Below are 72089 nucleotides of genomic sequence, written 5' to 3' on the forward strand. Positions count from 1 at the left end.
TTTCCAAGCCATTTTCGGATTTGTGAAGAGTTATGTGGAGCCTTGACTTCAGATCTGAGTCATTGGAGGGGTCTCATGGCATAAAGGTGCCAACTCTATGGCCATGAGAGCCCCATTCATCTTGTAGAACACCTTTTATGGCTTTTTGAGCCAAAGACCACATGCATGTGCACCAAATTTGGAACTTTATGTGTAAAATGGACATTAGGAGGCTAGATCTATGGTTTTGATGTGTTACGACCCATTTAAATCAACTGTATAGTAATGGTCAAGGATGGACACGACGAGTCATTCTTGGGACTCGGTGAGTCGGGGTGTAATGACCACCAAATCCTTTCTATCGATGGACCATATGATAGTGCAGAAGGTTCCTCAGTTGTTTAGGCTCATAAGGGACCTGGGAATCATGCGACTTGACGAGTGTTCGAGCAAACTCGATGAGTCCAAGGCAATCTCCCAATCTTTGAAAATGAACTCGATAAGTTGTTCATACAACTCGACGAGTCATAGACTGGGCGCATTCATATGCTGAAGATGAACTCGACGAGTTCAAGGAAGAACTCACAGAGTCAGTTGAAGATTGACTAAAGCGTTGTTGAAGGTGAAGTCATCGAGCTCTTGCTAGACCCGACGAGTGGGGATAGGTTTGTAGTATTATGTGGACGAAAGGGACTCGGCGAGTTGGTGGACCAACTCGACGAGTTTGGTCAACCAAAGAGTTGACCTAAATAGGGTTTGACTTTGACTTTGACTTGGATTCAAGATTGACCCTTGTAGGGGTTGTGAGTACAAATTGATAACATAGCAAGGTTGTTGTGTAGTGATTGAGGAGTCGAGGAGAGCCGAAGTTCACACCGAGTGCAGTTAGATACTACACGACATCGTGGTAAGTTACCTTCCAGTAGGGGTAGGTCTAAGGCCACAATGTCGGCCCACCAACAAGAGTAATTGGTATATAATTGTCTTCATGATAATTATCTTGGTATGCTTATTAGATATGCTTATGAGATATGCTTATGTGTTATTCTTATGAGATATGATTATGTGTTATGCTTATGAGATATGCTTATGTGATACGCTATGTGAGTTAGTGGTAATAGCAGGGAATGGTTTTTCCCTAACTCAGTCATTAGGACCGAAGCGTAGGTCTGTACCCTAGATATGGCTGACCGTATGATTATATCTTGTTATTGTATGATAGATGTAGGTGTGAAATAGTCCCCGTTGCCGGTTGAAATAGACCGGAGGGTAGTCGACACCCCAGAACAGCGTGACATGGGTAGGTCAGCACCCCGGAATGGTTTGACATGGATAGTTCAGCACCCCAGAATAGCTTGACATGGGTAGGTTAGGCACCCCAGAATTTCCCAACAATATGTATGATATGTGATTGTATGGTATGTGGTATGATGGGGGAACTCACTAAGCTTTGTGCTTACAGTTTTAGTTTTGGTTTCAGGTACTTCTTCATCCAAGGGGAAGGAATCGGCGGCGTAGCAACGCATTACACACACACATGATTTTCGCAAAGAGTTTTCTGGGATTGTACTCTGATTTTCATAACTTTGATGACATGGTTTTCAGACACGTCGTTACATTTTATTAATAAATTATTATGACATTGGTAATATTTGGTAAACTATATTATGGATATCATAATTAGAAATGAAATTTTTGGCCTCCAAATTTAGGATGTTACAACAGGTTCGAAGTAGCCAAATTTAATCAGGCTAAGGATGAATAATAACAGCTTACTAACACATTAACCTTAGGTATTTTATCTTTTATCTTTCTTTCTTAGTGTTTTCCTATAACTATCACAATATAAAACTTTTAATTTATATTTGATAATTAAAACTTATTGATCTCATAATTATCTCCTATGTGTGTGTGTGTGTGTGTGTATATATATATATATATATATATATATATATATATAGAGAGAGAGAGAGAGAGAGAGATTATTTTGCCATACATATATACACCCTAGTTATGGTTAATTTGAAATAGGATATTTGGGCAGAGTAACAATTCGGTACACTACATATCCCTATAGTTGACCAACATTAGTTCTAGGTATTATGTTATCCTAGACAATTTAACATCTCGGTAATATCCCTTCTTAGACCATAAGACATCATACCTCTTAGGCATAATATAATAGCTTACAACTAGGTATAATATCTATGACTACATTATCCTAAGGTTTCATGCTTTATATAATGATTGATATTTATAGATATAAATATATTTTGATAGATCAGTCTGATAAACATGTATCCCCCTGTAACGCCCGTAGATCCAGGCTAATCAACTTAGAGATAATAGGGGTAAAAATGACTTTTATACAAAAGAGTATTTAGAATAAATAATCTTAACCAAGTTGTAGAATATATCTCAAGGGTTTTGTACATATAAAGAATGCCGAAATCCGAGTTATAACGAAGAAGTTATGGCCCGTCGAAGTTCTACGGCAAAACCAACACGGCACCGGGAGACGTAAATAATGAATCTTTTATAAAATACTTTTTATCTTTAGTGATCTAAACAAAGTTGTAGTATACGTTAAACTGAGAACATACAAAAAAAGAACGCCCAAATCTGACTTCGTTTGAGGAAGTTATGGATTTTTCTAAGATTTGGCATAGAAGTGCACGGCTCGAAACTCGAATTTTAGTTCAAGCTGTTTTTTACCTACGCGTCCTAAATGAGAGTTGAATATCTCCTTAATAGGACCTCAATGATAAAAAGAAAGACGAAAACGGAATCTGTATGTAGAAGTTATGAATTTTACGCGGACACTTAACAGTATAATCTCCTCCTACTGTTAAATTTAAGATCGGCCAATAATTAGCCGATGGAGTCTAAACGGAAGTTGTAGACCTTGTTCTTACCTACGTGTGGATATAAATAACGTCAAAAACGGAGCTCGTATGCCAAAGTTACGGGGTATAGAAGTCGGCAGGGTGCTGTGCAAAATCGGGTGACGTGGCAGAATATGGGCCAAGGCTTTCTCCCCAAGGCAAGCCACCAGATGGTGACACCTGGCCATGGACTCGATGAGTAGGACCTCCAACTTGATGAGTAGAGCAGGATTCCAGCCTATAAATAGAGGTTTCGGGTTCCCTCATTCTTCACACCTTCCCAACTTCACTTTATCTCTCTACTTTCTCTCTCTAAGCCCCCAAAACCCCTAGCACCCGAAGGAAGCCTCGAGGCTCCTAAAGCCCCAATAAATGAGCCTTTCGGCTAAGGAAAGCTGCTCCAGTGAAGCCCATTTTTGCGAAAAAACCTGTTGTAAGTGAGCTACGCCTACCCTATCGTTAGTGTATCTTATGTTTCAATATAGTAATGTTATTAGGACGTTATAGTAAGTATTTGGGATATTATTATGAGTTATATAAGTGTCGTTATAATATATTTTTAACCACTCACGATACGGATAATCTGGTATAAAGGGCCACATAGGGTTGTTGGATTTCAGAAGTGTTATATGCCAAAATGGTCCTACCCTCCGGTGTTTTATGTCTGGCCCCTGTCTGTATATATTGGTTGAGAAATATTGTTTCGTGCTTCTATAATAGTAATAATAGCAAGACTATTAATTAGTCTCGGTGAATATTAGACTAAACTCTATTGGTAATGATACTAGGTTTTGTCAAAGGAAAATTATGTAAAGAGTAACGAAGTGTTGTCCGAGTGCCGAGTCACCACCTTTTCAAGTGAGTGCATTGTCCCTTTCATGAACATGATTTTAATACAAGTATTTATTGAAGTATTAATTATATGTTTATGTGCGAGTTAATTGATGTTGTCTGAAATACATGTTAAAGAATATACCTGATTATATATGATGATTTAGGATAAAGAGAACCTAAATTAATTATGAGGAATATTTGGTAGTATTTTCTTACGAGTACGAGTGAGTTATACTCAGAGAATAGAACTTTAGTATATGTCATTGATCTGGGAGCATGGATTAGACATAGTCATTCTCCTAGTCCAAGAGTATGGATTGGAAATAGTCAGTTGTCAATAATCCGGGAGTATGGATTAAGATATAGTCAGTTGTCGTTAGTCCGGGAGTATGGATTAAGACATAGTCAGTCGTCCTCAGTCCGAGAGTATGGATAGGACATAGTCATTTGTCGTTAATCCGGGAGAATGGATTTAGACATAGACACTTGTCACACCCCCAGACCAGAACGGCAGAAACGTCCGGAGGCGTTTGACTTTATTGTGTGGCATCATAACAATTGCATATAATTGAAACATAGCAAATCCAAACAACATACAAAAATATGACAAGCTTACATTGTTTTACATCATGTTTATGTTTTCAAGTGTACACGAAAAACATCAGTAAGCAAATTTCCCAAAATACAGCAAAATAAGCTTGAGTCCACAATCCATAACTTGCTTATTGATTTCCTGAGAATACAAATCATTTGAAAAGCGTCAACATAAAATATGATGGTGAGTTCATAAGCATTTGAGTATAAAAACTTTAATGATAGTTTAATAATCTAGAAAATCCAATATTTTCTGATCAAATGGTTGTAATTCTTGTTTCAAATCGAGTATAGTTTCATGTGTGTCTTAATTCATTGTTTTCCAAAATCGTACAAAATCGTTTCTCCAGAAAATCCTATATTTTCTGATGTATAAAATAGTAATTTTGGTAATAAGATAACACGGGTGCGAAAAGGTCTTATTGAGGTAGTCAGAATAGTTGATTTTTAACCGAAGATGAAATCTGTATAATAACATTTTTGATATATTCTAGTGAATCGTTATAACCATACTAATATGACAGAGTGCCTGTTATGACATTCTTCAGGTGTCGGTTTTGTTCAAGATATTTGTCACCCTAGACTGGCCGGTCTAGCTGTAGCGAACAGCGAAGGTTCGGGGTGTCAACCCCGTATAGATCTATACACAAATTCCCGCTCTCTCTCCAGGAGACTATAGTTATAACTCTTACAGAACTTAATGTGTACAATATTGTATATAATATATGTACAATGAAGATTTCGTCTGACGAGAATACTAATAGTTTCACGCAAAGCGTTGAAATTCATTATTTACCAAATAATTAATACTAGTTGCACTTTTTTGACTATTCCGTTTCGTTTCAATTATTGCAAATGATCCGCTCTAAGTATTTATCAAATCAATTCAATATTAGCAATGTCAGCTAAAATGGCTCTCCTCTCTAATACTGAGTGAGACCCCATTTATCGGGAAAATGTCAAGTTATGATTTGTGTAAAACTTATGACTTCTGTGAAATTATGACAGTAGCTTTATGACATGCAAAATTTCACGTCATAAAGGTTCTATTAGCATATCTTCTAGGTGAGATTACTTATATCCAATTTTTATAAATAACTCCTTAACAGTTTGCAAAAAAGTCATTTATGGAACACCAAGTTCAAATTTCGAAGTTCTAGACTTAGTGTCAACCTTTCAAGGTCTATTTCAACAACTTTTACCTCTAAATATGAAGAGCATGGATACAAGGATGCATGTTAAACACCCCCAAAACTTGGGAGGCTCATTTTGTAAACTGTATTACTCATATAATGATTAAAATATTATTTATTTTCATGGGTTCTGTGAGACTTCATGTTCACAGAGAGTTATACATAAAAAATGATAATATTTCAATACACATATTAAACACACGTACACATGCAATCATTCCAGAATTTAGAACAAGAGGTGACTTGTACTCTTCCCCAAAATCAACAAAAACTAAGGAAAAATGTGTGGTATAAAGCTCACCTTGGTTTAGTTTGCAGGAGATTTGAGGAGATGTTGAGGAGCTTCCAAGTTTCCCAACACTTGAAAGGTTCTTGGGACTTCAAAATGATTCTAAGAATAATTTATGTGTGAGTATAGTGAAATCTTTGGAATGGTGAGGAAAAATCACTATTCAAGTAAGATGAACACATACCAAAGATTCTGGAAATTTTCCTTGAAGGAATGAAGCTTGAGTCTTGAAGGAGTTTGAGAGAATTCTTGGGAGTTTACTGGATGAGGAAGGGAGAAGTGGGATAAGGGAGAAAAGAGATTTACATATCTGAAGGGGAGGATAAAGGAGTGACTTGACACTTGCATGGAAAACTAGTGGGTAAAGTTCCTTTTCTTGTGGATAATGTGTGTTTATATGGGATTTACATGGGAAATGAGGAATCGACATCCCATCATAAAGTCAAACCCCTTTATTTGTTTAGAATCTCCTTAAAAATCTTGGGTTCTATTTTATATAAATATATTAAAATAATTGATTTTGGTATAAAATGGGGGTCCTAGGGGTCTTAGTTAAGAAACACGAGTTTGGTGTGATTCCTGACCTCAAAATACCTTAAAATGGTGAAAAAGTCCGGAATAGTCCAAAATCCGGGGCTAAATAGTGAATTCCAGAACTCTAGGGCAAATTCCGAAGCTATATCACAATTTCCGGAGGTGCTGGGCAAGTTCCAAGCTCTCCTCCAAATTCCAAAGTCCACAATAACTTCCAGAGCACTTTCTCGGATTTCCGAAGTCTTCTGACTCATTCCGGAGCAAAGCCAACAGTCCGGACCGAGGGTTCCGAAGTCAGCTGACCATTCCGAAGCGACCATAGGCGAGGTTGTCCGGAGTCAGGAGTTCAGAGATTGCGAGGTGGTTCGGATGAGAGGCTTTCGTGGTGCAACTCCTCTTGGTTTCCTTAGAAGGCATTCCGGACCAAGAGGTTCCAGACTAAGAGGTTCCGGACCATGAGCGTCCTTTTGGGGTTTCCTCTTCCGGTTTTGAGCTATTTTCAACTAAGGAAGATATTTAGGGAGATTTGAGAGAGATTTGAGATATATGGAGAGAATTCACATACCTAGAGAGATTTGGGAGAGATTTCATATTCTTGGTGAGATTTGGGAGAGATTTGATATTCTTGGAGAGATTTGAGAAAAGACTTCATTTTCTTGGAGAGATTTGGGGAGAGATTTGATATTCTTGGAGAGATTTTGGAGAGAGAGAGAGATATATAGTGGGAGAGATTGGGAGAGATTTGTCGAGAGCCTTTATTAGTGTTTTTCTTCGTAGTGCAAGGTCCTTAGACTTAGATACATTCTATTTTGAGTGTTATACATCCTCGAAGGGTACTCAATAGTGCTTTATAGAGTTGTTACTTCCCTAAATCATATTAGGGTTTTACATTTTGAACTTTTGAGACTTTCAAGTGTTACTTTTCATTAGGAATTATAATTGAACATTAGGAAACATAATGAATTTCCTAACATATAAGCACTAGTTGAGTTGACCGGATGGTCTGTTGACCTTGACTTGAATTTGAATGTGACAAGAAGTTTGCCGGTTGTCACAACACTTGTCCCTAATCCGAGAGTATGGATAGTCTCGTTGTAAGGATTAACGGGGTGGGGTAAGAGTTACTTATATATATATATATATATATATATATATATATATATATATATATATATATATATATGGTGAAATTGTATATTTTGTGAGTTCTAAATTTTATATATATATATATATGATATAACATTGTGGGATTGAAAACCCTATGTACTCACTAGGTTTCCCAACTTGACCTACTTAGTTTATTTATTCACAGTTGTTGATATGAAGTCACATTACACTGAGATATTAAGGAGATATAAATCGCTAGTGATAATGAATGTAAGTTTTGTTTATGCTTATGTTTTTGTATTGACGATGACATCCCAAATGTTTTAAAATAAATAAAAAAATACTTTTCTTCGGAAATGCTTTGATAACGTATTTATCATGTTTTACTGGGAACAAATTCTGCAAAATTTTATTAAAAAAATGTACTCTGATTTTTATAAAGCATAAACAAAATCGGTTTTTTTTGGTCCTGAAAATGAGGATGTCACCCCCCCAACCTTTAAAAATAGTAAAATGGGGTCGTGAACTCACCATTGACGCGTGAGACCGTTGGTGTAGGGTTGAATCGGGCTCCGGACTCTGGGGACTGCTCCAAGGGTGCAATAGCTTCAAGAGTTGAGAAAAGAGAGAGAGAGAGAGAGAGAGAGAGAGAGAGAGAGAGGCTTTTGAAGGTGTGCAGAATGGGGTCTGTACTACCTTCTATTTATAAGCATAAAATCGGGTGTGTGTGGCACAAGGATCTTGCATGTCGCGCGTGATTATCGTGAATCCATCCAGAGAAGACCACATGTCACTTCCCCAATTAGCCACGTCACTCTCAATCTACTTGAATATGGTGTCAGGTACGCGACGAGCATAGGAACGCAACTCACACGCACAAAATGGTTTTGTAAAAATCGTAATTCTATCTTGCGAGCTCCGATCTAAGCCCTATTTATATCTATGTAATGATCTCAAGGTTTAGTACAACTCTCCGTTAGATTGTTTTGGCTAGTTTTGACTTTTATTTTTGTGCCTAACGGGGGTAAAAATAAATGATTTTACAAAAATCATATCTCTTTCATACGCATCCTGTTTTCGGCATTCTTTGTCCTGAATTTTATATCTCAAAGAGTACAACAAATCTACTTTTTTCACTTCTAGTCAAAACTCAACCAATCTGTAATTACCATTTTGATGTAACTAACTTTAATTATCTGGTTGATTTTTATTTTTATAAAATCTGTAACTCTCTAATTTAGAGTCGGATTTTTACGAATCTTATATTCTTGGAATTATGTTAATGAGTACTTTCCAAATACGTTAACCAACTTTGGAGACAGTATAACTTTTTGGACGCTTATGTTTTAGTCTAATAGTCGATTTAACAATAAATGTAACGACAATTTTGATTCTTATTTTTCCCACTCTCTCCTAGTGGTGGACAATGATGGAATCCTCTCGTTTATCACAACTGTGACCTTCTTTCTTTCATAATACTCATTAATCAATTTGTCTCCCATGGTAATTTGTCTTAGTTTATTTTCAAGCTCCATAATTCGAGCCTCCTTATTTTCATGGAAAAGAGATTCAATGTCGAGCCATAGGGTGTGAGAAATAAAGTCAAGTTTAGTCACCATGTTTTGAAGGGATTGGGTTAGAGTTCCATAGATCCACATCTTGACAAAAGAGTCAAGGGTGTACCATTCTTCATGTTTAACTCCATTCGACTTTGAGGTTCCATCTAGAAGTCCATGAACACCAAAATCGGTACAGTGAGTTTGTAACAACTCCCTCCAAGAAACATATTAAGTTGATTCAACTTAAGATTGAGTTGTACAAATGCTTTGATGTTGGTGACAACATATGGCTTCGTGTTTCCTCAATTATGGTTAGTGTAACACTCATAAAAAATCAAGCCAAATTTAAACTTTTTCAAAACATTTCAAACCATTAAACATTACAAAGTTTGTTTTCAAAATGATATAATATCAGAGTATCCCAGAAACATAAACACAAATATGAGGAGCTGTACGATCATGCCTTTGCCTTCCTGCGATCATCTGATGTACCTGAAAAAAAAACTGAAACCGTAAGCCCAAAGCTTAGTGAGTTCCCTCAAAATACCCATACACACATTAATACACCTATAATCATAAACAACATACTATGGGTCCAATCAACCATCGGGTTGGAATAACCTAAGCCCTCAACCCATCAGGTTGGAATGCCAACATACTATGGGTCCAATCATCCTCGGAATGGAATACCCCAGGTCCACAACCAACAGACTGGAATGCCCTCTTATTACGAGTCCAGTAATCCTCGGGATGGAATACTCACAGCCCACAACTAACATGTTGGAATGCCCAGGTCTATTGGCTTTCGCACAAAGCAGATAAGCCTCAACCCCCAGTCAAACATGTCCACATATAACATATAATCACCTAATAGTCTATAGACAAACAAAACGATCTAACGGATCATAACCACATAATAACATAATACCATCCTATCTACAAGGATACCGATCTAACAGATCATACGAGCATAACATATCAGGATAACAATCCAAAGGGTCGGCCTTGGTGCCTTCGACCCTTGAGTATAGTGAAGAAAACTCACCTCTCAACTGTCAAATCGAAGTGATAACCCAAACTCTCGAACCATGGCCACGAACTCCACCACCTATATTTACTATAACACCTTTTCCATAAGTTTCCAATTTACCATAATACCCCAGAAGTCAACTAGTCAACCCTTGGTCATAGTCCAAGTCAATAGTCAAGGTCAACAGTCAATGTTGACCCGACTCATCGAGTGAAGTTCATTGACTCGTTGAGTCCTTCCTAAACTCGAGAATTCGTGAAATCCACATTTGACTCGTCAAGTTTCCCTAAAACTCATCAAGTTCATGCATGTCCAAATGATGAAGAAACCCTAGCTGACTCGCCGAGTCACCCTACTGACTCACCGAGTCCATGCAGAAGTCCATGCACAACAATCTTCATTGGACTCGCCGAGTTGCCCATGCAACTCATCGATTCTCTTCAGTCCTTTCCCCATCCAGACGATTTTAAGCCACGCTAAAGCTCCATAATGCATATTTGAGCTCCTAAGGCATACTTCTTATGTAAAGTTGCAAACTTTACGTACATGCAAGATGATAATGACTTAAATCAAGCTAAAAAAGAGATTCTAGGCAAGGGAAATGCTTTAGCATGCTAAAGGCTGAAACTTTGTGATTATAAGGACCAAGATGAGCCTAGATTTGAAGTTGCAACTTCATATCTTGGTTCATCACTCGAAATGGAACACCAACATGCTAAAATGGCCCTAAAATCCAAATGTAGAAGGATCTATCTAGAAGGAGATCAAGGTAACAACTTGCTACCTTCAAATGATGCTAAATTGGGGTAGACTTTAGATCCTCACATGTTCCTTGCCTCAAACTTCTTGATCTTCAAGCTCCTCTCACCAAGATCCACCTTCCAAGCTTAAAACACACAAATATGGAAAGAAAACGGTGATTTAGGGTTTCTGGACTCACAAAGGGTTGTAAGGGAGGTTAATGACCCTTTAAATAGGGGTACAAAACCCCGGAAATTAGGGTTTCATCCTCCATCTCCAACTCATCGAGTCATGTCTCCGACTTGGCGAGTTGGTCATTTAAAACATGTGGCTCCAAAAGTTCATACTCGATGAGTCAGGGCATCAACTCGTCGAGTAGACCTTCCGATATGAAAATAAAGTTGTAAAAATTAATACCTAGGAGTCAGGGTGTTACAGTTAGACGATTCACCAATTATGTTGAAGAAGAAGAAGAAGAGTGATCGAGATGATGGAATTGGTAGTAAAGCAAGGTCGACGTAGTGGGTGTCGATGTATTGGGAAGAAAATACGGTAGGAGACCTTTAAAACTCTAATACCATATTAGACTTAGAATAATTTCCCGTAATTGATATTTCATTCCTTAAGCAAATATATACATGAATACAATGAGTGTAACCTAATGGTCTTACAACAAATACAATATATATATATATATATATATATATATATATATATATATATATATATATATATATATATATATATATATATATATATATATATATGGGGTATCTATACATTGGGCTAAATAGATAATATAATATACACTAATAATAAGATTTTAATTGATAAGGCCATCCCTTACTGTTAGGCCATAAACTTTGGGTTTTTAGAACAACAAATTCACACACCTTCTATTCTATTCTTAAATCTACATATTTCACCCAAGCTTGAACCTTCAATTGCTGGTTGAGGGACACTAAGGTGGTCCGTAGTAGGCATCGTTAGCCGACACGTCATAGGCATGATAAGGGTGAACACCACCCCATGGGTGGCGTCATACACATCATTGTGAATGTCTGTAGTTCCTGTTATGCTCTTTAACAAAAAAAAAAACATCAAGGAAACGTGCCTCCAACACTCATATGATCTTTTAACAAAAAAAAATGTTTTTTTAACAAAATCCTATATATACCAACCTATATTTTACAATTTTCACATACTACTATATATTATACAATTCTTTCTATTTCTTATTCCTAAACCTATGGATTAATACTCAAAAACCCCAAACACTACAAACACCCCAAATTATGATTCAAGCCAAGGGTTTATAAATTTGTTATAAGGAACACCAATTCAACAACAACTAATTTTCAATGGTACATTTCCAACATCTTACCAAAAATTCAATCCCGACACACAATGCAACCCCAACTTTTTCCAGCAAATCCCTTACCCCTTTCAACAAAACACCAACGAATTCCTAACCCTTATCCATAAAACATTTTTCCAGTATCATCCACCACAACCTTTTACACCATAATTTTCCCATCCACAACCTTCGCGTACTCAAATTTTAGATAATGACAAAATCATTGCCAAAATTCAAGTATCGAAACAGAAAAAGCAACGAAAAATAAAAGTAAAACGACGGCTTTGTGTGAAGGAAAACTAAAGTGGGTTGAAAATGAGGAAGTGGAGTTGGCACAAGCTTGGATAACGATCTCTGATGATTCTTAACAACACAAAAACCAATCTTATTCGGATTTTTAGGAGTTGAGTTTTAGCATGCTTATAAAAGATAATGGGAAAATGCATTTATTAAAGCACCGGTCGTATAACCGGAAAATGGTGTGATTTAAGGCAAACTTGCAAGAGCTTCGATGACATATTTTATAATCTTAAAAATATGCATACTAGTGGTGCAAACGATTTTGACAATTTAAGTATGAAACTTGAAACTTACAAAAAATACAAAGGTCGAACATTTTCCCATCAAATAGCGTGGTGAATATATCGTAATGGGCCAAAGTGGGTCCTTAAACCATATTCGGCTTCGCAATCAAGTAGATTGAAGCTTCACAATCAAGTGGATTGAAACGATTGAGGACATCAGAATTGGATGCCAATAAAAGACTTAACATCAACCAAAATGAAGAGGAATCTTCACCGGAGGTATCATTAAAACGAATGAATAGAAGGTACAAGGCAAGACAAGAGGTATCATCATTCGAAAAAAAACGTCGTGCATATGTCACGAAAGCATTGCATCAAAACTCGATCTACATTTGGAATTTTTTTAATAAAAACTTACAGCACAAAGAAAAAATTACTTTAGAACAACAAAAGTTGGTTATGAAACAACAAAAATTGGTTGCTGAACAACAAATGATGACCAAATCTATAGCTTTCGAAAAAAGATCTCAATGTATTCAAGAAAATGAAAGATCGAATTGGCGAAGAATGAGACATTTAGTATTTCTTATTTATGTTTAATTTAGATGTTATTTGATTTGATTTTTAGTTTCTATTAATGTAACTTTATTTTTAGTTTTTTATTAATGTATTTTTATTTAATTTATTGAAAATAAATTTTAATTGTGTAAATATTATATTAAAATAAATAAAAAATTAAAATGATATGGATGAGGTAGAGTGGTGAGGGGTTGTGATGGGAAGTTATAAGTAATGGTAGAGATGACGCGATGATGTAGCTATATTTTGGAGTGGTTATGGTGGTGATCACTACTGATAACACAATCCAACAATAATCTATATCGTTAAGCCACGTTCCCTTTGATACCAATCATTTAGATAATCGTGCAGAAAATACATTATGAGCAAAGTTTGATCCCAAAAGTAAACAAAATATCAGTATATGATATACTAAAACCATATATATTATAAAAAATAATAAGAAGAACAACGATACATACATACACACTCTAATCAATTCCTAAACTACTTATGAATTTACATATGTTCCTTACACAACATGAAACAACCTCATGAAAAAGATGACATCTCACCATACTGTTAGGCTAAATATCTATTGGTGTATATATATATATATATATATATATATATATATATATATATATATATATATATATATATATATATATAATCTTATAAAAAAAATCTCACTATTTCCAAACCATTAAGCTAATAGTACAAGTAATTATCAATAAAATAATATTATATTTAAAATATTCCAAATTTTATAACTGAATGTACACATATTTGATGCATACAAGAATTCCTTTATCGAGTCTATGTGGGATACTGAGATTTCGGCAAATATCTTTGGATTATGGTTGCTTCTGTTGGAATCCTTCTTCTATCTTCTTCATCGTCTCTCTCTCTCTCTCCCTCTCTCTCTCTCTCTCCCATAAAAACCCTAAATGCGACCATCTACCTGCATTTACCACCATCATAGCAATTTCACCACCATCATCAAACGTAGTCACCACCACATCTTTACCTCTACGAACCCTACAAACAGACACTATCATCCATGACCCTCACCGCCAGTCGCCACCATACGCGACCACCACCTCCACCTCTACCATCTTTGTTATAGGCATGTAATTAATGTTTTGTGTAAATATGATGTTTATTCGGTGCTGATGTTTTCCCTTTACCATGACCGTTGATTTTAGGGCTTATTTGAAAAAGGTAATGATTTTAGGGCTTATAAGTAGACCCACCTTCATATGTTCCACCATCTTCTCCCCATATTGTTTGTTCACCACTATCTCCTTTATACTCACCACCTTTCGTGTCTCTCCCCAAAGAAAATCCCTTAAAATCGCCGTTCCCACCTCCATGGCCAACACAAACAGCAAAAAAACCATCAACACCACTACTCATTGGCATAGGTAAACCCTAAGTCGATCATATAAGATTTCTGATGTTTTTTAAGCTTTTTGTCAAACAGGTCAGGTCAATTGATGGAAAAGAGAAATTTATTCGAATCGATTTAACATGATTAGTTTAGTTATTTGATTCACTTTAATGCTTCTATATACATGTTTCAAGAATCATTCTGCTAAAAAACTCATTATGGATGGATGCCCTCTAAGTAAGCTTTTACATAACCTTTTGATCAGTTCCTCTCTCTTTCATTCATCTTTTTCGAAAAATTAAGTAGGATCTTGGATTTGTATGATTTGTGGTTCAGTTGTACCATTTCCTTACGATTTACATAACTTGAGTTCCTTTTAGTTGGATTTTTTTTTCAAAACTCAACCTACGGATATCCAATGACATGAATGCTTTTGTTTTTCTCTTTGCATCTTGATAGATTTTATGTCATGGTGTTTGCAGTAACATGAGCATATCTTAGGTTGTTTTTTTTAGATTGAGTTGTATGTTTTCGTTCACTCACACTGAAAGGAGAATCAATAGGAAATACCCCATGAATGGTTTAGAGTTGAGCTAAGCTTTCACAATCCTTTCTTACTTAGGATTAAACATTAGGTTAGTTCTTTCAACTCTTACAATATATTGAAACTTTTATTAATTTTGTGATCTATTTTTGTATTTAAGTTACTGCATATTTTATGGAAGAATCCAAATCTTGTGTTTTTTGTGGGAGGCAATAGATTTGGAAAGTCAACTAATATTGCCAAGGTAAAAAGATTAGAAACATGAATCTTTCCATAAAAAAACTAAAATAATGTTGAATGCTAAATTGCATGTGGCTTACAGACTTTCAACAAGTTGATATTCAATGTGATGATAGTTGCATGTGACACTTTCCAGTAGACTGGAGGGTACACTCAAACTTGTTGGCTCTAAGTATGAAATTAACCCTTTTATCCTCTAATGTTCTTAATGGTGACATGTTAATGGTGCGTATATTTTGTTTTTGGATCCCTATATTTGAAAAGGGTTACAAGAAAGACCATACAATTGTTGCAAAAGAAGTTGCTATGGTCTTTGCCAATATCATAATTCATAAGTATCTGGTACATTTGGCCATGTTAGTATGATATCATACTTTTGGTGATAGGAAACTGGGATTTTGTTAAGTTGTAGAATAATAAAAATATTACGTCATATTTTTTTTCACCATTCAGAAATCTTTATGAAGTAAGACAGATAGCTAAGGTGACCGACCTTCCAGTAATCAAGCACATTTTAAGACCTAAAAAAAGATTCTTTTTCACATTGTCCATGAGGACCAACAAAGAGGTTTGGTTGTTGTTGACATATTTCTTTTTGCAATGTTTGTATCTGAAATAACTGGTGAAGTCATATGAGAAAGTTACTGGTGATGTAGATAGTGTAATTGCACTAGACAGATTGATGGCGAAGGCATACCATATGGTTCGGAAAGTAAGTAAAGTTGTAACTAAAGTAATTCCAAGCATGATGATTTTTATTCCATTTTCCTTTAATTGTGCCCATGTGTGTATCAGAAAGAAATGGTCAAATTAATGTCCCTTCGATGCAGCCTTGTGGGTTTTACATTAGAGAGAAGATGTATTCAATCGGTATATTATTATTTGTGGAAGTGCCTTGTTTTATTCTAAAAAAAGAAATGTATGCATCTAAATTTTATTTTAAATGTTTGCATCTGAATTTTCATTCATTTAGATGGAATGCGTGAAGTGGTGGCTAATTCATAAGTTGGTTAAGATAGCTCACACAAAATATTTGGTGGGTTTTTAATTTAGTTTTTATGTATGGTGGTTTAAAGTCTTTTTAAGAAAGATAAAACGAGTAATGGCATTTTTTTGTTAATGTGTTGCATGCTACCATAAGAAACATAAGATTCGGGATCCATACGGTGCCAACGAAGTTGAATTGTATCTATTTCAATAAATATAAGTATGTTATTTTTGTTGGGTGCATATTTCCTCTCATGTATCTTAATTACTTGGATTGTATGTTTTTTTGTAGGTTATTAGTGGAGATTCTATTTTTTGAGGGATAATGTAATTTTTAGATATTGTCCATCATGGCTTTGTTAAAATACATTTATGTAATTATTCTCATATTTAGATGTTTATACAAGATCTTCATGGATGCAGGAAGGATCCTTGAATCCATTTTTTTAATAGATTTTATCTTTATTATTCCATATAGATTTTGTCACAAAACCTTTTGTTCTATAACTTTTCTCTTTCATATTATTAAAAATTTAATGTCCATAAGTGATTTCTGTTTTTTCTTATGAGATTTTATGTGTTCAGTTCTAAATCTAGAGGAAATGCTTGTTGGAGTGATAAAGTGAGAAGATTCTATCACATAATGAAAACTAGGATTGATTCTATCACATAATGAAAAGTAGTATTCTATTTAGAGTAGATAATTGAAAGTACATTGTTTTTTGAAACAGTAAATATGTAATAGACTTTCATTGATTTGTTTATTTCAAATGTTAGTATCTTAATTCATTTTTCATTAATTTAACCATCAGACTTTGGTAAACAATTAACCATCATTTTGAATGTAAAAATCAAAAAATATTTTGTCATCTTTTGCTAATAACATATTAATGAACATTTTAGCTTAAAATAAACTAAATAGATGGTAATCTCATTATTAAATTTAACGACGGCCATTATTCATTGTAAGAGTGAGATAATATTTTGTCCAATTGTTGCTTGGTATTTGGTTTTTAGATTAGTTTACAATAAAATTTATCATAATGTGCATAATACCTAAGTTGAATAAAAACCGTTCCATTATCAAAAGAAATTTTTTGTTTTTCTTAATCTATGGTTAGCCTAAAACTATGTCATCCGTTAAAAAAAACTAATATCCCAAACAAAATTCTTTGCAAAAATGAAACAATTCTTCGAATATAAACTATACATTAAAAAAACCGTTCATCATTTGCAAAAATGAAATTGTTCATTGCAAAAAACTACTTAACAACACCCCTCATTGCCTGAAATTTGATGTTTGTCATAACTTTTATTGATAGTTGCTTTGATGTAATATTAAAATAAAAAAGATAATAAAATTTTAAATTACTTAAATATAAACAATTCAATATAAATAACCATATAACTAAGCATAAGGTGTGCACACTAAAAGTTTAATTCCCTATATATAATGCGATGGTTACGACTATTTGTATCTACCTTGTGTTCTTTGAAATATAAAAATTCAATATAAATCGCCAATAACAATATGTATCTACCTTGTGTTCTTTGAAATATAATATATTTCCGAATGAAATAAATTAACGAAAGATTGGATAAATAAACCAACAAAATTACATGTCAATAAAGTTCAATGTGTGACATCATCACACCTTGATGTTTCATTCTGTTAGATACTTCATTAACATTACATTTGGTTTTTTTATAATATTTATGAATCGAGCTTATTGACCTACTCATTTCATTCCAACCGCTTTTGCAAAATCATCATAAAACATATTAAATTTCCATAAAATCAATACCATAAAACATCAAACTTATTTTAAAAAACCCAAAGATAGACAAAACCATAAAAATTCAATCCTAATAAAACACTTCTACTAAAAAAACTTAGGAGTTAACAACTGCGTTGTCATCACCCTGAGATGGTTGGTTTGTAGTTGCAATAGTATGCAAATCATACCCGAAAAATAAATTTGAAGGCATTAATAAGTTTAAAACAAACAGTTAACTAATTACATATATTGTAACGCCCCGATTCTCAGGTATTGTCCAATTGTAGTTTCTTGGTTTGGCCCTACTCGTCGAGTAGCAGCGGGATTGAATCGCAACTTAAGTGACTGACTCGGCGAGCCCACGAGTGGGACTCAACGAGTAGGAGCTGGCAAAAGAAACCCTAAGTCCCGGGTTCTGCACTCTATTTAAGGAGGCTTAAGCCCCATTTGGCCTCCTTACAGTCAGATAGAACTCAAAGGAAAACCCTAACCGAGTATTTTGTGCCATTAGTGCCTTGAAAGCTTGAAAGTAGAACTTGTGGAAGGAAGAACTTGGAGAAGCAAAGGGCTAGAAGCAAGGGAGGAGTGGAACCCGAAATCTACCTCAGCTAGCACTCATAGAAGGTACCAAGTCGACACCTTTATCCGTTTTCCCTTCTAGATCTCATATAGTGGAAATCTAGGGGTTTTGAGGTGTAAGTAAGGTGATATTGCAAAACATAAGCTAGATCTGAAGTTGTAACTTCAGATCTGGACCATTCCCGAGTTCTAGATCCATAAAGTTCCTGTCTTGGACGTGAATAAGGCTTTCCTTGTGCATGAAACCCATTAAGAGCTTAGTTTTGGACATCAAGGACCTTTTTAGCCATGCATACACGTAAATTTTGCAACTTTACGTGAAAGGAATGCCCTAGAAGCTTGGATCTGTGGTTTGGAGTCGTTGCATGGCTTAAAAGGGATCTGTATGGCTTAAGTACTAAAGGAACTCGGCGAGTCGCAAGAACGACTCGGCGAGTCGTATGAATATAGTCGTGAAGTCGACGAGTTGGTAGAACAACTTGGCGAGTCCGATGAAGGTTGCCTTAGACTTGACAAGTTGCATGAACAACTCGTCGAGTCGGATGAGTTTCCTCCAAGTTAGTAATGTGTGTGTATCAACGTGTTACTAGAAGAGAAACACGACGAGTGGCTCTAGGGCCTCAATCGAGATCGTGGGAACTCGACGAGTCACGCTGGTGACTCGACGAGTAGGTAAAAGTTTCGAGGAACTCGGCTAGCAGCCGAGGGTACTCGACGACTTAAGGTCAACATTAACTGTTGACCTTGACTAAGGAATATGACCTTGATCAGGGTTAACTAGTTGGGTTATGGAGTACTCTATGAGGATAGAGACTTATGAGCATAATCGTATTATGGTAATAGGTGGTGGAGTCTTTGACAAGTGATCAGAGAGCTGTGATTATTTACCGAGCTGACATCTACAAGGTGAGTTGTCCTCACTATACTAAGGGGTCTAAGGCACCAAGGCCAGCCCATTGAATTTGATATCCTAGTAGTTATTGATATGTTAAGTTGAGTTAGTAATGTATTCCAGTTGATATGCTAGCGGGTAGATCTATAAGACTGCCTGTGATACTGATTGATTACCTGTATGTGCATTTATCTATTACATGTCGACATGTTGTGTGGGGTGGTTTGAGGTTGTACTACTCCGTGCGGTAGCCAACAAACCCGTGAGTATTCCAGATTTGAGCTGAGGGCCCGATAGGCATTCCTGACTCATACTAAGGAGTCGGGAGCATTCCAGATACGAGTTGAGGGCCCGGTAGGCATTCCAGACTTGTACTGAGGGCCCAGGGGTAGTCCAGCTTGCAAAGATGTGGACCCAGTACATGTTGTTCTGTTTTGATTGATATGATATGCTAATGTTGATATTGCTATGTGGACTGTATGTGTATCGGTATTTTGGGGTAACTCACTAAGCTTTCGGGCTTACAGTTTCAGTTTATTGTTTCAGGTACATCAAAGGATCGCGGCAAGGCCAAGGCGTGATCGTACAGCTCCTCCTATTATGTTATTTTTGGGGACAAGACTCTGATAAACAATGTTTTGAAAACAAAGTTGTAATATTTTGATGAACTTGACATGTTTTTAAAAGTTTAAATTTGTTTGAAATTTTGGATGTTACATATATAGTGATAAAAGGGATGAAAACAGTGTTTGGTGTTCCAAACCCAGTATTATTGCATGGACAGCTTTATGTAGCATTGTCCAGAGGGGTTTCACGTTGCAATACAAAATTATTAGTGAAGCCTGACGAAAATTTAAAAGGTGATGGAGTTCATACAACAAATGTGGTGTATAAAGAAATATTGTACAATTAATAATGTATAATCACTCATGTGTTATTACACATTTTCATATTTTGTGTATTCTTATATAATTCTATTATTTTTGTTTGAATAAGTTAAACATTTTCATATTCTGTGTCACCTTGACCGGTTTCTATTTATCGGCTATTTGATGTATCATGTATCAAATAACACCATAGTTTGATTATATTGTCTTCGACATGTACTTTATTTTGGAAGATACCATTTTTATAAAGGAAGCATATCACCAAAAGAGCTTACACGTCCCGCCGCTTTACGCGGGTAGACTGCTAGTGTGTGTGTATGTGTGTGTGTGTGTGTGTGTGTGTATATATATATAGGTTATTTTGTTTCTTATATTTATTGTGTGCTAAAATGCACCAATATGAATTTAGTAAATTAAATAATTATTTAATTAAATAAATATAGATATTAAATGATTTCCATAATTATATGTATATTAAATAATATCCATAATTATAATTCTCTTTTTATGGAAACTAATTAAATCCGTCATTAATGTCAGCAATAACATTTTTTTCAGAATGAATTCGTATCTAGGTTTTTATATATGAGTTCATATTTTGTTTCAGGACTCACTCACTTAAAATACAATAGAGTTGCATAGAATATGAAGAACGAGAGTGTATTATATTAGAATACACTCTCATTCTGTTGGAATACACTCTCATTCTTCTAGATATGAATTCATTCTGAAAGAATATTATTGTTGACATTATTGACGAATTTAATTAGTTTCCATAAAAATGAGTTATAAGTATGGATAACATTTAATATACATATAATTATTACTAAATTTCTATTGGTGCATTCTAGCACACAATAGATTTGAGAAACATTTAAACTTATCTCTCTCTCTCTCTCTCTCTCTCTCTATATATATATATATATATATATATATATATATATATATATATATATATATATATATATATATATATATATATATATATATATATATATATATATAATAGGAAGATAATAGCATAATGCAATGTCAAAAAGAGTATATTCAACCCTAAAGTACCATTGTAGGTGTAGACTTTTGAGGTTTGCTCAATGTCTTGTGAATTTTTGGTATCATGGTTGAAGATCTACTATTGATTATCCAAAATGTCAACATTACATTCATCTTTGCCCAATTGGATTTGAAGAACTTTTGGTATCATGGTTGAAGGTCTTCAATTGATTATCCAAAATGTCAACATTACATTCGTGTTTATTCAATTGGATTTGAAGATTCAAGTATGGTTGATCGATTGGTTTTTAATTCTTAACGTGAAATAGTGAAATCTTGCCTTTATATTTTACCATACACTAGACAAAACGAACATATAAAAAATTTATTTAAACAAGAGCAATAAATTTTATAGTCAAACAAAATCCATAATAATACAAACTAGAACCTATCAAAATCATCTAAAACGGTATTTTTTGTGCATGTTTGAAGCAAAAACATCTAGTATTTTACAATTGATTTTACAAAATGTGAACATGACATTCGACTTTGCCTAATTGCACTTGAAGATCTGAGCAATGGTGGTCCATTGAGTTTTAATGCCCAACGCAAAATAATGAAGTTATGTCCCAATACTTTACTGTATAATAGATAAAACGTATATATAAAAAATTATAAAAATAGAAGTACAATAAATTCTATTCAAGGAATCCTAAATGTATCACCAACAAAATCTTATATGCAACTAACATATTAGTAAATATATCAATTCTCTTTGCAACCCTTATTATTTGAATAGATAGACAAATGACTTTTGACATAAATATTCTTGAGATTAACAAGTTTTGTCGGTGTGATGATTTTTTTCCTATTATTGAGTAAATTACACGAATAGTCCCTATGGTTTGGGGTAATTTGAATGCTTGATCCCTAACTTATTTGTTTAATTCGGAAGGTTCCTACTCTTTGTTTTTGTTACGCGTTTGGTATTTGTCTTACCTAAAAAAAATATTATTTAAATACGGAAAAATGGTGGGGTAGGTAAGGTAAGGTGATGAGTGAGTTTGGGGGTGTGTTTATTTAATATAAATTAAAAAATCAATGCCAAAATAGTCTTTTTAGGTAAGATAGAGACCAAACGCATAACAAAAACAAACAATAAGGACCTTCTAAATTAAAAAAAGAAGTTAGAGACCAAATGCGCAAATTACACTAAACCACAGGGACCATTAGTGTAATTTACTCTAGATTATTTTCAATCTTTGATAAATACAATCTCATATAGTTAATAAATACCCAAATTTTATACATATCATGCAAAATATGATTGTACGCACGTTTATGTGTGTTAAGGTCTTGAAAACAGGAAACCTTTTCAAAGCCAAGAAAAAAGGGGAAAGAGAGGAGTCTACTTTCTATGACATGGAAGCTTACTTCCACTGCTATTTCTTCGAGAATAAGTTGCTGAAGCATCTCGAATTCCGAATCCCGGCGGCGATGCTCGAAATGGAGGTTCAGGATTTATCCGATGACGCTGATTACGCCACCGCATCTCAAGAAGTAAGCAACACACATCTTAATTACCGAAGAAATCATCTCTAGCAAAAACTATGATTAGAACAATTTGATCGATTATAGTTGTAGAGTACAACCGGTTGATTAGAAGCTTAGGTTATCATGGACAATTGTGAAAGCTACGAAGGAATTTAATTTTATATGAGTTTTTAGGCGTGAAATTGATATAATTTAAAATTAATCAAAACAAGAAATCAATCGTGTAATTTTGTCATGTAACATTATTTGGATGTATTCCAAAGATAAAATGTTTTGATACTTCTCATTAGCCTTCATAGACCACCCTTCATCGCAGCATCTGTCTTTATGCCATAAAGTTCATGCTTTTTTGTGGTCTTAAATCTTAATTTCATATCCCATGTATTTTATAACTTCAGTAATTTCAAATTTTTTTTTTTTTTTTTTTTTTTGTGTTATAGGGCATGTTAAGTAGTAAGAAAAGCTCTTTTAGTGATCTAGAAAACGCAGAAATTGTTTACTTGAAGGAGAAAGTCACAATTAATCCAACCCAATATGCAGCTGACAGAATCAGTGGGAGGTTAAAACTGATTAAACAAGATTCTTCACTATTTATGGTAATATACATTTATTTTAAAAATAGTTATCTTTGAGCTACACATCTTCAATCAATATATTTATAATAATAATAATTTTTTTTTCTTTTCAAAATAGACTTGGATGCCTTATAAAGGCCGAATCTCAAATGCTAGGCTTTCTGAAAGAGGTTATTGTATATATATAATTATATATATAGTTATATTATATACATAATAACACTATGCTTTATATAAAAAATTGGATGTAATTTTTTAAGTTATTGTTCATGCAGACAAGAATTTATACACCATAAAACCAGTGTCTTTTACCGATATCCAATCAATTCGAGTACACACTCCAAAAATTGGGTGGCAATATGCTGTTGTTATTCTATCATCTGGTACGATTATAGCAATGTACTTTCGTTAAATTGTTTTAATTAATTATTACTTTAATTTCTTTCTATTATTACAACATTGTACTTTGAAAATTTTAAATTCTTCCTATTTATAGCAATGTCTTTTAATGCAAAGCAATAATTAGAAAAATTTTAAAAATAAAAACTAAAAGGTTTATACAGGTTTAGCGTATCCTCCGCTTTACTTCTACAATGGAGGAGTACAAGAATTTCTAGCTACAATTAAACAACATGTTTATATTGTTAGGTTTGTTATTATATTCTATTATTATAAAACATATTTTATTTGTAACAAAATGATTAACGATTTAACTCACATGTTTTTAATTCACAGGTCATTAGAAGATAGAAATTTATTTCATATAAATAACTTCGAGGATCCTCTTCGGGTGATTTTTTTTTAACGATTTAACTCACGTGATATTAATAATTGTGTAAACTTATGTTTTTTATTTTTTATTTTTATTGACAGTTTGATAAAATATCATTGGTATGGGGAAAACCACGACAATCTCCATTAGAACTTGAAGAGGTATACCTTGCTTTTTCGATAAATTGCTAGAAAGCCCCTGAAGTTTGGACGTTTTTACAAAATTGGTCCAACAGCTGAAATTTTTTATGCAGTGGGGAATGTTTTTGGATGCTGAAGGCCGAGTTGTGTCTCCAAGTGATTTAAAGAAGAGAATTTTTTATGGAGGAGTGGATCATAGTTTACGTAAAGAGGTTTTTATTTATTTAAATGTTTTTATTTTGTCAAATCGAGCATAAACTACAAATTTAATGTCGTTTAATTTCAGATTTGGAAATTCTTATTGGGATATTATGCGTATGATTCTACATATACACAGAGGCGTTATCTTTCCACCATTAAGAAATCGGAATATGAAACCCTAAAAAACGAATGGCAGGTTTGTTTAATTAGCAACAAATTGCTTTTTTATTATCTTTTTTTTTTTTTAATTTCTGTAATAATTATTTATTTTCCAATCGCAGAGTATTTCCGTTTCCACAGGGGAATCAATAAAAGAAGCCCAATTTAAAGAATTAAAGTTTCTTATCGATAAAGATGTGGTATAAGTTATATAACTAATTAACCATAACAACATATTGTTCACTAAATTTCTCGACTTTTTATTTCTATAAATGTTAATTAAATTATTTTGTTTTTTTTTTTTTCAAGGTAAGAACTGATCGAATGCTACCATTCTATGAAGGTGATGAAAATGAAAACGTGAATATTCTTCGTCATATTTTAATGACATACGCATTTTATAACTTTGAAATTGGTTATTGTCAGGTAATAACTTTTTTTTACTAATTCATTTTAACTCCCTTGAGATTATATTAGTTTTTATTTATTTTTGTTAACAAATGAAATATAATAATAAACTTTTACAGGGTATGAATGATTTCTTATCTCCAATTCTTTATGTCATGGAGGATGAGTCAGAAGCTTTTTGGTGTTTTGTGTATTTAATGGAAAGATTTGGACCAAATTTTAAACATGATCAAAGTGGCATGAAATTTCAATTTTTTGCATTGTCAAAGGTTGTTTCCCTCTCTCTCTCACCTTTGTGTGTGTGAGTGTGTGTGTTTTCATAAACATTATACATTTGGGTTGTGTTTTATCACAAGAGATTGAGAGCGAGTGCTTGACTTTTAGTCAAAAGTCAAAAGTACCCTTCTATCGAATATGGTTTCAAATTGAAGATAATCATTTTGAATGAGGGTAAATATGTAATTTGAGTGTTTGACATGGCAGTTGATGGAGATTCTAGACAAACCATTGCACGAATATTTTGAGGAGAACAATTGCTTGAATTATTTATTCTGTTTCCGATGGATTCTTGTACAATTCAAAAGGTAAGAAGAGTTTCTTGTATGATTAATAACAACACATAGGGTCAAAATCGTAAAAATCTATAAAAGGAGGACAAAGTTGATAAAATAAAATGGGTTATGTTATCTTGTATTAATTATAAAATGATTATGTCAGGGAATTCGAATACGAAGAAATAATGAGATTGTGGGAGATTTTATGGACTCGTTATCCAAGTGAACATCTTCATCTTTACATATGTATTGCAATCCTAAAAACACATAGGGTTAAAATAATGGGGGAGCTAATGGACTTTGATACCCTTTTCAAATACATCAACGAGTTGAGTTGTCACATTGATCTCGACTCGGTGCTTTCTTACTCAGAAGCTCTATGCATGTCCGCCGGAAAAGATGGTGCTGCCGCCATTCCTCCCGGAACACCGCCAGTCGTGGCTTGAACAACAGTATAGTCAAATAAACGATCTGATTATGAAATAAAAAAACTCGACTCTGTTTTTTATTTGATTTTAAGCTTTATAACATAGATTGGTTTTATATATATGTATATATGAAATGGAAATTAAATGTAAGTAAATGTTTAGAAGTAATATAGCTTTTCGACCTTGTTTTGTTTATTTCTATAAAACCCAAGTGATTTTAGAGTTTAGTTGCTATTCTTTTACTTAGAAATTTATGTTTTTGTTTGACCATCAAACAATTATTATTGGGTCAAAATTATAATCTTGTTGATGTTGACCTATACAAGAGTTTGTGTATCTAGAGTTCTAGCAAGTGTTATTACCCCCGTTTTGCGAAGGGCCGAACTTGTGTAACTACAAAAAATGTATGGAGCAAACAAGTAAATATATGAAAGTCTTGTGGCCAAAGTGTGAAACAAAAAAGTGTAGGGACGAAACGTATCAATATATTATTGGTGGCGTATTCTGTGAGTTTTTTTTATTAGGTATAGATTATTTTTGTAATTTTTTTAAGTATATGGACTGTTTATGTAAAAAAAATACATAATGATCTTTTTTTTTGTAAATTATGAGGATAATTTTTGTAATTTTTTTCTATATAGGTCCAACCTATCAACATACAAAAACATTTTGTATAAAAAAATCTTCATAGGGATGTTTTTTGTAAATTACGAAATTATAAAGATTAAATATGCCATTATTCAAAACCTTTATGCAAAAAATCTAAAATGTAAAAGTGCTTAGTACTAAATCTACCAATATTTAAAACGTTTATGGCAAAAATTAGGAATGGCAATGTGGCGGGTTCGGGGCGGGGCATGGATTTTCAAACCCACCCCGATAATTTTCGGGTATCTTATCGGGGCGCCCCATTGGGTTTCAGGTTTCCCCGTCGGATTTCGAGTATCTTATCGGGTTTACAATAACTGATAACGAAATCTTTATTCTCTTTTAGGGTATCCCAATGTCTTATAAAATATACATGTTCTAGCAACTCTTTTAAATTAAAAACATGATGCATCACTTTAATAAAATAAACTGGACGTTATATAAAAAATTATTTGATTTAAGTTTTGTTTAATACGTCAAAACACATAAAAATGATCATTAACATCAGATTGTTAATAACTAAAAAAATTGTCCACGATAAGTATTTTATATTTGAACGTTATATATATATATATATATATATATATATATATATATATATATATATATATATATATATATATATATATATATATCGGGGCGAGGATAACACACTCCCTGCCCCGAACCCGATAAAAAACCCTATAATGACCCGTTACCCGACCCGAAATTATCGGTTTCGGGTTTCCCCGTCGGGTTCGGGTTTTTTTGCCATCCCTAGCAAAAATCTAAAATACTAAAGGACTTAGGGACTAAATCAGTAAATTTGTTATATCCAAAATCTTATGGCAAAAGTCTAGATGAAAAAATTTACTGTTAATTTTAAATTTCAAATTAGATATAGTTAATTTTGCTTTTGAAAAATAATAATACGGTTTTCTGTTTAAGATAAAGATGTTTTCATTTAGGGGTTGTTTGTTTTTTGTGTGAAGATTTGCGCAACCACTTTTGTCTGCGTCGCGCAGACAACGCGTAGACATATGCCCTCGCAGATTGTTTGTTTTTTGGAAGTGCGCAGATCAGAAAACGTCTGCACGAGGTCTTCCTGGCGCAGACATGGGTCACTGTCTTCAAAAGTCTTCAAACCTCATTTTAACCTAAACCAAAAAAAAAAAAAAAAAACATGGGCCACGGTGCAGTTTCTTTCTTTTTTTTTTTTTTTTTGTTAAAAATGCATTTTTAATGTTTATGACATGAATTTAAGTTTAAAATTTAATTTATTTTAACAGCCCGCAGACATTAAAAACAAACAGTCTTCTTATTGCAAACTGCAGATATTTTGTCCACTTCTTCTGCTGTAGAGGCTTACAGATGTGGTCCGCAGACTACAGACATTTTAACTTCAAAAAAACAAACAGCATCTTAGTGATTTGTTTAATATTATAGAATGTATTCATGTGTTGACTTTATCAATTTTCAATTTAAATAAATAAAGGTCGAAAGAAAATGGATTACATGGAAATGAAGATGATAATAAACATTTTAGTCAAGGGATAATGACTTAGAGGGTAATAATGTTTTCTGTTTATCCATATTAGGTTTCTAACATATTTTTTGTATGTATTACACAATTAAGGTTGTTATAACCGTTTAGAAATAATCTTTTTTACCGGTTTCTTCCTATTAAAATGATTATTTATAAACGGTTAGAATAACCTTAATGATATAATACGCACAAAAAATACGTTAGAGACCTAAAATAGACAAAGAATAAACGTTATTACCCTCCTAAGATTTTTAGTATTTATTATTTTGAATATATATTTTTAAGATTTTTAGTATTTATTTTTATATGTGTATTTCATATAAAGTTGTTGAAATTAAAAAGAATAAAAAGTAGAAATGTTTGGATTTGATTGGATTTTGTAACCACATCATCCAATTAACATCTAGCAAGGAGCTAGAGAGAAGAACAAATTAAGACCGAACTGGATTTTGCAACCACATCATCCAGTTAACTCGAGCCTTAGAATTCTGAAATGAAAGATCCACAACAGAATCAAAGAGTTTGACTTTTTTAGGTTTATTGCTACTAAAAAAATAATGAATTACAAAACGTCCAAAGCACTCACATGACCTCCATGAACATTGACTCAACAATTGAGCGTTCCATATGAACTGTCGGTCTAGAATCCATCCAATCCACCACATCACGGATAGATAAAAACATAAGAAGGTCCAAATGAAACCAGCGGCGTAGTTAGCATATGGTAAGGTAGGTCCGAGGACCTACCTTTTTTTAATAGAACAAGAATATATAGAAAAAAAAATAGGAACTACCTAATTTTTATAAAAAGACCTACCTAATTAGTTTTGGTAAAAAAAAATTTATCATCAACCCATATATTTTATATTTAACAGCCCAACATCTTACCCCACTTTCACTAATTAATAGCCCAATCCAATTATTAAAAAAAAAACACAAAAGGAAAGGAAAATAGAAACGGAACGACGCTCATACCCCTCGCTGTTGTGCTGAACTGCTCCGTTTCCTGATCAAAAATCGACACCGCTTTTTACCTTCTCCGTTCGCCGACTGTCGTCCGGCCAAGTCGCCGGTTGTCTGCCACCGCCGGCCGCCGTCTCCCTCTAGCCGTCAGTGAGCCCAGCGACAGCTTCCAAGTGATCATCTACAACAGGTTTGTAATTTATAAATTGCAACTTTATATGAATTCTGATCAATTCATTATCATTGATTACATTTATTTGATTTGTATAATTGTATAATTCTTCACCAAAAGACAAAAGTTGTGGTCCACAACACGTTAGCAACAAATTTTGAATTTAATTTGATTAAGTAATTAATTGACAATTCCATTTAATGAGTTAAAAACACACAATTATGGAATATGGATGTTGATACAAAATGCAAGCTGTAATTTCCAGTAAGACTAATATTTGAATTTAATTTAACTTATAAGTGTAATTAATCAGAATTCTTGTCTTCATTAGTTGGTTAACATTCTTATCATTTGATTAATATTCATTCAATTTATTTAGACTTGAAACTTTTAAAATTTTGGATTTAATTTTTAACCACAAAATTTGATTTTGTTAATTTTCAAATCAAACCAAACTGAATTGTGATTCGATTTTCAGTTTGGTTCATGTTGCCTTGATTTTATTATTTGTTGATTTGATAACAAAATATTGATAATGGTTATTAGTTTGATACTCTTGTAAGTTGTAACATTTAATTTCATAATTTTATTTCAAAATCAAGAATCAAGAATGTCTTTGCATAAGTTTTATAAAAAAGAAAGAAGATAGCGAACAACAACATAAGTATACGAAGGTGGATTTAAACTCACTACCCGTTGATCCGTTTGAACGACCGAGTACAGAAGTTTATCATGTAACCCAAAGAGATGAAATTAGAAGAGCATACTTACAAAAAGGGCCTTTCCAACCTCTAAATCATAAATTTCCACCACGTGATTTTGGAGGTAAACCTCGAAGATTTATTCAATCTTGGTGTGATGATAATAAATACTCGTTAGAATATAGTATATAAGAGGATGATGCATTATGTTTATGTTGTTATCTATTCAAATCAAGTATACACAATCAAGGTGGATCAGATCATTTTGTGAAATCTGGATTCAAGGCTTAGAATAGGAAATCAGAAATAGATAACCACAAATAAGGAACTCCACACACTATTGTTGTCCAAATGTGTCAAAGTTTGATGAACCAAAGACAATCCATCGCATCTGCTTTTGAGAAACAAACTACTTTACAAGAAAAAGAATATCGTACGCGTTTGAATGCTTCGATTGATTGTGTTAGGTTCCTACTCCGACAAAGGTTAGCATTTCGTGGTCATAACGAGAAAGAAGACTCGGATAATAAAGGTAACTTTCTTGAATTACTACAGTGGTTAGCTGATCGATGTGATGTTGTAGATCGCGTTGTGTTAAAGAATGCCCCAAAAAATGCACAAATGAAATGTGGTAAAATTCAGAAACATATTGTGCAAGCATGTTCAGATGTAATTTTAAATGTTATTATGGGAGAGCTTGGAAATGTTTTTTTTTTGCAGTTTTAGTAGACAAGTCACGTGATGTGTCATGTAAAGAACAAATGGCATTGGTTTTGCGGTTTGTAAATAGAAAAGGTGAAGTTGTAGAAAAGGTTTGTTGGCCTTAGAAATGTTAATGACACTTCAGCTTTGTCACTAAAGGCTACCATTTATGATATGCTTTCAAAACGGAATTTGAGTCCTAGTAGGATTAGAGGCCAAGGATATGATGGTGCTAGTAATATGAGTGGTGCATTTAATGGATTGAAGACTTTGATTATGAATGAAACAAAATTTGCACACTTTGTTCATTGTTTTGCTCACGAATTACAGTTAGCCCCAGTGTTTGCTGCAAAGAATCACACGACGATTAATGATTTTTTTGATGTGGTTTCTCGGTTGTTAAATATTATTGGATCTTCTTACAAAAGATGAGATAAGTTAAGAAAAAAACAAGCAGATAAAGTTATTGCAACATTGGCAGAAGGTATGCTTTATGTGGTTTATTTTTATTTGTTTATGCTATTTATTCGGATAATCCATTTCTTATGTGGTTTATTTTAGGTGAGCTTCAGAGTGGTACCGGTTTGAATCAAGAAGTCAGTATTAAACGACCGTCTGATACTCGATGGGGTTCTCATTTTGCATCTTTATTAAATATCCAAACCATATATGCTTCCATTTGTGATGTACTTGAAGACCTTGATGAATTTGATAGTGATCGTGATCGTAGAGCTGAAGCAATTCACATCTTAAAATGGTTAAAATCGTTTGATTTTGTGTTTTGTCTACATTTTATGGTTGATATCTTGGGAGTGACGGATCATTTGAATACAATACTACAAAGAAAAGACCAAGATATCGTAAATGCTATGAATCAAGTAAGTAGCTCAAAAAAAGCAATTCAAGAAATTAGAGATGTAGGATGGGGCCCACTTTTAGAGAAAAGTGACTTTGTTTTGTGCTAAAAACGAAGTTAAAGTTGTGGATTTAGAAGATGAATAGTTTAATGGATACAGTCGTCACAGAGGTTCACAAGTTAGTAATGTTTGTTATTTCCAATTAACACCTTGATCAAGTTATTAATATGTATATATATATATATATATGTGTATATATTTTTTTTAAGGTTAACAACTTGCACCATTATCAAGTTGATGTATTTAAGGAGGTGATTGATATGCAACTTCAAGAGCTAAACAATCGCTTTAATGAAGTAAACACAAATTTACTTCTCTGTATTGCTTGTTTGTGCCCAAGTGAATCTTTTAAAACCTTTGATTTAGAAAAAATAATGAAAATGGCTACACTTTATCCGGAAGAGTTTCCAACAGAATATGATCTTCGAGTTCTTGAAGTGGAACTTGGAAATTACATTAAAGATGTGCGAGAAGATGAACGATTTGCTGATTTGAAGAGCATTGGACACCTTGCCAAAAAGATGGTCGAAGAAAAGAAGCATATAATATTTCTTAAGATTTACCTTCTTGTGAAACTTGCATTCATCTTACCCGTAGCAACAACAAGTGTGGAACGCACATTTTCAGCAATGAAGTTGATAAAGACCGATATACGCAACAAAATGAGTGATCAATTTTTGAGTGATAGTTTAGTATCGTATATTGAAAAAAAAATGTTTTAAAAGGTATCGGTAATGACGCAACTGTGAATATGTTTCAAGATATAAGACCTCGTAGGGTTCAATTGTAATAACTTTATTGTATCTATTGAATGGATGTTTAAATATTTTAGTCATACAACCCGACCCGCCACCACTAGTATTTTTCATTTTTTTTTAATTTTATTTACATAAGGAACCACGTGGTTTTTGGTTCTAGATTCGCTACTGAATGAAGCCAATGCCCAACCCGACTCTAAACCTGACCAGCAACCGAAAACTGCAACAACAAATGCTTCACACTTTCTTGAGAATTATGACACACATGACATAATAAGGAATCTATCACAACCCCCTTTCTACCAGTTTAGCTCTTACCGAAATACTATCCAAAAGCACAAACCATAAAAAAGTTAATTTTAATAGGGCCAAAACGGTTCTACCTAGTAGGCATACTACCCAAAGGAAGCATCATATCATTAACCCAATTCCGTGCTGATTTAACAGTAAAGATACCCGACAATTCAAGCTCCCAATACCACTTATCCGACATTTCCCCTATACGAATAGGATTTAATATCTCCACAAGATAATCAAATTGGGTCAATTCAATCCCTCCTCTAATCTCCCGACGCCAATGAAAATTCCATCCCCCCAAATCTCATTATTCACTTACTCAAGCATCTTGATTAAATACCAAAGAAAAGAGCCTCCTGAACCGCTCCGTATTCCCTAAGAGGAATATCCAAGCGCCAAACATCCTTCTAGAACCTCATTTGAGTCCCATCCTCACCATTCTATACATGGAATTAGAAGGAATACAACCATTCTCATGGAGATGATTAATGGATCCTACAATCTTTTGCTAAACACCCCCCTCTAGTTCCTATTCTCGAATCATTCGAGAAACCACCACCTTCCCCATGACAAAATTTGAGAATTTTAAACCAAAGAGCTCCCTTGTCCTTAAGAAACCACCACTTCCATTTATAAAGAAGACCGAGGTTAAAAACATCCAAACTACCAACCCCAAGAACTACAAGTTTCTTATTTAAAAAGTAAAAATTACTATAGATGTTTAGAGTTTCATATAGGGATAATGACTTAGGAGGGTAATAACGTTTCCCGTTTATCCATATTAGGTCTCTAATGTATTTTTTTTTTTTTTTTTTTGTGTATTACACCATTAAGGTTGTTATAACCGTTTAGAAATAATCCATTTTACTGGTTCCTTTCTGTTAAAATGACTATTTATAAACGGTTATAATAACCTTAATGATGTAATATAAACAAAAAATACGTTAAAAACCTAAAATGGATAAACAGTAAATATTATTACCTTCCTAAATCATTATCTCTTTAATCAAAGGAAAAACCTTGGAAAATCTTATGTAGTATATATATATATATATATATATATATATATATATATATATATATATATATATATATATATATATATATATATATTCTCTATTAATATATGTTTTATGACGATATTATAATAATGTATTTTAATAAAACTAGAATATAACATTATGTTTTCTGATTATATTAGTATTTTTTTTAGATAAAACATAAAATTATCAAGAACCTTAAGTTTAGAATATATATATATATATATATATATATATATATATATATATATATATATATATATATATATATATATATATATATATATATATATATATATATGGAAAAGTGAATATACCTAACAACCTTATATAAGCTTAGGTACCTAACCACATCATACTACGTAATTTTGTATCATATTTGCATTGTAATCACCCAAAGTTCTTAAAATTCAACCTCATAACTTGATTGCTTCCAAAATCTTTGGACTTTCACCGTTATCTTCCTTCAAATGACGTTTTTCTATCGGAGACCCCCTGGTGGGCTTTATATACTACCGTTACAAATCAAATGGTGTAGGAGGAATATAATAGTGAATGTCTGAAAATCTTAGAAGTGAATCAAGTTAAGGGTTGAAGTTTAAGAACGTTACACAATTGCAATGAAAATATAATGCAAAACAATGTAGTATAATGTGGTTAGGTACCTAAGCTTATATAAGGTATATTCACTTTTCCCATATATATATATATATATATATATATATATATATATATATATATATATATATATATATATATATATATATATATATATATATATATATATATATATATATATATATATATATATATATAATATGTGGTTTTTGTTTTTTTTTTTTTTTTTTTTTTTTTTTTTTTTTTTTTTTTTTTGAGGTTTTTCCATGGCCTTTCAATTTTGACATTGTCAAATTTACATATCAAATAAATACGACCTCAAAAAATTGTGACATACTTTATTAATAAAAGGATTTAGGATACTATATAACTTCAATTCACATTCTGAAGAATTTAATTTCCCGATGACGTAGTTTTTGAGTTCACAAAAATAATCTTTTGAAAATAATGTATATTTATTTATTTTTAAATTATTGGTTAAAAACGAGACTTCTATTGACATTTTCCTAAAAATAAATAATTTTAACGAGTTTGTCTTAATACTAATAAACCAAAATTCCAAATTAGCAAATAATTCAGAGAACTATCTATGATGGTCAAATTGTTCATAGATAGTAAAATTCAACTAATAAATGTTTTCTACACTTCAACACTCCTCTCTTCAAATGCGATTTATTTTTTAGTACACAAGAGGGAAATGAGGTTTCGTGCTTTGCTGCGAGTGTATAGAGAACTTTTAAAGTTTTAATAGTCTATGGACAACTTTTATTATTGTATGATTTTAAGAGTTATAACGATATGAAAAAAGTTATAGCAATCAATGACTAAGAATGATTTTAATGGAGAGTTTGGAAAATATTATTTTAAGGATCAAAATGAACTTGTTAGAGCAATCCATTACCTTAGGAAAATTATTTGGATTTTAAGATGCAAGTTATACTTACAATGTGGTTATAAATAGAAACTTATTAATTGGAGTATTATTTATGATATTTTCAATAACTTACGCTTATTTGTTTATTTTAAAGATATGACATTTAATCAACAGCTTTTATGACAACTTTCGTAATTCAAAATCCAAAGCTTTAGTTTATCGTGTCGAGAGTTAAAATCAAATTTGAAAGTTCAACTCCATCATAAAAGATATTGGGAAGCTAAATCCAAGTGCTCAACATTGACGTGGGAGTGATTCACTTATAGATAAACACTTGCATGGAGGAACAAGATATGGGTTGCTCAAAAAAACTTGACTACTTAGGCATTAAATAACTCAAAGAGGTCAAAATGTACAAGTAGTTAACTTGAAACAAAAAACTCGCACATATGGTAAGTATGAGACATGTAATTATCATTGTTCTTATGTATTGGGTGAATGTATCAAATTCTCTTTTAATAATTGACAATATGTTTATAAATACTACTCGATTGAAGATTATTGTGCTACTTAGGTATCAGAGTTCTCTTTGCTTCCTCCTGAAGCGTATTAACAATTATCATTTAAAGAATTACTACTAAATTTAGAATTATTTTGGAATAAAGAAAAGGTCGTCATTGTTCAACAAGACAAAAAAATAGTATGAATATTAAAGAACGAACAAATGTCAATCTTTGTGGAATTTATAAACAATCGAATCATAATAAAAAAACGATATTCATCTAAACCAAGATAATTAAAAAGATAATTTTTTTTATAATATTGTTATGGCTATTCTCTTATTTATTTATTATTTTTCAAGTTAATTGAGATGTTTTTCTTTTTGTAACAAACAATATTAGAGTTTTTTTTAATCATGGTGGTACTTTTTTTTAACAAACAATTTGGATTTTTTTTTTAATTTTAAAAACATTGTATGTTTAATGTTGAAGTTTTTGCATATTAAAATATATTGTATGTGTAATGGTAATTTTAATTTATGATGATTAAAATTTGATGTTCAAACTAGTTTATGTAACAAAAACGAATATTTAAAAAAAAAAAAAAAAAAAAAAAAAAAAAAAAAAAAAAAAAAACTAAAATAGAAGAAATAACAAAAGCTATTAGTAAAAAAAGTAAAAAATGATAAAAGAAAAACTGTTATACAAATAAAATAGTAAAATGGTAAAGGTGTTGTTTGTTTTTTTAGAACACCTTCAAATAATTTTTTGTTGCATTATGCAAAACACGCGCAACACTTGCGCTCCAACATCAGTTTATTTATTGGAAACTGGAAAGCTTCAGATTATAAAACATTTGTATGTGTTCTGTGTACCATAACACTTGACTTGTCTCTTTAAACCTTTTCAACTTTCATTTTTTCTAAGTTTTTTTTTAGAAATTTGGTATAACTTAATTTTTTTTAAACTTTGATTTTTTTTTAACTTTGATATTTTTTAACTTTGATTTACGGATTGATACAATTTATGGTTTTTCCATACTTTTTTATAATTTATTTTTTTTAATTTTTTTACCGTTTCTAATAATAATATTTTCAGTTTCAATTGTATTTTTTTAACATGTGCAATTCTTTTATGAATTTTGTAGACATTGTTTGCAATAATTTCTTAGTTTTTTTATTGTTTTCTTTTTACGTTTTTTACAATTAGTTTTTTTATAGAATAAAACTGATAGTTTCTTTTATATTTTGTTAGAAAATTTATATTTCTATTTTTTACATGTTTTTTTTTTTAATTTTTTTCAATGTTTTAATATTAGAATTATTAAAATTTCGGTGTTGAGAACTATTTTTAGTTTATAAATTTAGTTTATTTCAATTTCAGTTTACTGCAGTATGCAGATGTTAAAAAACAAACATGATTTTTATTACAGACTGTAGTCGTTTGGTCCACATCTTCTGATGTAGAAGGTTATAGAGGTGGTCTGAATACTTTATAAATTTTCGTTTAAAAAAAAAACAAACAATACCGAAATAAAAGAAAATATAAAAAAAAACCAGATATTTAAAAAATACATTAAAAACTAAAAAATAAAGGATAATGAAAATAAATATTAGATTGGTAAATATTTTAAAAAGTACATTAGATTAGTAAATATATTTTTTTCAATAACTGTAAATTAGAAAAATTGATGTTTTAATTTTTTGTAAAACCATGCTAACCAATTTTATCCGGTTGAATATTTGATGTTTTAATTTTTTGTAAAAACATGTTAACCGATTTTATTAAATATTTGTTGTTTTATTTTTTTAATATAAATATTCCTGAATTTTTTTGTAAATTTAACCGAAGAAATAATAAAATAATGACTTTAGATAAATTATTATAAATACAATGAATATTTATTGAAAATATTTACGATAATTTTATTACATATAAATAAAGTTATATTTTATGTATACGGCCCAACGGAATGTACACGGTCACCACCTCACTGTTGAGCAGATTTCCAATACTCGGTAAACGTGGCTGTTCGCTATTGGTTTGTCAGTTTCTCTACTATTTGCTCTCGTCTTAGATAAACATTTTCCCGAGACGAATTCACTCCCGCTTCACCCCTCTGTCTATATATCTATCTTCAATGAACGCTCGATCATAGACTTCAATGTCGATGTAATAGATTTAAGCAAATGCTGTAATTTCGAATTTGGGTTTTTGATCATAACGCGTCTGATTGAGGTACGTTCTATCAGTTCTTAATTGTTTACATGCATTACATCCCAATTTCGTGTTTTTATACACCACACATGGGAACATTGTTCGATTTTTTTTCATCCTTGGTTTCAGTGATTTAATTTGGGTAAAGTTTTTATTCGATTTTTATTAGTTGTGACTAATTATATATACCGATTCATGATGAGTATGTTCTTTTCTGGTTTTTGATGCTCGAAAATGTTGTTAATTATCTGTGTTCATAAAGCATTAATTTTTCATCTATCAGGTGTTTGTGTTCATGCGTTACTGAGCTATAAACCATCATGCTTCTTCCAGATGTTCATAATCACGATATTTGAGTTGAATTTTCCTTGCATGTTTAGAGGTTGATGTTCCTGTTCATGAAATACCCACGCTAATTTCTTGAAGTTTTTCAATTAGCATGATGAATTTAAGAAACCACATTCGATTAAAAACACTCGATACGAATTTCACTAGTCCCTTTCTCGAAACTTGGATTGAAATGCTAAAACTGTGAAATACCTATGTAATTTAGGGTTTGTTATTCGTCAATTAAATTAATATTTGTTTATCCCAAAGTTTAGATCTCGATATACTTGAGAATCAACTAGGGTTTTATTTTTTAATCGACATCCACTTTCTTTCAGCAATCCCAAAGCTTATGTACTACTTTTCTCAAGCAAACCAAGGGAAAAAACACAATTCTTGTTCAGAGTCTTCTATGAAAAAAATAGTTTCTGATTATTGTATTCAGAAACTCAAATACAGCATATAGAATTAAATTCATCAATCTCCTAACATATAATCTCCTTTTTATACAGATCATGGAAGCAAGATCCAAAGATTAATCGCTGCTAATTATAATTCTGATCATCATGCCCTCAACCATTACAGTCTCTAAACGACATCTTCCCGGATACAGATGCTTAATAATCATAATCCTCCTCCCAATTTCTTTCACCATTATCTTCAATCACTACGAAAAAATCACCTACTTTTTACGCCCACTATGGGACACCCCACCACGCCCATTCACCTACATCCCACACTACTACGCAGAAAACGCTTCCATGGCCACCCTCTGCCGCCTCCATGGATGGACCTTACGTTCGCACCCTCGTAAAGTCTTCGACGCCATCATATTCAGCAACGAACTAGACTTACTCGAAGTCAGATGGGGTGAACTTAATCCATACGTCACCAAATTCATAATCCTCGAATCAAACACAACTTTCACAGGTATCCCAAAAGATCTCACTTTTGCTTCAAATCGCGAACGTTTCTCTTTCGTTGAAGATAAAATCGTATACGGTTTCCTCCCTGGGAAATTAGCGACCAAGGGTAAAACCGTAAATCCGTTTTCGGTCGAAGCGCATCATCGGGTTTCCATGAACGGGTTAATTGCAAGTTCAGGTATCTCTAATGGCGATTTACTGATTGTAGCGGATACTGATGAGATTCCAAGTGGGAATACTGTGAAACTGCTTCAATGGTGTGATGGGTTGCCACCTGTCATGCATCTTGATATGAGAAAGTATTTGTATTCTTTCGAGTTTCCAACTGACCCCACATGGAAGGCGACAAGTCATGTGTTTAATGAACATCGTACGCGATATATGCATTCAAGACAAACGGATCTTGTGCTTTCGGATACTGGGTGGCATTGTAGTTTTTGTTTCAAGTATTTGAGTGAGTTTGTGGAGAAGATGAAGGCGTATAGCCATGCAGATCGTGTGAAGAGTAAAGAACATTTGGATCATGAAAAGATTCAGGAAAAGATTTGTAATGGAGATGATCTTTATGGGATGTTGCCTGAAGAATATAGTTTTAAGAACTTGATTGGGAAGATGGGGCCGATTCCTCGTTCAGTTTCTGCTGTTCATCTTCCAACTTATTTGATTGAAAATGCAGAAAAGTTTCGGTTTCTTCTTCCTGGAGGTTGTTTACGTTCACCTGATTGATTGAATCTTTCCTGTTAATCTTTAATTATGGAGATTAAGTATTGTTATATATATATATGAAGTTATGAGATAATTAGTTAATCTTTTTGATTTCTTGATGCTGCTTCTTTTATATTTCATGGAAAAGATAATGTCGATTGTGTCGTATTTTATTGAAAGTATAGCCCATGCAACCATGCATGTGATTAAACGATTCAATTCGTTCTTTTACTCACATGAATTCATAGACTTCATCCATAACATCCATTAATCAATATTGTGTAATAAAGGAAGTGAAAGAAGAAAGTCTCCCAATGCTTTATCCTTTCTTAGTGTAGAAAGTGGCCATATACCCCTCTATGACACGTACATGTTACACACATGCAAGAAAAAGGCAATTTCATTCAATCTAAAAAGCAGGATATAAGGCTGTACGCTTGGCTATGTGAGGTTCTACTCTTGGCTAAATGGCTGAATATAAGAAAGAAAAATGATGCGGAAAGGGACATGCATTACAAACACAAGAATTGACAACACTAGGCGATCCTTTTTGATTGAACAAATTTAGAAAAAGAAAAGAAGTACTTATTTTGGGGTTTTATGATGAAAAAGAAAAGAGAGATGACAAGAGAGGAGAGAGGTGGGGGTGGGGGGATCATATACAAGAAGCATGGGCAGCATCACAACACCATATGTTTAGCACGTCATTTGAAGATTAGAAAGAGAGATTCATCATCCATTGAAGAACACAAAGCTTCTTGGAATCATTTTGGGTATTGATTTTTGCGGATTTGTACATCATTTGAAGAGAATTTAATTTTACTTTGAGTTTTATTTCTTTAACTTGGCATTGAAAATGTGATTTGCAAACATGTCTATTAACTTAATTTTAGAGCCGGATTAGGAGGTTTGAAGTCGAGGTGGTAGTGGTGAAATACATGATGGGATATTGGAGGTTGGAGTAATTTGTTACCTAAAAGTTGTATTTTGGTCCCTTTGGTTGTATGTGTTACCTCTAACTTTTAGTTCCCGAGTCTCATTTAAAGACTAAAGAGAGAAGCAAGAAAAAAGGAAGTTGATGGAACTTAGAAGAAACTAACAAAAAGTTGATGTTAATTCTTGAATGGAAAGAATCAAAAAGAATAGAAAGGAAGATGAATCAAAGGAAGAGAAAGTAATCTTTCCTTTACGCCTCAACCCAACCATACTATGTTAGCATATACAAATAGATAAAAATAACCAACAACACAGATAATCATACATATCTACAAATCTATCAGAGCATTACAATATACCAACATCCTATATACAATGACACATATTACCCATGTTTTGAAAACCGGACCGGATCGCCGGTTCAACCGGGAACCGATCCCGAATTCAGTTCTTAAATGCCAAAAAAACCGGTATTCATTTGAACCGGTGAAAACCAGTAAAAACCGGTCCGGTTGAACCTGCAAAAAGCGGTCAAAACCGGAAATTTTATAAAAATTTTATTTTTTTTCATTTTTTGTATTTTTTATATAATTAAATATAATTATGATATCATTCGGTTTTTCCGGTTTTTGAGATCGGTCCGACCGGTTGGACCATCTGAACAATCGAACCAGTAAGACGACCGGTTCGATCTCCGGTCTGGTTTTCAAAACATTGCATATTACAATACAAAGTATAGTGATAAAACTAACTTCACAACCTAGTAGAAACAACACTGATCACAAATCCAAAAACTAACACTACAAGTCACCTATACAACAAACAAGGACCACATCTCAAATACATACCAAAACCCTATATTTACCTAAACTCAAACTTTGTCAAAAGTCAGCGGTCAAAGTCAAAGCTAACACTCAAAAGTTAAACAGCCAACCACCACGTCTTGACCACCCTTTGGTCCCGTCGTGGTAGAGTGAAGACAAAATAATCGCAAAACAACCCCTCATCCTGGCGACCAACTCATCATGTTGTGAAGAACGCTATGGACAACGTAATGCTTTAAGCTCTTAATCCTTCAAGCCAAGCAACCAAACTTTCTAAAAGGCTTTCTACTTCTCAAAATACCATAAAAATCGTGCCTTTTTAGACATGCATGTCTTAAACACCAACTAGGTCAAAATAAAAGGAAAAGAGGTCAAATCTCATGCATGGACCCTAAAACTCACTAATATTCCAAATTTGAGACAAAGAGATACAAGGGAGTCACAAGAGATCATAAATTTGCCAACTTTATGAGTTTCCAACACTCAAACTCCTTCAAAAAATGAGAAAAGTGAACTAAACCCTAGATCTAGCATGATTAAGCTAAAAATGTAAGAATTTGAGGATTTAGAAGAGTCCTAATGTAGCTCAAGATGATGAGGGAGTGGCTTGCTAGCTGAAATGATGCACCAAAATGCCTTCTCTTCTTCTTCAAGGCTTTAAATCACCAAAAAGGAGCTCAAAGATCAAAAATGGAGGATTAGGGCTTCTTGAGGATGAATGGAGGTGATGGAGGCTGAGGGTGTGAAAACCCTAGCCCTCACTTCCCTTAAATAGGGGGACTATCCCCAAAATTAAGGTTTTGGCATTCAAGGGCTGTCACGTTGTGACCAAAAATGGTTACATCGTGACAACAAAAGGAAATATGCGTTCATCCAAGCACTATCACGTTGTGACACACAAGTGCTCACGTCATAAACAATGTTTTATCCTTCAAATTGATTGATAATTATGAAATAATGCTTACCTGGAACTGGTGTTACAATTCTCCCCTGCTCGAACTAGATTTTGTCCTAGAAATCCTTTGCTGCAAATAAATCTAGGTAGTACCCGCGCATCTCCGACTCAGGCTCCCAAGTGCACTCGGAGCCCTTCCTATATTGCCACTGAAGCTTGAATAAGGTACCACTTTATTATGCTAGGTCTTTGTCTCCTTGTCAAGAATAGCCACGACCTCTCCACATAACTCAGGCACTCATCGACCTAAATGTCTTCTAACAGAACCACTGACGTATCATCTATCAAGCACTTCCAAAGCTGAGACACATGGAAGGTGTTATGACTCTAACTAATTTCCTCATGCAGGTCCCACTGGTAGGCCACCTTACCTACCCTAGACACCACTTTAAAAGGTCTGATAAACCATGGGCCCAACTTACCCCGTTTCCTGAAGCGTATGACACCCTTCCAAGGTGATACCTTCAACAGAACCATGTCCTCAACTTGAAAGTCCAACTCAGATCAACGCCTATCATTGTAACTCTTTTGTCGGCTTTGTGTTGTCCATAACCTCTGTCTGATCTTCTAAATAAGCTCTATCATCTGTAGAACCACCTCAGTTCTTCCCATGACCCTATGGCCGACCTCTCTCCAACAAAATTGAGTGCGATACTTCCTCCCATAAACAAGCTCATACGGAGGTGAAGCAACGTTGGAATGTTAGTTGTTACACCCCCAAACCAAGGATGGTGGAAACGTCCGGGGGTGGCGGACTTCATGTATAGTATAATAACAATGAGTATAATAGTGATCAAAGCAATACAACCAATCATAAATATAATCAGAAAAGAATTACATGGTTTCAAGTGTTACATATTTCAATGATTGACTACAACATGATATAAAAATAGTTGTTCAATGTCGTAGCGTTCCATCCTCAAAAGCTTGTGGTTACATGGTTTCGTTGATTTCCTGATAATACAAGTAGTTTTGAAAAAGTGTCAACAATTAAGTTGGTGAGTTCATAAGCTTTTTAGATGAAGAGTTTGGAAACCGATCTTTGTAATGAGTTGTGTGTTACCAAGAAAAATCCAATATTTTCCTTACAAAAGTGATGTGTGGTCTTTAATTCCAAGACCGAAAGTGTACAGTAATATCCATACTTATTGATATAAAAAGTGATTTTCAATCGACATAAAACCTTTTTTCATTTGTGAAAATCCCCATAAACTTTATGTGTTGTTAACTCCTTATGTGAGTTACTATAACCATACTATGACTAGATGAACCTGCCATGACGTTTCTCAGGCGTCGAAATAGAAAATGTCACTTGTCACCCCAGACCTGTCGGTCTAGTTGTTACATGCAGCTCAGGTGTGGTTTGTCAAACCCAATATAGATCTATACACAACTACCACGTTCTCCCTACAAGAAACTCTGGTTATAACTACAAGGAAATTTTAAGCCGTACTCTATGAATACTAAAAAGAATGTCTCAGAATTTATGTTAACAAGTTTACGTGTAGTGTGCGTGAGTGTAAAACCTTTTTCTTGTGGGAATAAAACCTTTCGAAATGTGTTTGTTGTGTTAATGGCAACATAAACTATACCTATTATAGCTTATTAAAAATGTTTTGTAATGGTATAAATCCTCTTTATATATGATTTAAACCTTTATAATGAGGTAGAAGACATTTAATATAACTAACATGTATTTATATATGATAATACACACCTTTCTCAGCAAGTTACAAGGTGTAATTGAGTTATCAACCATTTGCTAGTTTTATCTTTTATGTTCCTGTTCTTGGAATAATAATAGAAAAATCATACGGAGTTTAAAACTGATTCCGTAAATTTTGAGAGTTTATAAATTGCGTCTAGTTCGTTCATAATTTTTATCATGATTTTTAGAAGTTTATAACTGGTGTGAAAGCGTTCATATTCACAGACTGATCCGAATTTGTAGCTACAGTGATAGGCAGTTTTGTAGAAATCACCAAAAATTGTAGAAAATTCGTGTGAATATGTGCAAGTAGTCATTTTAAAGGTATAAAACTAAACTAATTGCATCTAATACAGTTTTGAAAACTAAAAAGTTTAAGATGTTCAAAACAGTCTATGAATGAACATTAACTTTTATGTTGAAAGCTGATGTTTGAGTTTAGTTGTGCTCTTGGTGTTTTAACTTGTATCCACCCCCCTTAAAACTTAAGAAAAACATGAAAATATAGGGGTATGAACTCACCTTGAGTGATTTCAGTAGATGGATGATGAAGAAAAGAAGCGTTCAACTCAAGAACACTTGGGAGATGCTTGAAGATTCGAAGATCTAACAACAAATACGACGGTATTTGTGTAAGGAACCCTTGATTTGAATGAGCGGATGTAAGGAAATCAAGTGTGGGATGAAATATCTTACCAAGGTGGATGATAACTCAAGAACTCCTGGAGGAATCTCAAAAATTTGAAGAGATGTGAGAGAGAAAAAGTGCTTTTGCTTTTTGATGAAGTGTTGGTGATTCTAGGGAATGAGGGTGGTATGGGTTAATTGTGTGTGTGTATGTTCAAGAAAACTTGTAGGGAAAGATAAAATATACAAAGAGTGGGTAATGGTTGATGTGAATAGTGACATGGAGTATTGAAAACCGGGCTCATATGTCATAGATTTATGGAAAAGTCAACACTCTATCACCAAATCTTACCCACTAGATATTATTCTTAGACTAAGATTTTCCCCCATAAATGATTAAAATATGATTATATAGGGTCTCATATGTCAAAATACGAGTTTGGGTGAAAATCCCGTGTTAAAATCACGAAAAACGGGCTCAAAACGCTAAAATTATTGAAAATCGGGAAAAAAAAAAAGAAGGAATCTGCGAGATCAGGGCCGAAGGTTCGGTCCTTGTGCTTTGAACTGAAGGTAGGTTCGGTCCATGGGCAGGGAACCGAAAGCTGGCTGAACTGAGTAATTTCGCAGGCGAAAGTGTTGGGTGAGAAGCGAAGGCGAAGTCAAGCGCGAGAGGCAAAGGCGAGGCTGGTCTCGGTCCGAACTGATGTCTCGGTTCGTTTGGAGTTTGGTTCACTCGGTGCTGCTTCGGCTCGTCAGGGTCCCGGCCCAAAAGGGACCTTCGGCTTCGATCTTAAGTAGTTCGGTTATTAGCTAGCTCTGGTCTTGGCAGGTTCGCCTCTTATTGTTTTTCTTCTTAGGGTTTCGCTTCTAAGAGGTTCGGTTCCTAAGAGGTTTCCGTTCTTTAAGGCTGTTTTACCAATAAACTTCCTGTTTTGCGCGGTTTTTTACTGAATTGAGGGTCGGGATGTCCCGAATGATTATGAAAAGTTGAGAGAGGCTATCAAATAGATTTGGGAGAGACATGAGATAGAGAGAGATAGAGCAAGAGCGATTGAGAGAAACTGTGTTTGTGACCTTTTTTGGATGTTTAGCTTCACAACGCAAGGTTTGTAAACCCCTTTAAGTCTAGTTATGAGTGTTATACGCCCCCGAAGGGTATGTAATAATGTTTTATCAAGTAGTTCCACCACTTACCCTGATTAGGGCTTAGATTTTCTGAACACGTGAAGGCTCAAAGTGATGCTTTGCATAAAGATAGTGTGTTGTACCATAGTAAACACGATGTAAACCCTAATATACAAGGGTTAATTGAGTTGACCGATTTGACTTGTCGACTTTATTTGAATTTGACTTGACCGAAAATTGACGGTTGTCACATTAGCTGTTGTTGTAAGGGAACTCAACTATTAGAGGAAGGAATCCCAACTCCCACCGAAATCAATGAAACAAGCCCTCAACATAGCCTTGAGCGTCTGAATAGTCCACTCACTCAGATCATCAGTATGAGAGTCATAAGTAGTGCTGAAGTGAAATCTCATATCTAACTCCTCATGAAACCTTTGCCAAAACCGAGAAATGAAATTCACATCATGATCGTAATCGGTCTCTCAATGTGATTCAGGTGCTCATGCAACTGGATATCCTCCAAAGGAACCACTACGGAATCATTAACCAAGCACTTCCACAGCTGAGAGATGTGAAAGGTGTTGTGAATCTGACTGAGCTCCTCGAGTATCTACAAATGATAAGCTACCCTACCCACCCGGGCAATAACCCTGAAAGGACCAATATATCTGAGGCCTAGCTTTCCCCGCTACCTAAACCGAATGACACCTTTCCGAGGTGACACCTTTAGGAGTACCATATCCTAACCTAGATTTCCAAATCTAAACAATGTTTATAATCATAACTCTTTTATCGACTTTATGTGGTTTGCAATCTCCATCGCACATATTGGATCAACTCAGTACTCTGGAGCACCACCTCTGTGCTAGTCGTAACTCGCTAACCAACCTCACCCCAGAAAATTAGGGTCTAACACTTCCTCCCATAAAGCATCTCAAAAGGTGGTTGATCAATAGTGGCATGGTAGTTGTTGTTGTAAGAAAACTTCGCCAATGGGAGATACGTATCCCGGCTACCACCAAAATCCAGTACACATGCTCGTAGCATATCATCCAAGTTTTGGATTGTATGCTCGCTCTGACCATCGGTATATGGATGAAAAGTTGTACGGAAGTGCAATCGAGTACCCGACTCCTCATGGAACCTCTTCCAAAACCTGGAAGTGAACCAAACATCCCGATCTGAAACCACCAAGGCTAGAACCCCATGTCGTGCTACAACCTCCCGGATATAGACATCCGCTAACTTCTCCACATAAATGCTCTCCTTAATAGGGATGAAATGCTCACTATTTGTCAATCAATCCACGATGAACCAAATCGAATCCACCCCACGTGCATTCCACGGTAGCATTGTGATAAAACTCATCGTAATATCTTCCTATTTAAAAATAGGAACACCCAACGACACCATCTTTCTGTGAGATCGTCGATGCTCGACCTTGACTTTCCTGCAAGTCAAGCATCACTCCACATACTAGGCCATAACCCACTTCATACATATCCACCAATAATCAAGCCGGAGGATTGTATACATCTTCGTTGTTGCCGGATGAATAGAAAACGTCGACTTATGTGCATCCTCCATCAAAATCTGTTGCGTACCCCAAGGTATGGGATCAAAACTCTCCGATGAAGGGTCAATAATCGTTGACTATCATAATCAAAAGGGCAAACCTAGCCTACCATACACTCACTCTTCCGGTGCTCCTCTTTCATAGCCTCGACCTAAGCCTCTCGAATATGCTACAAGAGTGGGGTAATCACAGTCATCCTCAAACAAACATCCTTGATCGATGTGCCAACCATCTTGCAGCTAAGAGCATCGACCATCATGTTTGGTTTTCTCGAGTGATAAAGGATCTCACAATCATAATCCTTTATCATAAAAATCCACCTGGGCTGCCTCATGTTCAGGTTTGTCTGATCCATAAAATATCTCAAGCTCTTATGGTCCGTGTAAATGATACAACGAATCCTATATAATTAATGATGCTAAATCTTGAGGGCAAACACAACCGACCCCATCTCCAAATCATGAGTGGGATAATTCGCCTCATGAGGCTTCAACTTCCTCGAAGCATAAGCTATCACACAACCCCTCTACATCAAAAATGCACCAATATAGGAATCGACACATCACAGTAAACCACAAAATCATGCATACCATGTAGCATGGTCAAAATCGGAGCCTCACATAACCTCTACCTCAAGGTCTCAAATGTCGTCTACTGCTCAGGCCCCCAACAGAATGTAGCAGATACTCAACAAAACATCGATTCTGGAGAAATTCTCAATAAAGCTCCAATAATACCCAGCTAAATCAAGGAAACTTCGAACCTCGGATGGAGATCTCGGAACCTCCCACTGCATCACGGAAACTTCGAACGCTGCTAGTGCATAAGTGATCCCAAAAGGCATCACCACAAACTCGTAATGACCATAATGACTATTGAAGGCCGTCTTCTAAACATCCTCATCTCAAAGCCTCATCTGATGATAAACCGAATGCAACTCAATCTTGGAGAACAAAAATGCACCCTGCAACTGTTCGAACAAATCATCGATCCTTAGAAGTGGATAATGGTTCTTCACCGTCAACTTGTTCAACTCCCGATAATCAACGCATCCTGTGGGAGCCATCTTTATTCTTTAAAAACAGAATTGGTGCTTCCTAGAGCGAACAACTCGGTCTGACAAACCCATTGTCTAATAACTCTTGTAGATGTGTAGACAACTCCTGTATCTCTGGAAATGCTAATCGATAGGATGCTTTGGTTAATGGAGTTGCCCTTGGAACCAAATCAATACAAAATTCCACCTACCTCTCCGAAGGTACCCCATACAAGTCCTCCTGGAACACATCTACATGCTCTTGATCAACCATCACATCATCAATTGTCCTCTTCTTCACCTCTTTGGTATCTAATACATAAGCTACAAAACCAGATCAACCATGATATAGATACCTCCTAACTCTCGTAGCTAAACAGAGTGCTAGTCCACAGTGATCACCCTCGCCATGAATAAATAGTTCTCCCCCACTTAGGGTTCGAACCTTAATTAACTAGTTCCCACAGTTAATCATCGCCCCATTAGGTCTCAACCAATCCATTCCCATGATCACATTGCTCTCGCGTAAAGGGATAGGAACCAAATCAATCAGATACCGCTCACTGAATAATAACTCCATAATGCAACCTTAATGTACCCTTGATACCCACATTGGACGATCATTGACAATCTCTACCTATAATGGATAATCAAGATCCCTTGGAGCGTCACCAAACCTCTTTCTAAGCGCAAGAGATACAAATAATCGGGTGGCGCCCGAATTAAACAGAACTAAAGCTGGAACATCGTTCACTAGGAACATCCCTATATAACAACAATTATATATAATAAGCATAAACCTCAAATAAAATAATGAAAGATGGAGGAAATACATACTTGTAACCACATCACGCACTGCACGAGTCTCCTCGACTGTCAAATGGAAAGCTTGCCTCTTCACCACTAGCACCTTTGCATTGCCTTGGTGGTCGTCGATAATTCTCAATATTATCGGAGCGGGTGCTACCACCGCTCCCCCTGCTGCCAAACATTGACAATCGACCTTCTTGTGGCCCCACTGATTCCAATGAAAGCAAATCAGACTCGGTCTCTGGGTAGTGGTGGTGGCAGTACAATCTCTGATGAAGTGACCAGTCTTGCTATACTTGAAGCAGCCATAACCACCAGCCCTACAAGCTCCCTAGTGCGTTCGGCCACATCGGCCGCACCGAGCCTAGCCCTGCTGGCCCCTCGATCTTGAATCCACGACCTTGGGCTTCTTTCTCGAGCCCTCCAATACATGTACCTGAACTGGCTTCCTCTTCCTCACAGTCTCTAGATCAATCTCCTGCTCGCGAGCATGAGCTACAATGTCACACAATGTCTTGCAACTAGACATACTCACAAACTCCCGTATCTCATCCTTCACATATCATGGTACTGAGCCTTCTTCATCTCTTCTTCCGCCACATATTGTATAACCAACAAGTCCCTCTCACGGAACACGGTGATGATTTCCGTAGCGGTCTCGATAATCCGGCGAAGGTCCTGAAATTCCCTCATTAGTTGTTGAACCTCAATCACGGGTGTAACCTTATCCCTCAATCTCGTAACAAAGTCAATCCAAGGCATCGTCTCAACTGCCTCATCTCCTAAAGCATAGTCCACCTCCTTCCAACAATCGCGCGATCTATCATTCAAAAGTCATGATGCAAATCTGACCTTCGACCCCTGGAGGTAGAAGCTAGTCCGGAAGGCATTCCCGATGTCCACTAACCACCATATGCTTGCAATGGGATCCTTTATTCTGAAGAACTCAAGAGCCCCACAGACACAAAACTCTCATAAAATCAAGGAATATATACCCACCACAGCCACCATCTTAGTGCGAAATGCGCCCTAATACTCATCCAAAATCTCCATGATACCCTCCTTGATCGTACCAAAGATCACAGGAGTCTGCTTCAAAATATTGTGGGTAATCTCAGATGAAATGAACTCCCGTATCTGATCATTTATGAGTCTGGCTCCAGATCCCAAACCCGATCCCTCACCAGGACCTGAACCACCTCGAGTGACCACCATACTGAAAATAAACCACAAAAAGTTACAAACCATCAGAAAACACTCGAAGAATCTCACACCAAGCGGTTCCCTTAGTATCCTCATGACTCCCTTGACTCAAGTACAGATCATATGCTTCCATTAGTACGGGCCCAATACTACCTTCCACACCTATTCGTACTTTCCACAAGAGTCGTCCTGATTCCCCTAAGTGAATCCTTAAACAACGCATCTTCTAATTCTAAGATGCTTCCTAGGTTCTCCTAAGATTCCTTCCCACACTTTCCACCATTAGCTGTAGAAGAAACCCCCACTAACATCCGGTAAGTACCTTATGAATATAATTACATGCCACAAACATTAGATAAATCTTCGACTACAAAGTCTCACACTACAATGGTTGGACTCAAACAAAAGTTGCTCAATAGACTTAAACCTAACCTTCCAATATTATCTAATTTATGCAACATGTAACCTAACATATTTGCTTGATAGTCAGCTAGCACTAGAAGTGGTTCCTAAAAACACAAAGAAAGCATCATTTGAGCATCAAGTTCTAACCAGAGCACTGCCTAATAGGCCATTCTAACATATCATCAGTAATCCATACTAGTAAGCATACAAGGCATCTATCCTATCATACAAATCCTGAGCATATCCTTAGCCCTAATATAGAATTGTTAGGAAGTAAAGCGGATAACTAGAAAAACTATAAGCACACAAGACACAATATTTATGTGGTCCGATCAAGGTGACTTATGTTCACAGGCAGGTGGGGAGTATTCTTTTATTTCAGAGCTCTCAAATAGAGGTTACAAGTATAATTATACAAAGATTCGCCTATCACTCTAAAATTCAAGATACAAGATGACTTAGCATACATCCCTATTTATACTTGAGGGATCAGACCTAAAACCCTAATGGGCTAAGCCCATTGGCCCATAGGCCCATGAAAGGTGTCAACCAATCATAATCTGCCATGCAGCATCTTCTGGAACATTTATCCATGTCATAAAACCCATGAGCATCATCAACACACATAATGGAGCACCTTGTGCCATAGTGGAGCAACATGATGTATAAGTGGCACATCATGAACAATAATGGCCCAACAACCATCATGGTGGCACAACATGGTGTAATCCTTGTGCAATACCAACTTCTGAGCATCCTTGAATGATCTTGAGCATCATAGAGGACTTCATAGCATACTTGGCTCATCAAGGACCAAGATACTCCAACTTGAACCATCATGGCACAATAGGGATATGGGTGGCACAAGAACATCAATATTGCAGCAAAAAAACCACCTTGGCACAATGAGAACATACATCGGACAACAAGGCCATGCATGGCGCAAGAGCATACTCCATGGCTCAATAGGAATACCTCATGGTGCAAGATGGATCCTCATGGTGCAAGAGGAACTCCTCATAGTGCAATAGGGGCATAATGACACAAGAAGGAATGCCCTTGGCACAACAACATCCTTCTTGGCCCATCCCTTGAACATATGGCACATCAAGGCTCCCTTGTTCCTCCATATCACTCCTAAGTGCTCCAAACCTCTTCCAGTTGCTCCAAAATCCCTTCTGCACAATCCCTTCCTTTGGCACTTGATTCGTTCCTTTGTTAGATGATTCATTTCTTTCTTAAATGATCTGTTTCTTTGTAACATACTTCATGAACCCCAAGTGATCCATTTAGTTCCAAAGGCTCCAAATGCTCCATGAACATGATACAAATGCTCGATTCACATATAACAATCTCCACCTTGACTTGAGCATCCTCTGAACTACACCTAGAACAAGAAATTCATATCCCTTCCTACCATTCATCCCCAAAGGGACCTATCTCCTACAAACATCAACCAAGTCCAAGAAAAGCTTAAACTTCTCCATGGGCAACGAATTTGTCAACATATCTATTGGGTTGACCTTGGTATCAATTTTCAGTATCGAAAATTTTTCTCCTTCCAAGATATCCCAAATGAACTTCAACCTAACATCCATGTGCTTCATCTTCCCATGATACACAGGGTTCTTTGCAAGACTCAAAGCACTTTGACTTTCACAATACAAGACAAACTTCTCCACCTTTAGACAAAGACTCTGAATAAGCCCTTACAACCATATCTCCTCCTTTATTCCTTTCATCATGGACATGTACTCGGATTCAGTTGTAGACAAAGCTACAATATCCTGTAACATTGACTTCCAACTGATGGCACATCTGAAGAAAGTGAATATGTAGCATATCCATGACTTGCGCTTCAAAAATTCACCACCATAATCAAAATCATCATATTACACCAAGCCACTCTTTGTATTTGCTCCATACACCAAGCAAACATCCGTTGTTCCCTTCAAGTATCGCAAGATCCACTTTACAGCTTTGCAATGAGTCTTCCCTGGATTACTCATAAACCTACTAACCATACTAACTGTATGAGCTAAATCAGGTCTGGTATTGACAATAACATACATGAGACTCCCAGCATCACTTGAGTATGGAACCCTGCTTATGTACTTCCTTTCTTCATTAGTAGTGGATATAGTGTTTGGACCAAGTTTAAAGTGAGCCGCCAAAAGAGTTCCAACTGGCTTGGACTACTTTTCTATCTCTTAGTATCTTCATTCCAAGTATCTTCTTTGTTGCGCCCAAATCCTTCATTTTTGAACTCATTCTTCAAGGTCTCCTTCAGTTCATTTTATTCCAACCATGTCCTTGGTTGCAATAAGCATATCATCAACATATAGAAACCTATATGTGTAGAAATATGGTGACAATTGCTTTGAGTAAACACAATTGCCAAACTGGTTCGAGTGTATCCATTCGAGATAATGAATGAATCAAATATCTTGTACCATTGTCTTGGAGACTGCTTCAAACCATACATGTATTTCTTCAGAAAACATACATGATCCTTCTTAGAATTAAGGAACCATTCTGGATGGGACATATAAATATTCTCTTCTAAGTTACCATGAAGAAATGCAGTTTCACATCAAGCTGTTCAAGCTCCAGATTAAATGCACTCACCATGGTCAAAAGAACCTGAATTGTCTTGTGCTTCACAACCAATGAGAACACCTCATGATAATCAATAGAAAATCCTTTCACCACCAACCTTGCCTTGAAGCTATTGGTTCATGGTATCCCTTCCTTCTTCTTAAAAATCCATTTTCATCATATTGGCTTTACCCCCTTTGCTAATGGAACAAGATCCCATGTTTCATTCTTCTCTAAATATTGCAGTTCTTCATTCATGGCCATCAACCATTCATTTGTTTCTTTACTCGCCACAACCTCTTTATACGATTGAGGCTCCTCAGTGTCAATGAATTCTCCAGTTGCTAAAGCAAATGCAATGGAGTCAAGTTCACCTAAATTCACACATCCCACATATCTATCAGGCTATCAAAGGACCCTCTTCGATCTTCTCTTTGCTATAGATTCATACCCATCATCTTTCTTAGCATCAACACCACTGGATGAAGATCCCATGGGTTGCTCTTGGGTTTTATCTTGTCTAAGTTGTTTATTGCCGCCTTGCTCTTTGTCACCTATCACAACTCTATCTGGAGTTTGAGTTGCAAACTCCACCTTCTAACTAGCACCCTGATCTTTGTTCCCTTCTTGACTTGTATCACCTCCTCCCTGTTTACCCATAGCAGATTCATCAAAGGTCACATCTCTGGTCATGATAAATTTAGGAGTTCTTCCTTCTTTTGTACATCACAGTTGATAACCTTTTACTCCTGTCACATATCCTAGAAATATTCACTTCATTACCATTGGCTAAAGTTTACCATCATTCACATGAGCATATACGGGGCATCTAAATATACATAAACCAAAATAGTTAGAGGGTTTACCGAACCATACCTCCTCAGGAGTCTTCAATTCAATAGCAGTTGATGGTGATATGTTCACTAGATAGCAAGCAATGTTAACTGCTTCTACCCAAAATTTCTTGGATAAGTTAGCAAATATCCCCATGCACCTTGCATGCTGAATGAGTGTTTTGTTCATCCGTTCTACCACTCCATTTTGATGTGGTGTGTTTCGTACAGTGAGGTGTCTCACTATACCTTCTGCCTTGTAGAAATTCTTAAATGGATTATTGCAGAATTCCAACCCATTGTCAATCTGAGTCTTGACCTGTTTTCCAGTCCTTTTTTCAACCATGTTCTTCCACTCCTTAAACTTACAAAACACCTCATCTTTGGTCTTCAGAAAGTACAATCAAACCTTCCTTGAATAGTCATCGATGAACATCATAAAGTATGAGTATCCTCCTTAAGACATCACTAGTGTAGGACCCCACAGATCTAACTGAACATACTCCAGGATTTCCTTGCTTGTGTGTCGACCGATACCGAACTTCACTTTGCGATGCTTTCCCTTAACGCAAGCTTCATAAAACTTTATCTTTCCAGTAGCCTCTCTACCAAGTAGTCCTTGTTTACTTAGAACTAACATCCCCTTCTCAATCATGTGCACCAACCTACGATACCACAACTCTGTCTTGTCATCACCTTCATTTAAGGATTGGGAGATAGCCACCGTTCCCATAAGCATACTATCTTTTAGGATATAGATCCCTCCACAATTCATCTTCCTTTTCATTATAACCATGGAGCCTTTGGTCAGTTTGACCCAGTCACCTTCACCCGTATACCTCATCCCATTCTTAGCCAATGTGCCAAGAGAAATTAGATTCTTCCGAACTTTTGGAACGTACTTGTAATCTAACTTCCTTACCATGACATCATGCATCTTGATCTATACTGTGTCGTTACCTTTAATATTGCTCACCTAATCATCACCCATCTTGACTGTGCCATTCCACTCTTTGATGGAGTCGAACCAGTCATGATTATATGCCATGTGATAGGATGCTCCAGAATCCAAGACCCAAGCATTAGCAGAACTTAATGTACTCACAGTCAGTACATCACCATCGTCGCCTTTATTAGAACTTCCCGAACCACAGCAACGGTGTTATTTTTTCTTGATTCACTCTTGGACTTCCCATTCTTTAGTTGTGGACAATTTTGCTTGAAGTGTCCCTTCCCCTTACAGTTATAATACTTTGCATTCGATGAACCTTTAGACTTCAATTTAGAACATGATCTCTATTTGTTTCCCCATTTCCTCTCTTATGTCCTCCCTTTCCCAACAAACAAACTGGAACTAGACACCTCCTCTCTAACTGAAACTTTTCTTTTCAGTTCCTTGGACATCAAAGAGTCCTTCACATCATTCACAATGATCGTTTTCATACCATAGAGCATGGTATCAACGAAATCCTGATATAAGTTAGGAAGAGAACATAAGAGAATGAGCGTCTGATCTTCATCTTCAATCTTCATGCCAACACCTTTTAGATCCAAGATGATGTGATTGAATTTATCCAGATGATATTTCATTTGGGCACTTTCAGACATTCTGAGATTGTAAAACCTTCGCTTCTGATACAACCTGTTCATCAGAGAGTTGTTCTCGTACTTGTCACAAAGTTTATCCCAGATCTCAGAAGCAGTTGTTTGATCCAGACCTTTCTTAGTACTTCATATGTCAAGCTCAATAGAATGGAACTATGTTCCTTCATCAGAATGTCCACCTTCTTATTAGCCACCATGTCCTTTAGCAGTTTTTGCCTCTCCTTACAGTGTTGTCGCACATTCTGGTTGAACCAGAAGAGCCATCATCTTCACCTTCCACAAATTGAAGTCCTTTGAACCATTAAACTTCTCCAAAGAAAACTTGTGAGTAGACATCTTCAATCACAGGAATACAAACCGCAACTCTGACACCACTTGTTAGGAAGTAAAGCATATAACTAGAAAAACTATAAGCACACAAGACACGGTATTTATGTGGTTCGGTCAAGGTGGCCTATGTCTACAGGTAGAAGGAGAGTATTTTTTTATTTCAGAGCTCTCAAATAGAGGTTACAAGTACAATTACATAGAGATTCACCTATCACTCTAGAATTCAAGATACAAAATGACCTAGCATACATCCCTATTTATACTTGAGGGATCAGACCTAAAACCCTAATGGGCCAAGCCCATTGACCCATAGGCCCATGAAAGGTGTCAACCAATCACAATCCACCATACAACATCTTCCGGAACATTCATCCATTTCATACAACCGATGAGCATCAGCAAAACACATAACGGATCACCTTATGCCATGGTGGAGCAACATGATGTATAAGTGGCGCATCATGAACACTAATGGCCAAACAACCATGATGGTGGCACAACATTCTATAATCCTTGAGTAATACCAACTTCTGAGTATCCTTGAATGATATTGAGCATCATAGAGGACTTCATAGCATACTTGGCTCATCAAGGACCAAGATGGTCCAACTTGTGTCATCATGGCATAACAAGGATATGGATGTCGCAAGAGACTTCAAGTCTGGCACAAGAACATTAATATTGGAGCAACAACACCACATGGTGCAACAGGAACATACATGGAACTACAAGGTCATACATGGTGCAAGAGCATACTCCATGGCTCAACATGAATACCTCATGTCACAAGAGGGACCCTCATGGCATAAAACGAACTCCTCATGGCACAACAGGGGGCATAATGGCACAAGAAGGAATGCCCTTGGTGCAACAACATCTTTCTTGGACCATCCCTTCAACATATGGCGCAACAAGGTTCCCTTTTTGCTCCATATCACTCCTAAGTGCTCCAAACATCTTCCAGTTGCTCCAAACCCCCTTCTGTATGATCCGTTCCTTTGGCACTTCATATGTTCCTTTGTCAGACGATTCATTCCTTTCTTAGATGATATGTTGCTTCTTAACATGCTCTATGAACCCCAATTGCTCCATTTAGTCCAAGTGCTCCAAATGCTCCACGAACATGATCCAAATGCTCGAGTCACATATAACAAGCATGTTATTCACATATTCGCATACTTAATCAAATAAACATGTAGGTGTATATAGGGAACACTTACTTGAGCTCGACCGATTGCATGCATCACACCCCTTGTTTCTAGTAGTAAATAGTAATCCTTTTGGAAAATCATTTATTTATGAAAAACTTACTAAATCCTTAGTTTGAGTTCAGACACACCAGAGAGTGTGTCCGAATCCCTCAAACCAAGGCTTTGATACCAACTTGTAACATCCCAAAAATCATGAATAAAAAATTTTCATTTTTAAGTCAACCAAAATCCATCAAATATTCATATCAACCATAATAATGTATGCCAATGTGAAAATAGTTATCACAATACAATCCCAAAATCATAAATATGCTAAACATGGGTGGATGTGCTGCGATTAGGTTGGGTCGTTCCCCTTCGAGCTGAAAGTACCTGAAACATAAACTTAAACCATAAGTACAAAGCTTGGTGAGTTTCCCCAAAATACCACATACCATACATACAATGGGCCTCGCTCGACATGAATCAGGCCTCGCCCGACATTGGGCCCCACCCAGTAAAGATCTTTATGTAACATGCGATGAGCCCCACCCAAAACACTCATCAAGCCCCGCCTGGCATCGAGCCCCGCCCAATATACATACGAACACATACAATCCATGCAAGAGTCACGTAGACAACTAGCATTCTAATAACAATAATCAAAGGATCGCCAAAACATTGTGAGAAGACTCACATCAATAAAATGATGAACAGTTATACACACAGGTTGCTGCTATGATGGCTCCTCAACTGACACATTCAAATTAACCCTAATAAATAATCAAGGTAATAACCCTTAATAAGTGGCCCAAATTATCACCTAAAGTTTACCCTTCTCTCAAGTGACCCATCGAACCAATGGCCCAAGCCCCTAAAAATTTGAAGCCCAAGAATGGCCCAATAGACCTTTTGGTGAGTACGTCATGCGTACCACCATTACTCCCAGCGTACAGACCTTAACAGCAAGGGGAAAAGAATGGGTGTTGAACGCGTTACGTTGAGCGTACGCATATGTACGCCCCACGTACTCTCCTGATAGCCAAAATTCACATTAAACACTTACTGCCTTAAGTCTAAACGTACAAATCACATATCTTGCTGTTGGGAAACGTCTTAAATGATAAAGTCATCAACTTGATGCCTTTGCATGGCTCAAATAGGCCTAACACCCATTTTTAACTTTCTAACTTCATTTTATGACCATCAACTCATGCATGGTTGAGCTAAATCTATCAAGATGCTATTTTTATTCATTATGGACCTCAAAACATCAAGATCTACTATCCTAAGCTTTTGGAGTAACTTATTGTCACATGAATCGACCCAAGGGACCAAAATATGCCAAAAATCCTATACTAACTAGATCTAAGAGATGAATCAACAAGGTTTAGACTTTATACCTCCAAAAGAATGGTTAAGGTGGGTAAGGTTTGGATCTACAAGCTTCAAATCAACAAGTGCTTCTCCAAAGGGTTCTTCTTTCTTCAAGATGTACAAAAAACACACCAAAACACACAAAAGGCTCAATGCTCTCTAAAAAGGGGCTCCAAAGGGTTCTTATTTCTTCAAGATGTACAAAAAACACACCAAAACACACAAAAGGCTCAATACTTTCTAAAAAGGGGCTAGGGTTTCATGGGAACTGTTTTGATATGAAGGAGGTTGATGATAGAAGAGGCATTGAGGTTATAAGGTGCTTAGATAGGGTCCAAACCCTAAATTTTAGAGTTTGTCGCTAACTAGAGTATGTCCTGCATACCATTGGCACGCCCAGCGTACTAGGGGGAAAACTCGTGTCCAAGCTTCAACAAGGTACGCCCCGCATACCTTATTACGCCTCACGTAATAGGCCACAAAACAAAATAATTAAATACTTAGAATTTAAGAAATTACATGGGAACGTGGTGTTACAATTTCAAGAATGTTTTTACTTATAAATACAAGATTTTTGGTTTGAACGCATTGGTGGGAAATATATTTTTATATATCACTGGATATAAGTTTTAAATATATAAAACTTACGTTTCTTCTAATATTTCTGTCATTAAAATCTTCATTCAAAGTCTTATGTTTATATTATTTATATAAGAGCACATTAATAAAATAGAAATTAGTAAATTAATATTTGAAATTCGATGAATATAATTAACTATCTGCAAAGTTTGTCTAAAACATTTTACGATATGAGTTGACAGAGTTGTTACTTTTTGGAAATTTTAAAGTACCAAAATTGTATAAGGAATTTGTATTTTTATCATATCTCCGTTTATTAATTCCAAAGATTGATCCTAAGGAATTAAAGTGTCAATAAGTTTTATCAATTCCAAAGATTGATAAGTGCAAGTTCTTCTAGACAATATGGTTTCTTACGTACAAACGTTGTATTTTTTTTTTTTTTTTTTTTTTTGAACGGCGTATACTTTATAGTCGGTATATTAGCGGTTTGGGTTGTAACTGGACTTTGATAGATCCCTATCTTCGTTAAAGAAGAATATTTATTGATCGTACAATATTGAAGTACACTGTAAGTCAGTAAGTAGTTGTTTGATTGTCAAAAGTTGAGTCTAATATTGTGTCATTAGTACAAAATCTATTTTTTGGTGCAGTGGTTGCTTAAAAACACACCATTAAAAAATTTTCGCATCAATAAACCAAATAACTAAAGTATTTGTTGGTGTGATTTCCATAGTAAAAGGCATAAAGACGCATTTATTGGTGCGTTACTTCAAAACTGCACCATTAAATCAATGGAAATTGGACAAATAAATCATATGAAACCGCACCATTTAATCGTCCTTCTAAAAATTTTGTTCGAAATTTTCATTTTGCACAAGATCCCTCAAAATTTACAGATATCCCTCCTAAATCTTCCCTCTTCGTTCTAATATAAATCTAAGCGCACACACATCTTGATTCTCATAACCACTCACTTGCTATTGGTTTGTCTGCTGCTTATTCAAGTTCTCAAGATGAATCATGTATATTTCTGAATGTTTGATGGAATATATCTAACTTTTGTTGATTCATAAATCTACCCTTGTTCATGCAAGTTATCCTACCATAGGTAAAAGCTTACCATTTTTTAGCATATTGTGCATATTGATGGAGTCTAATGTATTTATGGTGTTTTTTTCACGACCAAAATCCACTGCTTGCTCATGTAGATAATCTACCCGCAAGTAAAGTTTTGAAGTTTTGAGTAACGGGTGATCTTGTTATGTGTATATTTTATGTATCATTTTGGTGATCGCCACTCATTTATAAGGAAAAACGGATAATGAGATTAAAAACTTTTGAAACACACATTTGAAAAGAAGTTGATTCAGATAGGTTATATGTTATGTATCTTCTTTTTCCAAATTGTTGATATTGACGTTGTTAATTGTCTTTTAATTGCTAATTAATATTAAATTGACATCGATGTATATAAAATCATAGACTTACAAGACCTTGTTAAAAAAAAAAAAAAAATAGGATGTTACATAAGCTCATTTAGTTGTGTTTTCTATGTGTCAATATACAAATACGTAATTGTTATACAAATATATTATTAGTAGCGTTACACTATATATAGTTTGTATTTTGTAGTCATACAGACATAGAGTGGGCATATTCCAGTCCCATTTTGTGTGTTTTAAGGGGGATATATCAGAATTCTTACCTAGGTGTTTATTTACAATTTAAACTTCTTCTTTTTTTTTTTTTTAAATTAAGTAATCTAACTATAATTTAGTATTTAGTAGAAAAAAATACTAAAAAAATGTTTTGGAAAAAATAACCATTTAGTTAGAAATAAACATTTTGGAATGAGAAAAAACATTATTTTTGACCAAAAAAATATATTTCAAACTGATATTCCAAAATTCCAAACCAATATTCCGTAATTTCGGACCAACATTCTGGTTTCGGTACTGAAATTTCGGAATTTTGAAAAAAAATCTGGAATTTCAAGAACAAATCAGAAATACGATGAATAATTTCGGAATTTTGAGAAATAAAAAAGATCATTTTTACTTTAAGTTAACGAAAAGTTAAACAAACATAATAAAAAAAAATCATTTTTTACTTTAATCTAACAAAAATAAGACATTTTGATTGAAAAATGGTAATATTAAACAATTTGAAATATACATTTGGAACAATATAGGAAAATTTATTTGAAAAAAAAAAAAGCAAAAAAAAAACTGAATTTAAAAATCACATTGGGAATGTAGCATTCCAAAATAAGTTATTTTTCAAAAACTGAAAAAATAGTAAAAAAAAAATTAAATTAAACTCATATATATATATATATATATATATATATATATATATATATATATATATATATATATATATATATATATATATATATATATATTATTTTATAACCCTTTGGAACCATGGTTATAAAAATAATTAAACTTTGATAATTAAATTTTATAATTATTAATCAGTTATTTTTAATAAATTATTAATTAAGTTATATATATCAAAATTTTAAATTATTATAACTTCAAATTTAACATATAATTAAGAAATGTAAATTTGAATTTTGAAATGAATTATCTAATATATTTATATGACACATGTTATAATATCAATGAGAAGGTGTATTAGTGTGACATTTGGTAAAACAAGATTAAAACTATTTATTTATTAGAGTATATATATATATATATATATATATATATATATATATATATATATATATATATATATATATATATATATATATATATATATGAAAAAAGTGAATATATTTTACAATGTATATAAACTTAGGTATGCAAACTCATCATACTATATCGTTTTGTGTCATATGTACATTACAATATTTTTAAACGTCAACCCCTAACTTGATATATATCCAAAAATTTTGAAATTTCACTATTATTTTACACTTACATCACAACTTTCTGTTGAGCACCTACCAGATTATATATAGTTATGAAAATTATATAAGCTGAAGATAATAATGAAAATTTTAAAAAATTTGAAAGTAAATCATGTTAGGAGTTGAATTTTAAAAACTTTAGACGATTACTATATATATATATATATATATATATATATATATATATATATATATATATATATATATATATATATATATATATATACACTAATTAATATTTAGGCTAATTTTGAGATGCTATAACTAGTTTATTTTCTGAGTTTTTTTTAAATTGTCATATTTAACAAACCAAAAAATAATATATAATTTTTTAAAATAATACCTAGTAAAGCTAACGTTTCAACGAATTTATTGAGATTTTTTATCCTTGCTAATATACTCTTTATTAAGGGTTATCTATAGAAAAGTCCTAAACTTTTTTTAAATGTTTCAATAAAACCTTAAAAGTTTTTTTTTAACAGAAAAATCCTAATATTTTGATTTTTTGTCTAAATTAACGAAAAAAAAATTATATTTAAACAGCAAATTATAAATTATATGATTTTTTTTTTAAAATATTAAGATTTTTCTATTAAAAAAAACTTCTAGGACATTATTGAAACTTTTAAAAAAAGTTTAGGATTTTTCTATAGATAACTCTTTTATTAATCATTAAAAAACTTATTATTCTACATAATTTTATATATATATTTTTTTATTTTACCAAATGTTGTTTTTTATAAGTTAACTTTATTTAGTACTCAAACACATACTTTTTATTCTATTCCTAAATTACTTATATTATATCCAACAAGACTCGAAGTCTTGAACCTTCCACCTATGGCTAATGGGCATCTTTTGTGGCTAATGAACATCCTTCCTCCGTCACTATACCTTTATCCTACAAGCCAATTGATTTTATAAGTTAACTTACCATCTAGCAATTAATTTTTAATTATCATCTAACTTTTCGATTAATCTGTCAACATAATTGTCATTTCAAATATTTAACCATTAATCAAAAGAAATTATATTATATTCTTTTTTAAATGAGAATCCTATGTTACATTCCACCGTTTGACTTGTTACACGTACTCTTAAAAAATAAGTAATTAAATACCTAAAATAATTTCTATGGTAATTAGGTTTAAAAAATCTATGGACCAAAATCATCTTATTCTTTTTCTCTTTTAAATAATTATCATATTGATCCGATGTAGCAAACCTTTTAAAATTATATTCGCGAGTTTCAACCATTTTGTAGGAATGATTAGTAAGAAGTAAAAAGGTATTGCCGTTTCAAAAAAATAAATAAATAAATAAATAAAGGTATTCTAATTTTAAATTGTAAAACAAACGATTTAAAATTAAAAAATATTATATTTTTGTAAATGAAAATAAATAAGATTTTAGCTCTTTATCTTGCAAAATAAGGAAAGCGACAATAAAACTGCAACATGTGATGGTGATTACATGGAAAGCATAATTTCAAAAAAAAAAAAAAAATTAAAAGTAAAGCATGATGGCGACGAGTAATTGATACGATACGACACGATACGAATAAGATATATTGAAGTGTCAAAATATCGTATGTAAATTGTGCACTTTATCCAGTGGGGTGCGAGTCGTGTGATTCTTGCCAACTGCCACACAAATGTGTCTTTATCACTTTTTCTACGCCTTCCAAAATATTTAATAAATTATTTCCTAAAAATAGGATTCTGCTTTCCAACCAAAAACAAATCATTTTTGTATGAAATTTAAAAGAAAAAATGGAATTATTATTGTTGTTTTTATAAATGATAAATAGGACTTTGTCTACACAAAATAATACTAGATAACTTCCTAAAATAAAACATACCGAATAAGATTGTTAAGTTTATGAACAATTATTATATTTGATCTATAATTTATTTTAATAAATAAACCTTATTTGTATATTTTCATTTATTTTACTACATATTATTTTAAGGTTATTTTAAAATAAATTTCTTCCGTATCTCATTTTAATGTTCTTTTTCTATTTTGTTAAATTTTATATAATGTTTAATTGTAATAATTGTAATAAGAGTTTATGTCACAAAAGTCATTATATATACAAAAAATTTCTGTTTTAACCTCCACTTTATTTTTTTTCCTCATTTGCCATTATATTTTATAAAACGTTTCATTTTCGAGTCTTTAACCAGTCACCAACAGGACATGATGATCTGCTAGTTTTGTATTTTCTTTAGTTTGTATTTTGCCTTAACATTTACGCATCAGTTTGCATTTAGCCACAATATTTATGCATGAGTTTGCACTTAGTCCCAAGATTTTTTTATTCTCTATTTGCCATTATTTTTTAGAGAAACTTTCATTTTGGCCATTGGCTAGTCACGAATAGATATTTAAAACGTAATCACTTAAAGTGAAAAAACAAAAAAAAATAAAAAATAAAAAAAAATAAAAATAAAAATAAAGGTAAGAGTCGAAATTATGACTTGAGGGTGGGTCGTGTTAGCTAGTAAGTTAATGATTCTTTTTTTTGTATTATTAGTGTTTGTTGTATTTAATATACATGTATTTTAAAATAAAAGAAAAAGACATAATGTAACTCTCGAGTTCGAAACATCTAATAAATAATGTGACATGCAAATTTTTAAATCAATCAAATGGTTATTTCCAATAAACAATGTGGCATGCCCTGCCTCTCAAGGATAAATATTTGTTAATTCATTCGTAACTCATTTAAGAATCAATTGATCATTTCTAATGACATATTTGTTGAGAAACCAACTATTTCTAAAGATTTGAAATTTCGAATTCCCCTTAAGAGGCAATGTGTGTTAGCTAGTAAGTCAGTGACTTTTTTTGTGTTACACAAAGTTTATATGTCCTTAGTGACATTTAACAATAAATTAAATAACATTTTTAGTAAGGTTGTCAATTCGGATTTTCTTTTGTTCTATTGTTTAAAGGACCATTGACATTGAATTATTTAAGTTTGTCAAATTCTAATGGTTTTGTCCATGTGATTATTATTATTTCGTCAATGCTTAAAGTTTGCCACTTTTTCATTGTACCCTTGTTACCTATAATAAGACAGGTTTTCATATTACCATGAATCAAATTTGCAAAAAACCAATAATTTTACAAACCTTTTATATTTTTATCTCAATTATGTTTTTTTATATCTGTAACGCTCCGATTCCCAAAGTATTGATTTATGGTTAAATTGTCATGATTTCAAGGTCTACTCGACGAGTTGGATGCCCTGACTCGTCGAGTAGCATCGATTTTGTCCACGTGTTTAAGTGACCTACTCGCCGAGTCCAAGAAGGGACTCGACGAGTAGGAGCTGGAGGATGAAACCCTAATTTCCGAGGTTTTTGCACCCTGATTAAAAGATCATTGGCCTCCTCATCCTCCCCTTACAGCCTCTTGATAGTCCATAAACCCTAATCTGTGTGTGTGCATCATTCTTGTGTGTTTTAAGCTTTGGAAGAGGATTCTTGGTGGGAATTGCTTGAAGTACAAGTGATTAAAAGCAAGGAACGTATAGGATCTAAAATCTACCTCAGTTAGCATCTTTTGGAAGGTATCAAGTCGTTTTCTTGACCTCATTTCCTTCTAGATCTCATTTGGGTGAAGATTAGGGCTTTCTAGCATCTTATGAAGCTATTCTTAAGTATGAGCTCAGATATGAAGTTGTAACTTCATATCTAAACTCTCTTTGGTCTATAAGTCAATAAAGCTCTCATCTTTGGCAAGTATGAACTCCCCCTTAAGTGTAAAACTCCATTGCAAGCTTGGTTTTGTCATTATAAGACTTTAGAGTCTTGTATGCACGTAAAGTTTGCAACTTTACGTGATAAACATGCCTTGTGAAGTTGGATCTGCAATAAGGAACCTTAAGATGGCTTAAAAGCATCTGAATAGATAATCGAATGCAGGGACTCAGCGAGTTGCATGGTCAACTCGGCGAGTCCGATGAAGATTGTCGTGGACTCGGCGAGTCAGTTATGGTTTTCCCGATTTTTTGGCACGCATGAACTCGGTTAGTTGTAGTGAAAACTGAACGAGTTGGCCAAGCAGTTTACGACCACAAACATTAGGAACTCGACGAGTCACTCTAGTGACTCGGCGAGTTGGCGAGCTATGCAAGGAACTCGACGAGTGGCTGGTTGTACTCGGCGAGTTAAGGTCAACATGGACCGTTGAGTCGTTGACCTTGACCATTGACTTGGACTTTGACCAAGGTTTGCCTAGTTGAATTCTAGGAGCATTTTGGGAAATTGGAAACTTATAGATATGGTTCTATGGTGGATATAGGTGGTGGAGTTTGTGACGGTGGTCCGAGAGTTGAGCTTATCACTTTAGTACGTCAGCTGTGAGGTGAGCTATCCTCACTATATCAATAGAGTCAAAGGCACCAAGGCCGGCCTGTTATGATTTTATCCAGATTAAGGCATGATATGTTATTGGTTAACATCCTGGTAGTTGGGATGATGATATGCCTATGTTAGTGACCTGGTTAGGTCAGTGTCCTAATTATAGAATTAGTGATCAGTTAGGTCTGTATCCCAGTCTTTGGATGTCACTATGATTAGTGATCTGTTAGATCGGTTTGACTGTTATAAGATATGAGCTAGCGTATTATATTTATGTGCACATGTTTGTTTGATTGGGGGTTGGGTTGAGGTGGTCCTGCTTGTGATGTAGGTCAACATACCCGGTGAGCTGTTCGGATATGATGCAACCCCTATGAGGTGGTCCAGTCATGCCAAAGGCTCGGAGCGGTCCAGATAGGCTGTAGGCCCTGCGAGGCGATCCAGTCAGGCTGAAGGCTCATTATGCATGTTGTTCTGTATATGTTATATGTTTTGGTTATATTGGTATGACGTTCGTATTTTGGGGTAACCCACTAAGCTTTCAGGCTTACAGTTTCGGTTTGTTGTTTCAGGTTCAGCGGATGGTCGCGGGAAGGCGAAGGCGTGACCGTACACTTCGTTGATTGATGATTATGATTTCTTGGAACTTTGATGTTTAGACTATTTTGTAAACAAATTGTAATAACTGATAGGTTTTAAATGATTTAAAAAGTTTTGAATTGGCTCTCGAATTTTATGGATGTTACAAGTTGGTATCAAAGTAACCAGGGTTTAGGCACTAATTTTGCATAGTAACCAGAGTTTAGGCATCAAGTCTGCATGATCACCAAGGATTAGAGTACATCGAGTGAACACATCGTTCACAACACCTACAGGTTGCGAGCCTGCTAGTGTTCCACTGGACTGTCTAGAATAGTTCGTGGTTGTCATCCATACTCTGTTGAATGACGTTGCCATCATTTGGGAAAAAGGCTTCTCATATCATCCACCTCTCACCTTCACCTCATGGTCTAAATTATCCCTCATCACATCATCCAACTCATATTTCATCTACCCATGTTTTACCCAACATATTTTATAGATGTAAGATATACATACAGTTTAAATCATTTAAAAAATGTATAAAAATCTTTCACCCAGCATAGACAGCAAGAATACAGACAATATGCACACATAGAACGTAATTTTATAATAATTACTTCATATCTATGTGTAATATGAAAGGGACTATGCACTCACCTATCAAGGTGGTGATTCCGAAATTAGACAGTGCTTTGTTACTCTTGAAACAATTTCCTTCGTCAAAACCTAGTATTATTACCACTAGGGTTTAGTATATCATTCATCGAGACTAATTAATAGTCTAACTATTATTACTATTATATAAGCGTTAAACAACACTTATATAACTCATAATAATAGCTCAAGCACTCATTATAAGTTTCTAATAGTGTTACTATAATTATTTAAAAGCTATATTAAAAGTTGCGTAGGCGTAGCTCACTTACAAAGGGTTTTAAAGAAAACCGGGTTTTGCTCGGAGCAGCGTTTCGAAACCGAAAGACCCTTTTTTTCGGGACTCCAGGAGCCTCGGGGCTTCCTTCGGGTGCTATGGGTTCACCTAGACTTTAGGGAAGGTTTAAAACCCTAGAGAGAGAAAGTAGTGAGAGAAGAAATGAAGAAAGGTGTGAGAATTTCAGAAAGGCTCGCATGCCTTTTATAGGAGCCAGCAGCTCGGATTACACTTGGCGTACCGAGGAGGTACATTGGGCGTTCCTCGGATAAGGCTGCCAGCTCGCACTAGTGTCGGAAGGATAAGTCCGAAGGTAGGTGGGGCGTACTGGACTTCGTACGTGGGGCGTAATGTGAGGGGCTACGCGGCTTGATCCGAAGCCAGGTCTGATCAGCGATGGATGGTCCGAATGTTGCCACATCATCTCAGTTTCGTAATTTTCCTTCTCGACTTCTAAAAATCATAATTTTCGCATATAAGCTCCGTTTTCAACGTTCTTTATATCCACGCGTACGCGGGAACGTACTATACAACTTTCATTTAGACTCCGTCAGCTAATTTTGACTCAATTTTTAAAGTTATATTTTTAACAGGCCGGGACACGATTGGTCCGTTAAAAAATCATAACTTCTTCATCCGACGTCCGTTTTTGTCTGTCACTTTATAGTTACGCTACTATTAACGAGATATTCGATTCTCTTTTAGGTTGTGTCGGCTAAAAACCGGTCGATCTAAAATTCGAATATTGGGTTGTACACTGTTAATCCGAAACTTCGAATTATCATAACTTTCTCATACGAAGTCAGATTTGGGCGTTCTTTTTATGGACGCTCTCGGTTTAACGTATTCTACGATTTTTGTTTAGGTCGCTAAGGCTAAAACTCACTCTATCATAAATTCAGTATTTACGCTTTCCCGGTATTGTGTCGGTTCCATCGTGAAACTTCGACGGATCATAACTTCCTCGTTATAACTCAGATTCCGGCGTTCTTTATATGTAAGGAAACCTTGTAACATATACTAAAACTTGGTTAAGATTATTTATTCTAAATAATCTTTTTCCAAAAATTCATTTTGGACACTTATTGGCTCTAAATTGACTAGCCCAGATCTACGGGCGTTACAATTATCTCCCCCTTAGGATGATTATGTCCCGGAATCATCAACGAAACAGGGTTGTATAATGACTCCATACGTTATCTATTCATCCTAGGTAATGATTGTATCTCCTATGTTGCTTCAAACGAGTATCTAAGTCTTGGACTCCTTGACTACAGGCGGTGCTCGAACTTACGCCTGCTCGTTATACTCCAAACTATGACATTCGAGTCAAAATATTGATCTGTACTGAAGACTCCTTCTTCTTAACAAACTTAAGATAAGTGCTTTTATTACTACAATGGATCAATGTGTCATATTCTAATGACCTATCATCGTATATTGCAACGCTTAGACTCAAGTCGCTTAGAGTCAAATTCCAAAATAGACTATACCTTCCTTCATATTCTAATGTGATATACTCACATCTTAAAAGGTAACATTTCTAGCTACAAACAACTCTCGTGATACCTCTATTGGTCGCCTTGATTATCTCTTATTCCAATCTTTCGGCTTAATTCAGATGTTACATCTAATTTGGTTCTCTGAACCACGTAACATACTTATCGTAGTCGGACTCAATTTGATATGACCACTAGGGTCGAAACAACAATCATCTTCTTGATCATTACCGAAACAATGGTAACGGCATACTTGAATAAAACGGAATCAATTACTAGCTTCTTGGTAACCTTGTGACTTTCTTTGATCCAAGTGTGAGTCATGTGCTTCCGGTAGTATAGGCCTCTACTACCATTCACACTTACTCATACTCGTCCCAAGTATTGTCTCGCAGTTTCCCAAGTCACCATACAAAAATTCACATAACAGTTTAACACACCAGATAGCAAAACGAAGGTTTTATTATTTCTTGAAACTATTACATAGGTGTTCATTTTCACCCTAGACTATCCCTCTAATAGGTTACATCATGTGATTCTATCCCCTTGACTACTTCATAACATGATCTTCGGGTATGAATTCCTCATCCTTGATTCCTTGCGTTGTTTTCTGCTTCATCAAGGATCATGTGGGATGCCCTTAGCCTTAATGGTGTATCTGGCTTTACTGCCTCGTGTTTCTTCGGGCAGTCTTTGGAAACATGCCCTTCTTTGTTACATTTGTAACACACCCTTTTGTTGGATGCGCATTTTCTGGCGTAATGCCCTATCTTTCCACATTTGTAGCAAGTCACTTCATCGCTACATTTCCCAAAGTGTTTCTTTTTACACTTCTCGCACCACTTAGCTTCGCCTCCTCCTCCTCCTTCGGTTTTTTGAGAATTTCCTTTCTTTGTTGGACTTTGCAGATCCCTCATGCTTCCTTTTCTCACCAACTTCAGACCTCTCCTGACTCTTTTCACTTATCTGGATCTCTACATTCTTAGCTGATCTAACAGTTGTTTTCAGAGTAGTTGCCATTTTGACCGTTGGGCTAAAGTTTATCTACAATCCGTTAGCAAACCTATCAATCTTGGAGAGTTCAGTAGGAACCAAGTAGGGAAATAGCTTCATTTTCTCGATGAATGCGGTGGCATACTCATCAAGACTCATCTTCCCTTTCTTCAGGTTCTGAAACTCATTGTTTAGGCCTATCAAATCTATCTTCGAGCAGTACTGCATTTTCAATTGTTCCAAGAACTCTTCCCATGACATCCTTAGGGCTTCTCCTCGTGGCATCGTACTGCTAATAGCTTCCACCAACTCAAGACTCCAGTTTTTAGTTGTCTTACTGCGAAGATAGTCTTCTGTTTCTCACTATAGTTGCAACTCTCAAACACCATCTCCATCTCAGAGATCCAATCCATAGTCTTAACCGGCTTCGGGCTTCCAGAAAGAATTGGTGGCTTGGCACTCAAGAATATCTTATACGTCCGCCCATCCTGGTCATTTCCCCTCTCCCTTCCATTACCACTTGCCCCTTGGGTTTCAACTTGACTTATAGTGCGGCTATAGTTCCCTTCCTCATATTGCTCGGGAATCAGCTCGGGCTCTACGATTGGTATGGTAGCTTTGTCCCTATTTTCGTGCAACATCAGCCTCATTTCCTCTCTTTGTTCTGCTAACATAGCCTGAATCATGGCTTGTGCTCCATCCATGGTGATTGGTTCGAGTGGAACTTCTACCACAATAGGGATTTGTTGAATCACCGGGGGTTGATTCTTGTTCCCATTCGCATTCACAGTTCCACTACGGGTTCTTGTCATTTTGATCTATACACCGAATAAGGTGAATTTAGATCTTTACTTAGGATAGATGTTCAAATCATCCTTATCTATCCGAAATGTTTATATGCCAATTCTAA

The 72089-nt window shown here is 34.6% G+C and overlaps 4 protein-coding genes across 4 annotated transcripts; 3 read left to right on the forward strand and 1 right to left on the reverse strand.

Moving 5' to 3' along the window:
* Positions 1–22798: 22798 nt before the first annotated feature.
* Positions 22799–26495, forward strand: LOC144998718 (uncharacterized). Its single transcript, XM_078958459.1, has 14 exons — positions 22799–23037; positions 23472–23627; positions 23725–23776; positions 23882–23989; positions 24170–24254; positions 24342–24396; positions 24480–24539; positions 24632–24730; positions 24805–24915; positions 25001–25078; positions 25188–25304; positions 25406–25555; positions 25770–25870; positions 26004–26495. Exons 1-14 carry the CDS (start codon positions 22801–22803, stop codon positions 26284–26286), a joined length of 1692 nt encoding a protein of 563 aa, XP_078814585.1. The 5' UTR covers positions 22799–22800; the 3' UTR covers positions 26287–26495.
* A 4133-nt stretch (positions 26496–30628) lies between these two features.
* On the forward strand, positions 30629–32618 carry LOC145046083 (uncharacterized). The gene is made up of 7 exons (XM_078994374.1): positions 30629–30908; positions 30998–31089; positions 31310–31366; positions 31461–31463; positions 31552–31857; positions 31971–32006; positions 32106–32618. The coding sequence occupies exons 1-7, from the start codon at positions 30629–30631 to the stop codon at positions 32616–32618; spliced, it is 1287 nt and encodes a 428-aa protein (XP_078850500.1).
* A 5489-nt stretch (positions 32619–38107) lies between these two features.
* On the forward strand, positions 38108–40325 carry LOC144997641 (uncharacterized). The gene is made up of 2 exons (XM_078957525.1): positions 38108–38221; positions 39040–40325. Exon 2 carries the CDS (start codon positions 39094–39096, stop codon positions 40177–40179), a length of 1086 nt encoding a protein of 361 aa, XP_078813651.1. The 5' UTR covers positions 38108–38221; positions 39040–39093; the 3' UTR covers positions 40180–40325.
* A 14929-nt stretch (positions 40326–55254) lies between these two features.
* On the reverse strand, positions 55255–55734 carry LOC145046084 (putative mitochondrial protein AtMg00300). Its single transcript, XM_078994375.1, has one exon. The coding sequence runs from the start codon at positions 55732–55734 to the stop codon at positions 55255–55257; it is 480 nt and encodes a 159-aa protein (XP_078850501.1).
* Between the last annotated feature and the right edge of the window lie 16355 nt (positions 55735–72089).

The sequence above is a fragment of the Lactuca saligna genome, chromosome 5, assembly GCF_052625555.1.
Source record: "Lactuca saligna cultivar CGN05327 chromosome 5, ASM5262555v1, whole genome shotgun sequence".
In the NCBI taxonomy this organism is placed as follows: Eukaryota; Viridiplantae; Streptophyta; class Magnoliopsida; order Asterales; family Asteraceae; genus Lactuca; species Lactuca saligna.

What these genes read in the sequence shown, in the direction of transcription:
- LOC144998718 (XM_078958459.1), top strand. Translation starts at nt 22,801, where the DNA reads ATGATTGTACGCACGTTTATGTGTGTTAAGGTCTTGAAAACAGGAAAC. An exon ending in AAGATTCTTCACTATTTATG is followed by an intron (nt 23,628 to 23,724) that starts GTAATATACATT and finishes TTTTCAAAATAG; the next exon opens with ACTTGGATGCCTTATAAAGG. An exon ending in CAACATGTTTATATTGTTAG is followed by an intron (nt 24,255 to 24,341) that starts GTTTGTTATTAT and finishes TTTAATTCACAG; the next exon opens with GTCATTAGAAGATAGAAATT.
- LOC145046083 (XM_078994374.1), top strand. Translation starts at nt 30,629, where the DNA reads ATGTGTCAAAGTTTGATGAACCAAAGACAATCCATCGCATCTGCTTTT. An exon ending in AAGGTGAAGTTGTAGAAAAG is followed by an intron (nt 31,090 to 31,309) that starts GTTTGTTGGCCT and finishes CACGAATTACAG; the next exon opens with TTAGCCCCAGTGTTTGCTGC. An exon ending in TCGTAAATGCTATGAATCAA is followed by an intron (nt 31,858 to 31,970) that starts GTAAGTAGCTCA and finishes TTGTGGATTTAG; the next exon opens with AAGATGAATAGTTTAATGGA.
- LOC144997641 (XM_078957525.1), top strand. Translation starts at nt 39,094, where the DNA reads ATGCCCTCAACCATTACAGTCTCTAAACGACATCTTCCCGGATACAGA.
- LOC145046084 (XM_078994375.1), bottom strand. Translation starts at nt 55,734, where the DNA reads ATGCATGATGTCATGGTAAGGAAGTTAGATTACAAGTACGTTCCAAAA.